Source organism: Gopherus evgoodei, chromosome 7 (assembly GCF_007399415.2).
Source record: "Gopherus evgoodei ecotype Sinaloan lineage chromosome 7, rGopEvg1_v1.p, whole genome shotgun sequence".
NCBI lineage: Eukaryota > Metazoa > Chordata > Testudines > Testudinidae > Gopherus > Gopherus evgoodei.
Genome location: NC_044328.1, coordinates 35,182,997 through 35,255,085, shown reverse-complemented (window position 1 = coordinate 35,255,085; position 72,089 = coordinate 35,182,997). Strand labels below are relative to the sequence as shown.

General features: G+C 42.4%; 1 protein-coding gene across 1 annotated transcript; it reads right to left on the bottom strand.

Annotated features, from left to right (window-relative positions):
• Positions 1-13,868: 13,868 nt before the first annotated feature.
• SLC16A12 (solute carrier family 16 member 12) lies at positions 13,869-65,754 on the bottom strand. The gene is made up of 7 exons (XM_030571034.1): positions 65,675-65,754; positions 33,629-33,849; positions 28,906-29,009; positions 26,342-26,485; positions 23,431-24,022; positions 20,799-21,058; positions 13,869-15,482 (listed from the first exon to the last, which is right to left on the bottom strand). The coding sequence occupies exons 2-7, from the start codon at positions 33,736-33,738 to the stop codon at positions 15,220-15,222; spliced, it is 1,473 nt and encodes a 490-aa protein (XP_030426894.1). The 5' UTR covers positions 33,739-33,849; positions 65,675-65,754; the 3' UTR covers positions 13,869-15,219.
• Positions 65,755-72,089: the final 6,335 nt, after the last annotated feature.

Sequence of the window (72,089 nt, the reverse complement as noted above, 5' to 3'; positions counted from 1 at the left end):
GTAGTCAGTTATCCAGGAATAAATATTACTCATCAAGGGTGTAAACTCTGGCTTCAGATGCACATGTGGAATTCTCCCTCACTGCACTGGCAGCTGTGTTATTGCCGGGTGGGGTTGGTCTCTGGGAAACACAGATGAAGCCAAAGGGAATTTACAGTGTGATTCTGGGTCATGAAAACCCCCTTTCTCAAAGAATCTCTCACAGAATTGATGTACCCCATCCCATATGCACACAGTCAAAAAAGGACACTTCCACCTCTTCTCTCTGAAAAGCCGGGGGAGCAGGCCTTTCTCGCTTTTTATAACTAAGGTCCAGATTGTCTCTTCCACTTCCAAAAACAAAGCTGACCCAGAATGGGTGGTAGAGGTGGGGGAGGGACTCCCTGTGGGAGAAGAGAAAGTGGGGGGAAGAGAGGGAAGAGTGTCACATCCACACAATGGTCTATCCCTACCCCACCTCTTTCCCTCTCCAAGTTTGAGAACCGCTGGAAAGAAGAGGAGATGAAGCCACGAACCACTGACTCTCCAGAGCATGATCCTTGAGTGGCCTCACGGATATGAGAGTGAGATATTTCATCTGCACTTGGTGTTTCAAGCAGGGTGACCAGACAGCAAATGTGAAAAATTGGGACGGTGGTGGGGGGGGGGGGGGGGAACAGGAGCCTATATAAGAAAAAGGCCCCAAAATCGGGAGTGTCCCTATAAAATCAGGACATCTGGTCACCCTAGTTTCAAGTAACATCATCTTCTGTTAAATCTTCTATGCAGCTGCAACTGCGCAGCCATGCAACCATGGCTGTATGGCTTCCACATGAGCCATCCTGCTCGGGGAGGAGGATGAAGGGAGCAGCAGAGTAGCACTGAGGGACCAGGCCTCCATCCAGCTGCCTCTGCACACCGGAGGCTCACTTCCCTATGGAAGGACCTTCGGTGTAGAAAGACTAAGCTCCACTCTGCAGTGCCCCCCCCCATTCCTGTTAGGAGAGCAGGGCTGGTGCAACCATTTAGGTGACCTAGGCAGTCACTTAGGGCACTAGGATCTGGGAGGCAGCATTTTCTTCGGCAGCAACCGGATCTTCAGCTGCCCCAGTCGCCGCTGGCATTTAGGCGGAGGGACCAGGAGCAGGGGAGTACGGGGAGGGCCGCCTGCAGCAAATAAGGGGGGAGAGGGAGCAGCCTGCAGGGGAATTCCCTGCCCCAGCTCACCCCTGCCCCGCCTCCTCCCAAGCACGCCGTGGCTGCTTCACTTCTCCCGCCTCCCAGGCTTGCAGCGCCCAAGTTGATTGGTGCCGCAAGCCTGGGAGGCAGGAGAAGTGAAGCAGTGACGGCATGCTTAGGGTGGAGGCAGAGCAGGGGTCAACTGGGGCGGGGGGGTGCCTCAGGGCGGAGGGTAGGGAGTGGGGAGCTGCCGTGGGGGGGACACCTCAGGGTGAGGACTCAGGATCTAGAGTGCGAAACATGCTTGCACTGGCCCTGTATGAGAGAAGACAGTTTTCGGGAAACTCCCTAAGATGAACCTTGAGGAAGGAAGGAGTAGGAATGCAGCTGTTTGTGGAGAAAGATCTTGGCCAGAAATTTTCAAAATACCAGACACCGAAAGCCTCTTAAATCTAGCAGAGAAAGACAAACAAGAACCAATGGCTAGAAACTGGTGCCAGATAATAACAATTTAGAAATACAGCACACATTTTTGTAAAGAGGGTGATTTACCACTGGAACAAAGGTAGTGGTGTATTCCCCATCTCATGATGTCTTCAGATCAAGACTAGATGCCTTGAAGTTATGCTTTAGCCAAAAGATAAACACAAGTTGTTGGACTCAGTACAGGGCTAGCTGGGTTAAATGTAATGGCCTGAGGTCAGACTAAGATGATCTAATGATCACTTCTGGCCTTAAATTCTATGAATCTATGAATGTGAAGCCTATACATTTGATGTTTATGCATCTAATGTTGAAGTACATAGCCTTCACATTCCTGGACATTTTATTATATTAAATATTAACATTCTTAAAAGAGCAAAAATAACGAGCATTGAGGCAATGATCACCAAAGCATAGCTTACATGGACAGATCTTATTATCAGAATGGGTAAGGATAGACTCCCGAAAAAGTCCTCTATCATGAGATGAAACTTAGAAAGGGCAGTAAATGTAAATACTTCATGTAGTAAGTGAAGGCTCTGATAAAAGGCCCAGTATGAGGCCTGAGGCCTGAACTAAAGTAATGGTCCAGACTTTGCTAAAATAAAGCAAAGTGAAGCTGTGAGCCAGAGGCAGGCCCTGCTCACAGAAGTTGGCAAGGAAAGGGCTGATGCTGCGAGAAGATACGTACCTAAAAGGTACTGAACACTAGAGATCAGAACATTCACATACTTGAACATTCTACACAGATAACAAGGAACAGGCCGACCCATCCCAATGACAGGGGCAAAAGGGTAATATGATGGATAGAGTTGTTTTGATCGAACCAACATGTACAAGGTGAGAGGCGGCACTTTACTACGTAGAGAGGTTGTACCTTGCTGCATGGAGGGGCTGCACCTCAATACGTCAGGAGTGATGTGTAACTTGTTTGTACCTGTGTATAAAAATGTATCCCTGGGGCGATGTCTTTGTCCGGCCTACGGGGCAGTGGAAAGTCCCGCCACTGACTGAGCCGGGTCCATTGCCAAGAGGCACTTTCTCGTAGTATGCCCTGTAGAGTAACAATCTCAGAGGAACTGCAACTGTGTTCGAGATCGCAATAAACCTGGCCAACGTGCCTTCGTACCTTACTAGACTCTGTGGTCATTGGGGGTTCTCTTCAAGTCTGCTGTGTCAGCTATCTGTGCAGAGCTGGGGCAGCACACAGAGGGAACACACGCACGCAGCCGAGTGATACCAACAAGGAGAGAGCAGAGCAGAGCACCACACCGGTAGCCTCTGACAGCAGCACACATCTGACAACACTGGTGACCCCGACCGCTGATCTGGTAAGTAAGCGAGCTGTCCACTGTAAGAATCGCAATCTAACATGACAGAAAACCTCGAGCTAGGGAACCCCCTGATCCCCTCCCTTTTAATCCCCATGGAGTTTTATAACTCATGGACCCGCTGGATTGCCAGTAAAGGGGGTCCATATAAATTGAAGAATGGGGAAACATGGGCTGGCATATGTAGAGCGATGGTAGAAACCGAGGCTCTGAAAAATAATAATAGAAGTAAAAAAGTAAAAGTAACAGTAACAAAGAAAGAGTTAAAAGAATCAAAAGAAGTTACACAGCCCTGGAATGCTCCCACCGCCCTAGCAGGGTGGCAAGCAGCCCAGAGACAACCAGTACAGGAACAGAGTGAAACACTGGAAACAACTGTAAGGAACCTACAAAAAATACATGTGCCGTCCCCTGTTATAAATATTGGTGGTAAACAGCAGGCTTCAGGTAGCTACTCTGTGCCTGAAGAATGGGGACAGAAGTGGAAAGAGGGGGTCCTAGTAAAATTAAAACATAAAACTGGGTCCACTGCATTGCAACCATCACCTTATGATAAAAGCCAGGTTCCAGTTAAACTTAAACCAGAACCTAGACAGGTGTCTGTCAGAACGGGACAAGTAAGTGCACAGAAGGAAAGAGGAGCAAACAATACTCTCATTGAATTGGTAAATCAAATGAAGGAAAAAATGGAACAGTTCACAGAGCACATTAGGAGACAGGAGCTGCGACTTAATCGCAGGGGAGTGAATAAAAAAGAATTTCAAAGTAAAAAACTAAAATTAAGTGGGTTAACACCTAGAATTGATGCATTAACACATGGAGTTGCCCAAAAACAGTTACCTGCAGCAAAAAAGGGCACTCCCACTATCCATTTGGCATGCACACAAAAGCAACAGACACTGGGGGAACAAATTCAGGTTTTACAAGAGCAGGTAACTACCCCCAATCTCCTCTCAGAGCCAGGATAAAAACTAGGGGCGCAATTCCCAACTGTGCAGGTTCCCAGTTGCTTTGACCCATGGAACCACACTCCGCGCTCATATCTAAAAATAGAACCTTCTTTCTCATATATTTTTACATACCAGTTAAGTTTTGTCCTTTATATGTTTTCTCAGTTTCCTAAACTTGCTGCTGCTGCCTGTATTTTCAAATGCCTTGATAGAGTTAATCTCTCTTGGCTCAGGTCTCGCTACCTATCTAGGTTGCTCTTCACCCACTCCCCTTCTTCCCCCACCTCTCCTCACTTCTACTTTTTCTCTTTGTTTTAAAAGAGAAAAGTTATAGTTTTTACAAAAACCTCCAAAAGATAAAGCAATTGAAAACAGAACAAAACAAGAAACAAAAAGAAAAAATAAGGTAAAAACTTTAAATCCAGGAAATTAATTATTTTAACCCTTCAGGAATGCAACAGCTGGAATTATTCCTAACTTTCTTGAAGATATGGTTGCCAAGCAACATAAATGCACTCTCTGCTTCTAATCCTAACCACTAACTAATATTTGAAACATGGGCTTTTCTTATTCCATACAGCAGAGTTTTAAAATAATGTTAAATATAAAGTAATGCAAAATTCCTTGTTACCAAATTAATACAATACATTTGGCAAATATTAATATATTTTTTATCAAATTCATGCTACAAGTTTTAAATAAGGTAATAACTTGTTTATTCAAATGTTTAACCCTTTTTACTTTTTATTTTTGGTGGTGTTATTTTGTATAGTTATGAATAGAATTCTGGTGCCATTTGTTTTTAATTGTAAGTTTGTCCTGTATGTCCTGTGTGTGTCTTGTGTCTATGTTGTGTGTGTCACGTGACTACTTTTTAAAAAAAAAATATTATTTTTATTTTTGTTTTTGTTTTTTTTGTTGCAACAAAAGTCAACTTTATACCCTTTTAAAAAAGATATGAGATGTGGTACCACACTATTTTAAAATCACGGTTGGGGTATAATCATTGTATTATTAACACCAATTTTTTGTGCAAAGTTCAAAAAGGTTTCAGTTACAAATATATGTACATATATTTCTGTCTCAACAAATAATGCAATTGCAAACAAAAAGAATTCTCTTTTATCAATCACAGTTTTGTTTTTTAAGTTTTTTTTTAAATTGTTATTCAAAGAAAAAATGTAAGGGGAAACCTCAACATTATGGTAAAGATAATATTAATAAAATGTCAATTTCTTGTTTAGGCTTTTTATAAATTTGTGTGCACTGCTAAATATAGTTATAAGATTATCATAACCAAAATGTTTTAAAATAACAATTTATGCATGAAGCTAATCAAACAATTTCAACAGGTTTCCACGTTTTTAACAGGTTTCCGCGTTTGGCTCCCAAACATAGCAAAGCATTTTGAAAGTATACCCTCAAATACCCTCAAAGTATTTGCATGTATCTGTATTTAAAATTTATTTTGGTTTAATTTTATAGTTTATTTAATTTTATATGCTCTTCTTTTGTTTTGTTATGTTAATGGGGAACAATAATTGTTAAAGTTTGTGCTTCTAAACAGTTAACAAGAGTAAAATTGGTATCACAAGCAAATTAACTCTAACTCCAAAAGCTTGTTGAAGTTATGTTACTAAAAACAAAGTGTTCAGCAAGGGAAAGCAATACCCCTTCTCATGAAAGATTGTGGGCATTTATTTTAGCTGTTAAGCATTACATTTAGTGTTAAATATTAGTAATGCACCCCAAATGAAAGTGAATGTCTATACAACAATTGCAAAAGTATAGCTTATGTTATAAAAGGCTCGGTCCCTATTACATTGTTCTTATTACATTGTAAACAAACTAAGTTAAAACTGTGTATTAAGTTTGGGTTACTAAAAACCCAAATAAACAAAAAAATTTACTATGTTAACTAACAAAAGTTGTTTAAGTTGCATCCCACAAACCAAAGATGCCAGAAAATATCACACCCTGAAGACACCAGATAATAACTGTATACAGTGAAGAAACCTCCAAGCATCAAGAAAAGAAAAATGCTTTATAAATAAGAGAATGTTCAAATACACTTCTATCTACCGTATATGGACAATTAAGTTAACAATCAGACAAAAACCACTAGCTAGACCAGAAAAACTGTCATTTAATTTCAAGTTGGTTACTGTGTAAAAGTAACTGTATTCTTGCTGTACTACTGTATTATCATTGTACTGCTGTATTATTGCTGTATTGTATTATTGCTGTACAACATCTACAATGTGTATAACCTTGCTAAACTGTTTAACCAACCCACAGGTAAAAATCAACAAACGAATGGCAGCAAACACCATGAAGGCAAGGAAAAAACAAATTGGTAAAGAAATTAAGTTACATAGTAACTACAAATTGGGTAAACAAATTGCCTATTAGTACCAGTCATAATTTGGGTAAGTGACACTGCATCCTAACTGAGGCACATGTTAGTCAAAACAATCTTGTTTAGTATCTGGGTACCAATATTAAATCCTGACACAGCAATATTTCATAAATTGGTTACTGTCCATTCAGTAGGTTATCTGGAAGACAGCATCCATAAGAAACAACTGGATCTACATCAACTACTGGTGTATCACAGAGCAGTTCAACCAATGGAACAGAGAAGCTACCCACTTCTGTTTCCTGCCCAGTGAAGCTTACCCAAGGGTGACGATCAGCAGCAAGGGTAACCTATAACATGAATGGACAGTACTGTGTAGTAACTAATTACAATATATTCATATAGAAAGGCCTCAGTGGTAGTGTCACTACTCCGAATTTCTGTTTTATTTCTCATATACATAGCACTGTGGGACACACTATCACAACCCCTATCTCAGTATTTCAAAATACTCAGCCTACTACTAATAATGAGAGAGCTGGTCACTGGAATTGCCCTAATGGAAGTGTGTTTCTATCTGTGTCACCAAAGTAAAAGGGCCAGAGTACACCAGCAGCCTGGAAAAACATGATTACACTTGGATATAAGTTGGTGTCATATGTACACATATATACCATACATATAGGCCCATACACACAACAAATATATGCCATATCCATATAATTCATATATATTAATTATTTGGAAGTGCCTCTAAGGATCAATCATAATATTACATTCCTCAGTCATGGTTCCGGGTCTAACATTCCCAGGCCCACCATAAGGGACTAAAAAATAATTGGATAATAAAATCTGTCTCTCAGTCGTGCGAGGGAATGTGCAGACTAAACAGACAGATGGGGCATGAGTGTATGGATGGTAAAATAAGGTGACCACATAACAGTGTTTAGCCCACTGGGTTATCTTTAGTCCATGCATTATGCTTTTCCGGGACGATGGGTAAACATCCTCCCCATAAAAAGACAAAAAGTGGGGGAATGCAGTAAGTGAAGGCCCTGATAAAAGGCCCAGTATGAGGCCTGAGGCCTGAACTAAAGTAATGGTCAAGACTTTGCTAACATAAAGCAAAGTGAAGCTGTGAGCCAGAGTCAGGCCCTGCTCACAGAAGTTGGCAAGGAAAGCGCTGATGCTGCAAGAAGATACATACCTAAAAGGTACTGAACACTAGAGATCAGAACATTCACATATTTGCACATTCCACACAGATAACAAGGAACAGGCCGACCCATCCCAATGACAGGGGCAAAAGGGTAATATGATGGATAGAGTTGTTTTGATCGAACCAACATGTACAAGGTGAGAGGCGGCACTTTACTACGTAGAGAGGTTGTACCTTGCTGCATGGAGGGGCTGCACCTCAATACGTCAGGAGTGATATGTAACTTGTTTGTACCTGTGTATAAAAATGTACCCCTGGGGCGATGTCTTTGTCCGGCCTAGGGGGCAGTGGAAAGTCCCGCCACTGACTGAGCCGGGTCCATTGCCAAGAGGCACTTTCTCGTAGTATGCCCTGTAGAGTAACAATCTCAGAGGAACTGCAACTGTGTTCGAGATCGCAATAAACCTGGCCGACGTGCCTTCGTACCTTACTAGACTCTGTGGTCATTGGGGGTTCTCTTCGGGTCTGCTGTGTCAGCTATCTGTGCAGAGCTGGGGCAGCACACAGAGGGAACACACGCACGCAGCCGAGTGATACCAACAAGGAGAGAGCAGAGCAGAGCACCACACCGGTAGCCTCTGACAGCAGCACACATCTGACAACACTTCAAAGACAGAATCTCAAAGCATGAGGCATAAATATAGATAACTTCGACACAGCCAAGGCCACACCTGAATGGAGAGCAATCAATAAAGGTGTGTAAACACTTTGAGAAAGACAGATACAAAAAAATCATTGGAAAAATGGCCACACATCATGAAATGTCTTCAGCAGGAATCTACACATTCCTATGTGACATTTGTTCCCAACCTCGCTCCTCAGAGATAGGACTATGCAGCCACAAGAGATGTTATCATTGAATGTGACAGACAGCCACACATTTTATGTACAGCTACTCACCAAATCAAATTGGTTTAACATTTTAAATCTCTCAAAAAAATTTCAGAATCTGAGCCAAATATTATTTCTGTCTCTTAGTGCAGGCGCTAGATTACATATATTTCTATCATTGCATACAGTAAATTAAGGACCAGTAAGGTTGGTGGAAGAAGAAAAAAACCAGAACACTGGCCTCACATAAGAAAGGTTATAACTTATGTATTAACTTGTTTAGGTACTGGGATGTACTGTATATTTCAACAGATCTGTATCAGTGTAGAGTTTTGTATGTGGGAGAGTGATTTTCTTCCCCACCAGGTGGTTCTGTTGCTTAGTTTTGTGCTGCCAAGAGACTGAGCCTTTGGCATTATTGATAATGAAATATAACTGAAAGAGGTGAAAGTCGCTTGGTTTAGGTATTGGGTCTGATACTTAAACAGGGCACATTTGTTAGATTTACATCTTTAAACAGATGGAAAATCCCCAAAAAACACTACCATGCATAGGGCAAAGCTTGAAGAAACTGCTCTATAGAACAGATCTAGCTTAGAAAAGCTGGGCAAACTGAAGCCATGCTGATTTTTACCACCCATGCCTAGGATTTGTATGAATAACTCCAACTTCAATGGGGAGAGGGGTGTTCTGACTTTTTTTTTTTGTCCGATGTGTTTGTTTGTTTAGGACAGTGGGCCAATTCTCAGCTGGTGTGTATTAGCATTGCTCCCTTGAAGTCAGTACTGATTTACCAGCTGAGAATCTGCCCCATTGGCTGTTTCTCAAACACTTCTTCTTGCATATTCATTCTCCAAGTGAAATAAATTCAAAATAAGAATCCTAGAATCCCAGCGTGAAGTTATGCTTTTATTGCCTCTGCCCCCTCTGCTAAAATCCACTGATCCTAAAACAGTTTCAGATTGGGTTTTCATGCTTTTGCCAGTGGGTACTGATTTATGAGGAATGGGCTAGGCATTTAGAATGGTTTCTGAAAACCCAGCTCTGTACATTCAGTTGTTTAGAGCAATAAGCATATGCAGAACACAGAAGTGGTATCCATGTTCATCCATGGGTGAAGAATATGAACAAAGAACACAACGTTGTAGAAGTTTCCTTTTTATGGAACTAAAAATACAAGAAAAGTAGTCAGCTCCAGAACAATTTGTGAAGCTGCATCACCTCGCTCTAAGCTTCACTTGCACACTATAAATTTAGCACCATCTGTAGAACAATATTAGTTATTACTCCATCAAGATTTACATTGCACTCCCTGGGCATGTATAAGGCGCCAATCATTGTGCTATAAAAAGCTGTCATACACAAACAAGCATTTTTGTCTACACAGTTGCAAAAGCACAAGACAAAAGAAAATACAAAATTAACACATGAAAGGGCCTGCAAATATAGCAACATCTTTCAACTGATTAGGGACCAGATTCTGCCACTCTTACTCACATTGAGTAGTACCTTACTTGGTGAGCAATTCCATTTATTATTACTTAACTTAATAAGTATATATTATCTGCCATTTACAAATGGTATAGTAATCAAGAGATTTCAAGCCTCTCTGGCTTGAAAGAAATGTGAGTTGTTCAGGGACAACATTATACCCCAATTTTTGAATAGGGTCTTGGAGTGGGACCTAAAAGACCAGGGTTCTATTCCTGGCTCTGCTACTGACAGCCACTTCACCTCTTTGTGCCTCCACAAACTCTTCAGAAGGGGGACTGTTTCTTGCTATGTGTTCAGTGCTATTTAAATATCATTCTCATAACTGGGATTTTCCCCATTGGTTTAAGCAGGAGCAGAATCAGAGACTAGAAGATATGTTGAATAAAAGCTGATTTCTTGTGAGCAATATGTGTTTTTATTTAGTCTCTGGTGTAACAGTACCAACACATGCTACATTCACCATCTGCCAAGATGCTGGTAAACAAGATGCATACAATTTATAAACATATATATTTCAATTTAACAATACATAAACAAAGCACTGATATTTTGACTTTGCTGTATTTTAATCTTGTGTGGATGTATAATCATTACTGCACTTTTTTCAACATAAATGTCTTTGAAAAGTTCCACTTACTATTATAAAATACTGAAAGTCTATAATAAAATAAATACTCCTATTCATTCCTATCAATACATTTTCCCAAGATGCTGACTATATGACCTATATTGGTCATAAAGAGTTATATAGTCAAACTTTTATTCAGCACTTCGGGGTAAATGGGTTGATAGCAATGTACTCTACAGCCAATTTTAGAGTCCCTGAACACACTGCCATTACCACCGTACTTTTTTCCTCCATATTTGCATGCCCCAAACATATAAACAAAACAAAACTAATCAAAGAATGTGACTGCAAATGCCTTTTATTTTTTCCTTAAAATACAGGAAGGGAGCCTGACCTTGCAAAGCCTTACTCAAGCAAGTAGTTCTTACTCATGTAAGTAGTCCTATTTGGATTGCCCGAAAGAGCAGCCCGACAGAGTTTGAAAGAAGGACAAACTTCTTTTCTTAGCACAATTTACATACACAAGAACAATGCATTAATGTTTCTTTTTTATGGCAGCTTGCGGGAGTTTCTCCAGTACGCAGAAGATGGGCAAACAGAGGGGGACAAAGTGAAGACAGGAGTTAGAATCTTACCTGAGAGTTTCCAAACTCTTTGATGTATAGGTGTTTTGAATGACAGCATAGTTCTCTGAAAACATCCCGTCAATGTGCAGCAGCAGTCAAAAAAGATGACAAAATGTAAGGAACCATTAGGAAAGGGACAGATTATAAAACAGAAAATATTATAATGCCACTATATAAGACCATGGCACGCCCACACCTTGATTACTGTGTGCAGTTCTGTTGCCCTGTCTCAAAAACAATATTAGATATGGAAAAGGTACAGAGAAGGGAAACAAAAATTATTAGGGGTATGGAACAGCTTCCATATGAAGAGAGATTATAAAGATTGGGACTATTCATCTTGGAAAATAGACAATGAAGGGGGGATATAATAGAGGTCTATACAATTATGAATGGTATGGAGACAGAGAATCAGGAAGTGTTATTTACCCTTTAACATAAGAACTAGGGATCACCTGATGAAATTAATAGTCATTAGGTTAAAAACAAAACAAAGGAAGTACTTCACACAACACACAGTACCCTGTGAAACTTGTTGCTAGAGGATGTTGTGCAGGTGAAAACTATAACTGGATTAAAAAAGAATTAGATAAATTCATGGAGGAGAGGTCCAGAAATGGCTATTAGCCAAGATGGTTGGGATGCAACCCAATGCTGCAGATGTCTCTAAACTGCCAGAAACTAGGCGTCGACAACAGGGGATGGATCATTCAGTAATAATGCCCTGTTTTGTTCATTCCCCGCTGAAGCATCTGGCACTGGTCACTGTCAGAAGACAGGATACTGAGCAAGGTGGACCTTTGGTTGACCCAGTATGGCCATTCTTATTTAAATATAGCTCTTTTTGCTTAAGGTATGTCTGCTGTACCATACTTACAACTTGAATCCTTCCTGAAATTTATTGTTTGGCAATATTCCATTGATTTTAAACCAGAATTCCCCATGTGATTTCCTCCACTTAATACTAATTTTTGGGTTTTTTTAACACTTTTTAGTAGCCTTTCTAGTTCCTCTGCAGCAATTATAATACACTACAGAATAAACTGCAAATAGCTGAAAGAGTACAAAACTACAGGCTTCCAAAGAGAAAAGGATTATGTTAAAGTCAGGGGCCAGACTCACCAGCATGTTATGACCACTTGCATTGCACTATTGGCATAACTGGCCCACAGAGGGTCACCTTTGAAAGAGCGATCCTCCAGTGGCATACAGTCAGCAAACTACGTTCTTCCTCTGTATTATCAGAACAGCAAGGAGAAAGGGGATGTGGCTGGGACACCCTCATGTTATATGTGGATGAATGGCTGGGTGTTTCAGCCCCTGGGCCCTTTGCAGTCCGTGAATAGGGGTACTAGCCCTTTCACAGAGCTGCTGTAGTATCAGTGAAATGCAAAGGTTACTTTAAAGCTACCTTTGCATGCAACCCCCTTACCTATGCTCTGTGCAGCTAAACTGGACTGCAGAATCAGGCTCTTTAGCTTTATGTAGCATGGTACCCACAATAAATACCTTCTCAGAACACTAACAGTGAGGTCAAATTATGTTTCAATATTTTATACTGAAATATGCATGACAAATAAATCGTCAATTCATGTTCTATTTATAAAAACAGTAAAAAAATATAGTGTTAAGCCCCTAAAGCATGTACCATCAGCTCCCGACGATCTAAATCAGCTTTATATACTGTGATCAGTGTCACTTTCCCTTCTCACATTTACAGAGAACTAGGAAATCATGAGCAACTACTGAATACATTGTAGAGACAAAGAAAAATACTAGTTTGGTGTTAATGAAAATTCTTTGAACTTTAATCAATTTGAGAACAAACAGAACACAACCTTATACAGTATCAAAACATAGAAACAACCTTCATTTCAGAGTTTAGATGTCACCTGTCTGTTACATTTTGGAACAGCATTTTGGAAATGTAAAAGAGTGACATTATTTAATAGGTTTCAGAGTGGTAGCCGTGTTAGTTTGTATCAGCAAAAAGAACGAAGAGTACTTGTGGCACTTTAGAGACTAACAAATTTATTTGAGCATAAGCTTTCTTGGGCTGAAACCCACTTCATGGGATGCATGCAGTGAAAAATACAATAGGAAGATATATATATACAGAGGACATGAAAAAATGGGTGTTGCCATACTAACTATAATGAGAATAATCAGTTAAAGTGAGCTATTATCAGCAGGAGAAAAAAAAACTTTTGTAGTGATAATCAGGATGGCCCATTTCCAACAGCTGACAAGAAGGTGTGAGCAACAGTAGATGAAAAAAATTAGCATGGGAAAACAGTTTTTACTTTGTGTAACGACCCATCTACTCCCAGTCTTTATTCAAGCCTAATTTAATGGTGTCAAGTTAGCAAATTAATTCCAATTCTGCAGTTTCTCATTGGAGTCTGCTTTTGAAGTTGCTTTGTTGGAGTATTGTGACTTTGAGGTCTGTAATCGAGTGTCCAGGAGATAGAAGTGTCCTCCGACTGGTTTGAATGTTATAATTCTTGATGTCTGATTTGTGTCTATTTATTCTTTTGTGCAGAGACTGTCTGGTTTGGCCAATGTACATGGCAGAGGGGCATATATCACATTGGTAGATGTGCAGGTGAATAAGCCTCTGATAGTGTGGCTGATGTCACATCTACCAATGTGATATATGCCATCATGTGCCAGCAATGCCCCTCTGCACTGGGAGTAGATGACTCATTATACAAAGTAAAAACTACTTCCCCATGCTAATTTTCCCCTACTGTTACTCACACCTTCTTGTCAGCTGTTGGAAATGGGCCATCCTGATTATCACTACAAAAGTTTTTCTCCTGCTGATAATAGCTCAGCTTAACTGATTACTCTCGTTATAGTTAGTATGGTAACACCCACTGTTTCATGTCCTCTGTGTATATATATATATTCCTACTATATTTCCCACTGCATGCATTCAATGAAGTTGGTTTTAGCCCACAAAAGCTTATGCTCAAATAAATTTGTTAGTCTCTAAGGTGCCACAAATACTCCTCGTTCTTTTATTATTTAATAGATGAATGTATCAGTAATGTATCCCACAAGCTATATTTACTCCATAGCTTTTCTGAAGCACCTAACTGTATTGTTTTTTTCCCAACACAATAAGTCTGAATCAGCAGTAAATGTCAGCAGTTGTCTGCTGGCCCAAACAAGCCAAAAATAACTAGGGCCAGATCCTCATCTGTTGTAAATCAAGGATTCACATTCACTGAGGATCTGGCCCCTGGAGTTCTAGAGAAGAGAAGGACCTCTCTGGATTTGGGTCTGGTTTGGATTTCAGGCAATGAGAATTTGCTTTGGCTCCTTTACATTTCAGTATGCCTGGTCCCATGCATAAAAACCCTGGAGGACAAACCAAACACACTGGGCTCTAGAGGCCAGCTGGGATGGCAGTCACAGGCTCCCTTCACTTCTGTTCACAAAAGGGATCAGCAACAGGGAATAATACCTGAACTGGAACTCTACCCCCTAGAAATCCAGTTTCCAGGGACCTTTGAAGTGGGAAAGGGCAAATATCTTGTAGCAAGTTTGGGAACAGAGCTGCAAGAATCTAAGAATCTCAAAAAGCTGCATTCTAGTTATGTGCAAAATTTAGGTACACTGTAAAATTAAAGCTGCTTCAGAGATACTTTGAAATAATGTTCTATATGGTCTAAAACACAACTCTCCTGCAGAATTCCTTAACAATGGCATTGACATTTGTAACAATGATTTTCAAACATTTGGCAAAGACCAATAAGCTTGGAACATGTTTTTGCTGGTCAGTCCACTGATAAACAAAACGGAGTGCAACATTGAAAAGCTTATTTCATTAGCCCTGTTTTTAAAACAGTTTCAACTTAAGTTCTATTGTTCAGTTTTGCTTTGTGATGGTCATGTGAATAACCTCTGATTATGATCAATTACCTCAGTAGATTCATCCTATTATCTCTGGAGCCAGCATTACTGACTCAGAAAATATCCTGCACACGTTAACTGAAGAACTTTCATTTAACTTTGCTTTAGAGCTGTATAAATCACAGTTGTTATCCTACTAAAATATGAGAGAAAAATCTAGTTGAAAGATGCCTTGTTTCTTTCATTGTATTGGGAAAATATATCTTCAAGGGTGTAGCATGTGCAGTCACATCTCTCTTAGCCATGGCTGTGCTGCATACCAAAGCTTGATGTCACTTGTCATCTGTTGCTGTAGCTATTTGCCTCAGTGGCCAATATTTTTACATCCTTTTGGTCTAAATCTCCAGACACAGAATAAGCTGCTGTTCCATTTGTCCAGTTCTGCTGTTTTGTGTCAGTATCTCTGGTAAGTGACCTTAGCTGTGTCCTTTTGATTTTCTTTGCTAGTCTAGCAAAGCACAGTAATGTTGAACTGAATATCATAGAAAATCCACACAGAATGAATGATGCAGTGTAGCTGCTGGTTGTATCCACCAGCCAACCTATTGAAAAACAAATAATTTTTAAGGTATTTAGTAGTTTACAAACTCCTTGCATGGTACAGCATTCATAATGCAGTTTATTACATACAACGGTGATTAAGTGACAGGCATATATAGCTGACACATCAGTTAAAATACATTTTGCCTCCAGGGAAAGAAAACAAATATCTTACATAATGATCTCATCATACTTAGCTCAAGTTTTTAGAAGCTTTTGTTCAGAACATAACCCCATCACAAAAGGGAACTGGAGTTTTCCCTACAATCCTATATAAACATCCTCTAAAAGCATTGATTTAGCTGACAGTCTGGAAATGTGCTCAGAGCCATCATGGGAGTAAATGCTATTCTGTGCATGAGTTCCACACCCAGAAACTTTGTCTGGGCTTGTGTATCACTTGAAATGTTCCATTAACATTTTTGCTGTGACAAATCAAATTAAAAAGCATCAAAAGCAGAAGGAATTTGAACCTGGAGTGAACAGCAAATACAAAATGAAAGACATATATACTGTACTATGGCTATTCAAGAAAGGCAATATGAATCGGTGATCTTCCCACATCACTCAAAATGGATATAAATCCTTTCTGTGGAATGATCAGGACATCACCATCCTAATCCCTACTTCATTTTTCAAGCCAGAAATTTAAACTAAACTGGTAGGAGATATAGTGTTCAGATATCCCAGTGATGATGATGGCTACTTAAGAACCTGAATAGAATTGAATGGACTATTGCCAGCCCATACTAAAGAAATTCAACAGTAAACCCCACTGCCTAAGCCATGCCACATTTCTGAAATGGACGGATAAAGCTCTCTCGACCCTAAAGTCTATAAAAGAACATCCTTTGATTAAAACTCAAGGGTTATTTAATTTCAAAGCAAAAGATACATTTTTGCACTTTTTATATTGCTGAACTACATGAAACAATTAAATAACAATGTGCTGCATTATTTAATTGTATGCCCCTGAATTTCCATTTGTTTTTAGTGTGTCAAATTCACTTCATCAAAATAGGGCTTAACTGGGACCCAAGTGGTGTGTAGGTCATGCATTGGCCCTGTGCTCAGGGCTCAAGTGGACTCAAATACTGTTTGTTTATTTTCCTTTCTCTTTTCCATCGTTTAGTGCTAAGGCCCACATGAATTTTACATAGAATTTAGAAAACAACTAAGCCACGGGGATCTTTTCCTCACCAACACAATGAAAACATCAGAGGGAGATTACTTTGATCAGTCACAAGGGAAGAACACATTGGGACTGTTCATAATATTTGAAAATGTTATAAAAATACACAAATTGAAAAGTAAAGCCATGCTAAGATGTTTGTTCTTAACTACCATGGGCGGTGCATATCATAGGCTGGGGAAGGTTATGCCTCCCCAGACAGCCCTGCCCATGCTCCGACCTGAGGCTCCCTTCTGCTTGCCGCTAGTTGGCCCTAGCCCAGGCAGGCTGCTCTTCTTCCGGAAAGCCTGCTGTGGCTGTGGCTAGAGCAGCCAGCCTGTGGCTGGGACTTGGGTGGCTGGAGCCACCCAGAGCAGGGGGACCCACAGCTCTGGGGCTGCACCACCCGGCGCTCCAGGGCAGGGGCCACACTGCTCAGCGCTCCGGGGCTGAGGTCACTTGTCGGTGCTTTGGGCAGGGGGGGAGCACACCGCCCGCCCGGCACTCCAGGGTTGGGGGCACTCAGGCTACCGGGGCGAGGAAGCGGGACCTCAGCTGGAAGGGGCGGGCTGGGTCAGGGATTAGCCTCCCTGAGCCCATGGCTCTCCCACCACCCATGTTAACTCTTCTGGCTTTGTTACCTCCTTACCAATATTGGAGAAGGACTTTTGTTTTTAATATGGGCCAGATGCTCTCCTCTGCTCCAAGTGTTTTCTTTTCTCACCAAAATTTGTCATGGGCGTCTGTGTGGCTGGAGGGTCCCAGAGCTTGGGTTGCAGCCTGAGTCTAATATTTACATAGCAATTAAACAGTCCCTTGGTCTGCGCCCACATGTCTAAATCAGCTGGCATGGGCCAGCCGCAGGTTTTTAATTGCAGTGTAGAGGGCTATGTTGCCAGGGCTGAGGAGGGATGCACGCTGCATGGATGTCCTGACCTCCACAGGATTCATACCAGGATTGTCTGTGGCTCTTCATGCCATTTGAGTGAATGTGATCATGAAATGATAGATTACATGATTCTAAGGAAAGGAAGGAAGGAGAGCAGCAGAATAAAGACAATGGACTTCACAAAAGCAGACTTTAACAAACTCAGAGAACTGATAGGTAAGGTCCCATGGAAAAAAAATCTAAGCAGAAAAGGAGTTCAGGAAAGCTGACAGTTTGTCACAGAGTTAATATTAAAGGCACAACAGCTAACTATCTCAATGTGAAGGAAAGACAACAAGAGGCCAATATGGTTCTATCAGGAGCTCTTCAGTGACCTGAATATCAAATAGGTATCCTACTAAAAGTGGAACAGACAACTTGCTAAGGAGGGATACGAAAGAATAGCACAAGCACATAGGGACTAAATTAGGAAAGCTAAAGTACAAAATGAGTTACATCTAGTGAGGGACATAAAAGGCAATGGAAAGAGGTTCTATAAATATATTAGGAACAAGAAAAAGATGAATGAAAATATAGGTTCTCTACTTAATGGGGAAGGTGAGCTAATAATAGATGATATCAAGAAGGCTGATACGTTTAATGCCTATTTTGCTTCAATCTTCACTAAAAAGGCAAACTGTGACCAGATACTTAACACAATAAATATTAACAAACAGGTGGAAGGAACACAAAGTAAAACAGGAAAGTACCAGGTTAAAGAACATATAGATTTAGATTTGACTAAATGTAAATGAATACATCTAGGAACAAGGAATATAGGCCGTACTAACACGATGGGGGAGTCTATCCTGGGAAACTGTGACACTGAAAAAAAATTGGGGCTCATGGTAGATAATCAGCTGAACATGAACTCCCTGAGTGATGTTGTAACCAAAAGGACTAATGCAATCCTTGGGTGCAGAAACAGAGTAATCTCAAGTAGTAGTGAATAGGTTATTTTGCCTTTGTATTTGGCACTGGTGCAACCACAGCTTGAATATTGTGTCCAGTTCTGGTGTCCACAATTCAAGAAAGATATTGATAAATTGGAGAGGGATCAGAGAAGAGCCATGAGAATGATTAACAGATTAGAACATTTGCTTTATAGAGACAGATTCAAGAAGCTCTATCTATTTAGCTTAACAAAGAGAAGGTTAAGAGTTGACTTGATTACAGTTTACAAGTACTTACACATGGAGACAAATATTTGATAATGGGTTCTTCAGTTCAAGAGAAAAAAAATATAACAGGATCAAATGGCTGGAAGTTGACATTAGACATATTCAGACAGGAAGTAATTTTTAATGGTAAGAATAATTAATCACCAGAACAATGTATTAAATGTTGTGGCAGTTGCTTCACCACTGGCAATTTTTAAATCAAGATTGGATGTTTTTTCTAAAAGGTATGAAAATTCTAGGAATTATTTTTGGAAAATTCTATGGTTTGCATTATACAGGAGGTCAGTCTAGATAATTATAATGGTTTCTTCTGGCCTTGGAATCTATGAATCTAGATAAATTAGATATTTTCAAGTCAGCAGGGCCTGATGAAATTTATCCTAGAATACTTAAGGAACCATCTGAAACAATCTCAGAACCATTAGCAATTATCTTTGAGAACCCATGGAGGATGGGTGAGGTCACAAAAGACTGAAGAAGGGCAGACATAGTACCTATCTTTTAAAAAAGGGAACAAAGAGGACCTGAGGAATTATACGTATCCAGAAAGACAATAGAACAAATTATGAAACAATCAATTTGCAAGCACCTAGACGATAACAGGATTACAAGGAATAGCCAACATGAATTTGTCAAGACTAAATCATGCCAAATCAACCTAATTTCCTTGTTTGACAGGGCTAATGGCCTACTGGATGGGGGGGCGAGCTGTAGGTGTGATATATGTTGATTTTAGCACGGCTTTTGACATAGTCCCACATGACATTCTCATAAGCAAACTAGGGATATGTGGTCTAGATTAAATTACTATAAAGTGGATGCAAAACTGGCTGAAAGACCATAATCAAAGAGTAGTTATAAATGGTTCTTGTCAAACTAGTGGGGTACTTGTCCAGTGTCCAATACTATTAAATATTTTCATAGACTAGAATTTGAAACTACTTTCACAAATTGGATAATTGGTCTGATTTCAACAAGATTAAAGTAAAAAAAGACTAGTGCAAAATATTACACTTAAGAAGGAAAAATCAAAGGCACAGCTACAAAATAGGGAATAACTGGCTAGGCACTAATACTGCTGGAAAGGATCTGAGGGTTACAGTGGATGACAAATTGAATTAGAGTCAACAATGTTTTGCATTTGTGAAAGAGGCTAATATGATCCTGGGGTGTGTTAACAGGAGTGTTGTATGTAAGACACAGGAGATAAATATCCCGATCTATTCAACATTGGTAAGCCCTCAGCTGGAATACTGTGTCCAGCCAGGTGCCACACTTTAAGAAAATGTGGAGAAATTGGAATTAGTCCAGGAGTGAGCAACAAAAATGATAAAAGTTTTTTAAAAACCAGACCAGCGAGGAAAGGTTAAAAAAGCTGGGCATGTTTAGTTTCAAGGGGGAATAAAAGACAAGGGAAGGTCCTGATACCAGTCCTCAAATATGTTAAGGGCCTTTATAAAGAGGACAGTGATCAATTGTTCTCCATGTCCGCTGAGGGTAGAACCAAAAGTAATGGGCTAAATCTGCAGCAAGGGAGATTTAGATTAGAGATTAGGAAAAAATTTCTAATTATATGGCTAGTTAAGCACTGGAAAAGGCTTCCAAGAGAGGTTGTAGTATACTCCCCATGACTGGAGGTTTTAAGAACAGGTTGGTCAAACACCTGTCAGGGATGATCTAGGTATACATGGTTCTGCCTCAGCACAGGGGGCTGGACTAGATGACCTCGGGAGGTCCCTTCCGATCCTACAGTTCTATAATTTTAGGCTCTGTATTTTCACCCTTTAATGTGTCTTTCCACAAACATGGATAATTTTGATGGCTGTAAGTTAGAGATGAGCAACGTTTACCAGAACTTGATTTTTCAATGACATTTTTCATCAGTGTTTGAAATTTCTATGAAACATATGGAACAAAATTTATGCACAAAATTACTTCCCACATCTGACCAGCTCTAGATAAATAAATCATTCTGCTTTCAGAAGGTAAATCCGGAGTAACAGTATAAACAGTACAGTATAGTCATCTGTGAACTGACCTGCAATGGGTGGACTCACTAGATAAGGGAGTGCATGAAGAAAATACACTACCCCTAGGGCTGATGATAAGGAAGCAGTTCCCACTACATCTGCTGTCACAACAGGCATCAGTGTAACGTAGGCTCCATCAAAATACCCAAAGGTAAATGAGAATGGCACAAGCATAGGGAAACTTTGGAGAACAGGAAGGAAGAGACAACAGAGGCCATCCATTCCCACAGCAAAGAGGTAGCAAACATAGCGGTACTTCTTCAGACACCTGCAGATTTTAAAAAGAAGAAGGATAAGTCAATCATGTGTACTTCCTCTCTGTTTCTGTTCACTTCCAGACCTATTAGTTTACCACATGCAATTAACATAAGGTTGAGTTCTGGGATATTTTCTGTGTTAACCTGTTTCCTGTCTTTTCTATGCTGCACAGTTTTAATGTCGGGCTTACCACACAGCTTTCCATGTGCAAAACCCAGCCAGTGAGGGCTCTAACACTGTGTTGGATTGACAAACCTGGGTCTCTATCTACCTATAGAACACACAATAGAAACAGCAGTGCGAGCTTCCCTACACTATGCACAAGCCTCAGTTTTCTTGGGGACCACCCTGGGTGGGGTGAGGGTAGTTCAACCTCCAGGCACATTCAATCCTCGGTCTCGGTTTTAAAACTTTATCTGAATAACATATACAGTAAGTCCTCACTTAAATTCGTCCTGATGTTTCATTGTTACATTGCTGATCAGTTAGAGAACATGCTCGTTTAAAGTTGCGCAATGCTCCCTTATTACGTTGTTTGGCAGCCGCCTGCTTTGTCCACTGGTTGCGAGAAGAGCAGCCTGTTGCAGCTGTGGGCTTGGAACCAGGCTGGACTGGCAGCCCCCCTATCAGCTTCCCGCTCCCCTAAGTTCCCTGTTCAGCAGCTGCTCAGCAGGCTAGCAATTGCTGGCAGTTCAGCTGTCCCTCTCCGAGCCACTGCCACATGCAGCTCCTGCCCTCTGCCTTGGAGCTGCTCCCAGGAGCCTCCTGCTTGCTGTGCAGGGGAGGGGGGGCATGATAATGTCAGGGTGTCACACTTACCCCATCTCCATAGAGCAGGTGGGGATATGACAGGGCTCAGGACAGAGGGAGCTTGCTAGGAGAAGCTGCTGTCTCAACTTGCTGATCCACTTAAAAAGGCAATGTACTTAGAGTGGGGTCAGCGTACTTAAAGGGGCAATGCACATCTCTCTCACACACGGGGTGTGTGTCTTTGTCTGCCATGCTGTCTCTCCTCCGTCCATTTGTGCTGTCTTGCAGAGTATGAGAGGCTACATTAACAACAATGTGTTAACCCTTGAGGACTCAGCCGAGTGCTAGTTCATCATTCAGCACTAAGGCCTTCCCCTGGGAAATATTCCACCCTCTGACTCCACCACCTCAACCAAGCTTCACAATCAGATATGGAGATATACCTATCTCATAGAACTGGAAGGGACCCAGAAAGGTCATCAAGCCTCCTGCCTTCACAAAAGTACTGATTTTGCCCCAGATCCCTAAGTGGCCCCCTCAAGGACTGAACTCACAACCCTGGGTTTAGCAGGCTAGTGCTCAAACCACTGAGATATCCCTCCCTGTCATTGCTATGTACAGTATTAAATTGTTTGTTTAAAACTTATACTGTATATAGAATATAATCTTTTGTCTGGTGAAAAAAATTTCCCTGGAACCTAACACCCACTTCCCCACATTTACATTAATTCTTATAGGGAAATTGGATTCGCTTTAACATCGTTTTGCTTAAAGTCACATTTTTTAGGAACATAACTACAACGTTAAGCAAGGAGTTACTGTACTCCTCTGTATTTATATCTAAGATCACTAAGACTGTTCCTAATATTTTGCAAAAATAAGACAAATGTCCTTATTCCCTCTTCTTACTTTTACTGGTGTAAATCAGGACTGATGCAATGGAGTTAAAAGTGGTGTAAGTGAGAGAAGAATCAAATCCACAATCCGCATTGACTCAAATATCCAGTGTACTGAATAAGTACGACGACTGAAAGAATAAGTATGATGACCTTTAGAATAACCTACTGCCACACTCACCTGATCTTCGCTACCAGTATTACAGACATTGCATAGAACAAAATGTCACGATGGAGTAAAGGTAGCAAAACATGGCTAAGCACTAAAACCTCAGGAAATGTAGAAGTTACGATTCACATACAACCTTAGCTCTGCCCTTTTGTGTTTATGCATCACAATAGAGTGCCAGATCCTTCATCCCTTTCATGCCACAACAACAGCACAAATGAGACAAAAAGGCAGAAGTAGTAGATCACATCCTCTACAGAGCTGGCACAGAGGGCAATGCTTAATATACACTGAACATTGAACTGCATTTACACTATAGACAACAGCAACTTTGGACAAATGTTATTCATTTCTAAAAATGAAAATTAAAAATATAAGTTAACTCAAAGATGAAAACTAAGGTAAAAAATAAGCATTTCTGAAAGTTGTATAAATACCATAAATTGAGCTGATCTACTTGAAAAATAACACAAGCCATTGTAATATCCTCAAAATGTATGTTAGCAAGCATTCCACCTGGCTATTCCACATGCAAAGGCTTATAACTAGTTTGCGGTTTGTCGTTACCTTCTGTCTGTCAACCATCCAAACGTGATATTACCAACGATATCGATGACACCAAGTATGGACATAAGGAAGGCAGCCTGCTGGTGACTCACACCAACACTCAAAGCATAAGGTACTAGGTAGACAAAAAGAGGGCTACAGCCATATGCCATAAATAAAACAGACACTGCTAGCACCAGGAAGTCTGGCATCAGGAAGAAGTTGTATTCTTGCCAGGAGCAGCAGCACAGACATTCATGAGACCATGCTTTGAATAAAGGTGAACAGCTAGACAATTGCTTTAAGTCTTGCTTCTGTGCTTCTGAGACATACTCCTGTTCAAGAAACTCAGGAGAGTGTTTATGGTCCTCCTTAAGAGTAATAGGCCTCATCAGGGCACCACAGACACAGAGATTTAAAACAAAACCGCCCAAGATGAGTAAGGCTCCACGCCAGGAAAACTGTTCAATCAAGAGTTGGACCACAGGGGCCAGAATGAAGGTACCGATTCCGCTCCCTGACATGGCTATTCCATAAGCCAGTGCTTTCTTTTTGTTGAAATATTTTCCCACCATTGCTATGGCTGGAGAATAACAAAGTGCAAATCCAAGTCCTAGGGAAAAAAGCAGAATGAAGATTGTTTAATACTGAATACAAGTAACAGGATACATTAAACTAACCAAGTAACCCACTCCCATCAGCACTAATAATGAAGAGGCCCTTTGTGGATTATCACATTTTCAATTTAGTGAATATGGGATAAAAACATGAAGAAAAAAACAGGGATGCCAAGTCAAACAAATATAGTTGAACCTCACTAATCTGTACCAACGCAGTGGCTCAGTGAGGATTGATGAGCTTTGCATATGAACAGGTACTCAGGGTAGATAGGAGCACAGCATCATCAGCCAGTTATTAGTAGCCTGGCCCTGTACCCAGGCATCTCTGAGTGCCAGGGGATGGAGAGACCTCTCATTTAGATTGTGATATCATTGCATCAGGTACATTGGTCCTACCATTGCTCAGTATTACACTCAGCTACAAACCCAAATATCTATTTTCAGGGCAGATTTGTGTGTTTGCAGATCTCTGAAGGATGGCATAGGGAATTTCTCTCTACTGTAAAATGTCCTACAAGAAACTTTCTTTGACAAGATGAAGAAATTCTGCACTTCAACTGGCTGGAGTTCTGTGCAGTTTTAAATCCCCTGGGAAAGTCTTTATTCAAGGTGCTGAGACCACTTTCAGAACCGAGGTTAAAAAGACTCAGAACAAGATGCCATTCCTATTTAGTAGATTAATTAGATTCATCTGGGCAGAGAACAATTTCATGGATTTTGCTACAGAGCTTCAAGGACAGATGCACAAGAATCAGATGTTAGCATCAGTGCTGGCATTTCTGCAGGGATTTCTGAATCAGACACAGAAACTTATTCCAGGCTGGCATTTTGAAATAAATGGCACCCTCAGTTACACAGGTACCTCTCCCATTGCCTTTGGCAGAAAGCACAAGCCTGGGAGATTCTCAGGATGTAGCAGGCTATCAGTGTTGGCCTGAAACACTCCATCCTGCTAACAGGTGCTGACTCTGCTGGGAGAGAGCTGAATGGATTAAATTGACACACTGAGACCAGCAGCTTGTTACCTCACCAAGAGAGGTCTTGGGTGCCTTGAGGCAGGACCTGTGGCTTTTGGGGGGAAGGTTTGAATGGAACTTTATGTTCCCTCATTGTTTATTTCTTTGTGAAGAAAGCCAAACCCCAGGAAGGGCAGTGAATTTTGACACAACAAAGCTAGTGTTGTTTTCAACTGCCCTCTAGATTACAGGTCAGCTCACTGCATCAGCACTACCAGCCTTTTACTATTAGTTCATTTCTTCCCTACTCAGTCCCTGCAGACTAAATTCACTGCTTGTGAAATGGACTGTTTACAACTTAATGTACACTGCTTCACTTCCTCAATATTCATAACCGCTCTCATAAAGGAAGCCTCAGTGCCATAGGAGAGTATGTGACATGGTGCTGTGGGTTACAAGGGACCTTTTTATTTGTTATGAACACATTGGACAAGGATTAACATTGTAATGCAGGAGTAACACACACTGTAACACGGAATTTTTTTTTTCTTAGCAAATAAGCTGTTGGCAGCACACAAAGTATAGTAATTCTACCAACTTGCTACTCAACGGCAGGGGACCAAGTACAAGGCTTATATCACCGTGGCTACCATGGCAGTATTAATGAGGCAGGAATTTCAGTATAACTATTGCAACCTCTCCCTTTCTTTATTGTACAAGCAACTATACAAAAACAGGACAGACTGAGGGTATTCTTTTAACACTGGGGCTGAACTCAAAGGGAGGATGCATTAGGATAATGCATTCAACAGAAGATTTGTGCTTCTTAACTGAATGTAGAGCATGCAGAAATAAGCCATGCAATGGTGACTTAAGAAACTGATGCAATGACTCTCTCGTTAATTTATTAATCATTTACCTTGATTTAAATAATTTAAAAAATCACCAATGCAAAGCTTTGTGTGTCCTAACCTATAATTTATATTACAACAAAACTCTGAAAGCATTACACCAAAAGGAACCCTGCCAGCCAATAACCTACCAACAAACAAACAATCCTCTTTCCCACCCTCTTATCATCTGAGAAGTTTACCCTCAGCCACACAACTGTTGAACAGATGACTTTTGCTGTGTGCTAGGCTGGTCGCCAAAACTGGGGATATTTCAGATCAGGAGCAAGTACCAGAGGCCTGGAGCCCTCCCACATAATTCTCTGCAAGCTGGTCGTTCTTTCATAACAAGGGGGTTCCAGCTTGAAAGCCTCTGCTGACTGCAGCTGGGCAGTGTCAGTGGGACAGTGGTGGGCCCTCTAATGTAAAGGTAATGGCTGGGGCAAACATTATGAATCCCTTCTACCTGTAAGCACGCCTAATGAAAAGTAGAGGTGTTCCAGGCTTGTGGCAAATGAACTCAGGATCAGTCCAGCAGATGCGAGCAGTCCTCCAAGCATGATGCCCACTTGACACGATAGATGGTTACTGATAAAACTTCCAAGTGGGGCTTCGAAAATAATGAATGCAGTTAGTGAATGAATGCAGTGTATACTCACCTGCACTTCACAGCCAGAGTCAAGGCTTGGGAACAAAAATCAGCACCAAAGCCACACAAACTAGGGAAAAACACTGATCTGCTGCTGCAACTAATTGGAGTGACGTTTCAGATTCACATATATCATATCATGGCGTTTGTGACCTTCCCAAAAATCCTTTCAGAATGGCTGTTTTCTATTTTCCATAAAATCAATGGCTATTTTAAAGCAGGAAATACCACCATAAGACAAAGCTGTTTTTCAGTTAATGAGGTCAAAGAAGGCAAAGCCAATGACAAGGTTTTTGTTCATTACCATATCATTACAGCAGCCATAAATCTGCTACCTCTGGAATTTGTACTGCTACTCTATGAAAAGATGGCCCTCTGCCTCATCACTGAAGAGCTTAAACCCTGTAAGTTGTAGAAATGATCTCTCTCTTCGTTAGGAATAGGCTGACCCAGCAATATTAAAAGTTAAAATCCCTGCACACACAAAGAGCAGTGTGGAGTGTCAAAGTCCAGTTTCACCCATGGGAAGTACACCCATGGGAAGTACAAATCCTAGAAACCTTTGTGCTCTTTTCTCTGCTTATTTAAAATTCCCTTAGCATTCCAGGTGGAAAACTTTGTCCCCACATCTTCACCTATGAGATGTGGTGTAGCTGGTGCAGAGGTGTCTGGCTACATTTTAGACCCCAGTCCTGGAATGCAATGAATATGGGCAGACCACTCTACCTGCAATATGATGTGTACAGGATCAGAACCTAAGTTTGCACAGTACTTTGCAGATCTTTAAATGATATCCTTGAGAAATTAAGTGTAACTCCAGAACAGAAAGAGTGTCCTAGGGCAGTGGTTTTCAAACTTGTTTTCTGGCGACCCAGTTGAAGGAAATTGTTGATGCCCGCAACCCACTGGAGCTGGAGATGAGGGGTTTGGGGTGTTGGAGGGGCTCAGAGCTGGGGCAGAGTGTTGGTGTGCAGGGGTGAGGGCTGCGGGATGGGGCTGGGAATGAGGGGTTCAGGCTGTGGGAAGGGGCTCTGGGCTGGAGTAGGGGGTTGGGGTGCGGGAGTGGGTCAGGGCTCTGGACTGGGGGTGCAGGCTCTGGAGTGGGGCTGGGGATAAGGGGTTTGGGGTGCAGGAGAGGGCTCTGGATTTGGGTGGACTCAGGGCTGGGGCAGGGGGTTGAGGTGCAGGAGGGGCTCTGGCCTGGGGGTGCAGCTCTTGGGTGGGGCCAGGGATGAGGGTTTTGGGGTGCAGGAGGGAGTTCCAGGTTTGGGAGGGCTCAGAGCTGGGGCGAGGGGTTGGGGTGTGGGAGGGGATCAGGGCTCTGGGCTGGGGCTGCAGGCAGGGATGAGTGGTTTGAGGTGTAGGAGGGGGCTCCAGGTTTGAGGAAGGGGCTGGGGTAGGGGATTGGAGCATGGGGTTGGGATGTAGGCTTACCTCCGGCAGCTCCCAGTCAGTGGTGCAGCCAGGGTGTAGAGGCAGATTTCCCGCCTGTCCTGGCACTGTGAACCACGCTGCGCCGCGGAAGAGGCCAGCCGCAGGTCCGGCTCCTAAGCGGAGCCATGCAAATGGCTCAGCACGGCTCTTGCCTGCAGGCACCATCCCCTTCCCCCACAGCCTCCATTGGGAACCAGCCAATGGGAGTGTGGATCCGGTGCTCGAGGTGGAGGCAGCACATGGAGCCCTGTGGCCCACTCGCCTAAGAGCCAGACCTGCTGCTGGCTGCTTCTGAGGCCTAGCACGATGTCAGAACAGATAGGAACTAGCCTGCCTTAGCCAGATAGCACCACCAATGGGACTTTTAATGGCCTGGTCGGTGGTGCTGATCAGAGCTGCCATGATCCAGTGCCTTCCATTCTACAACCACAGTTTGAAAACCATTGTCCTAGGGGATACTTCATAAAGAAAACACACAGGGCATTTGCTCTCAAAAAAATGTTCAGTGAAGGGATGTGATGGTTATGACTTGAACCAAAGGAACTAAGAAACACAATCAAGTCTGAAATGTAACTGCAACATACTAGGTAAAACAAGTGCTAGTAGAATGCCTCTTAAACTGTGACCTTTCCCATAAGGTTTTTTTTTCACAAAAACAGTTCTTAAGACACACAATCACTTGACAATAAAATGCTTTGTTTCTTTTCAGTATCAGACAACATGGTACAAAAAAGCCCCCTCCTTGCCAAACTGTGCTGTGGGATACAGCTTGGACATACTACACTCATTTGGTTACAAAGCTAGGATGTGTTGGACAAAAGTCATTAGCCAGCCTGAAACCAGAAATTTTCCACACTAGCTCTGATGACTTGTGAATATACTAATATCAGGTGTCCCACAGATCTAAAGAACAAACCAATTTATTATTCAGAGAGTGCAATACCCACCACACAGCATTGTGGCACAGTCTGCAATGGAATGGATCCAAGCTGTTCGCGCATAATCCTGAGCAAAGTATGTCTGGAACTCCACAAAGAAAATTGAGATGCATCTAGGAAAGAAAACATGAATACTGATCTGTTAAATTCCAGGATAAAGGGTACCTGGTTTGGGTCTGTTCCAAATCCTATGAAAGTCAATGCAAAGATTCCTATTGACTTCCAAGGGAAAGATATTGGGTCATTAAACATTTGCAAAATGGAGCCTGAAATGAGAGATTATCTGGATGCACAGGAAATAACAACAAATGAAAATGTGGCACATAGGATGGTTAGTTCCTACAGTAATTCATGTGGCTGTCTTATATCTGTTTAATTGAATCAGAGAAGAACAAATGAGACAATGACAAATGAGTTACAGAATGGTTACCAAGTATGACCCTAGTAGTGGGATTAGACAGATGAGTTTAATCCAGCAAGGACAAGGAAGACATTTCTTTCCACAAGGAGAGCCAATCTTCAGAAGAGCAGACAATTATATTGCCCTCTTTTATTTTAACCTCCCACAAACTATTATCCAACTCCTACATTGTTGTTTCTCTCTTTAAGGACTTATATATATTAGTCAGATGACTTCTGGGCCATCAGAAGTCACTTAAGGCACAAAGAAGGCCCTGCCATCCCTGTGTATCATGTTGTTTTCCAGAGTGGCTGTCTTATTGTGTTTCCATAACTTCATTTTTTCACTAGGCTAGGTTGTTGGCCTATCATTCAACCTGTGATACTTCCCACGGATACCCAGGGCCATGAGGAACTTCATTACCACCAGCCCTTAGCATGAGGAAGCCTTGTCTGTGTCTGCTCCCTGGCTGCACCAGCTACGGGCAACACAAAAACTCCCCTATGCAGGCCCTGCTCTCTCTACAAATTAGTGATAGGCACATTCCAACCCCCAAGCCCTCCAAGCATCTCCCTGGAATGTTCAGCACCTGATCCACCAGATACTTGCAGTATTCACAGAATTGCTGCTTCCAAAGAAGCAAGACACCTCAGCTTACCAATTACATCTCAGATCAATGCTCTATTTAACACACAGCACTTAGGTATGTTTATAGCGAAAACAGTAAATGTTTAATTAATAAACTATAGAGGTTCAAGTGATAACAAGTAGCAGTACTGAAAACAAATGGTTACATATAAATTAAAACCATAGCATGCATTCTAGAACTTAAGACTTATTTTCAAATCTTAGAGCAATACTTATCCAAAATCCTTCCAGTATATTACAACCAGGCTTGGCTGTGATCGTCCATTCATCAGACAAGTCATGCTGGCAACTTGCCTCCTCAGTGAAAGATCCTGCATGTCTGTTTGCCTTCCCAGATAGATCAGAACAATTCATTGTCCATATTTATAAACAGGATACCACCTACTGGTTGTTTCTTCCTGTATACAACTTTACTGTAGACTTTGCCATTTCTTAATCAGCATCTGGCTCAATATGCAAATTGGCCTCCGTTGAGACACACACAATACACAACGACCAGGCAGGGAGATAAGTGTCTGTTACCCCCTTCCTGAAAGGAAACCATCCAAGACATGTCACCTCCTGGTTATCTGCCTTAAGGATCTCATTTTCAGTATAGACATAACTCCTTAAATATTATCTGTGCATACATTTTGCAGTGATTATGATGGACCAGTGGGTTACTGGTTCTCAGTAAAGACTTCATATGCCAACCTTTACTGAATTATTAGGCATATATTTAACCTGGCAATCCCTGTAAAACTCTTTGCACCCCTTGTGCTCTCAGTCAGTTGGCACCAAGACATTTCTCAAGGATAGGATGTTGGCCTGTCATTCTCCCCCGCAACCTGGAGGACCTAGAGACTCCTTTTTTGTCTGGCCCCTATCCTTTGACCTGTCCAGTTTGGGTGCCCCCACCAGAAGTTACAAATGCTGCCAGCATAGCTCTCAGGGTCACTGGAATGCAGAGGCCTTCCCATCGCTTCCCACCACATCGAGGATACTCTTCTCCTTCCCTGGGGACTGCATCTGAATGTGATGGGAATGTTTGCATTTGACCTGAGAGCTCTGCCAGAGGGAGATTTAACTCCTGGCAAGGCCACCCAAGCAGGACAGGCCAATGGGTAGGGAGAGACCAGATGAAAAGTAGTCTACTGGTCCTCCAGGCTGCAGGGGGTTGGGGGCGGTGGGAAGATGGGGTTGAGCAACCTATCCTTGCAAAAAAGTGAAGTTATAGAAACACAACAAGATAGCAACTCCGGCAAACAACATGATAGACAGGGATGGCAGAGCCTTCCCTATGCCCTAAGTGACTTCTGATAGCAGAAGATGGATTCAAATTCATGTTTACAGAGACATATAGCTATACAGACCTACACACAAAATGCTATTCAGTTATGTATAGGTTGGAACAAACTCACAGTAATCAAGGAATCCTGTGCCCATATGCCTGCAGACAGCAGCATACATGGTAACTGAACAAAGAATCCAGAATGCTGGCTGCTTTAACAGCACAGACTCTGAATGGCTCTTCACATACAGAGACTGATTCTGAGACCAGCTCTCGCTTTTTGTGGCTGCAAACACTCATGGATGTATTGTGAACACAAAGACAGGAGGCAATCTGTTTAAAATCTGGCCAATAAGATAGAATGTTGAAGTACAAATAGTAAGCAAATCCCCCCCACACACAAACCATCACCACACATACCCTGTCTATACTGATGCCAATTAATGTTAGACTTATTAGTATTATTTATTTAGGTACCTCCTACTGCAGATCAAATAACACAACCCCTTCTCTGGCAAGCTTATGAAGTATGGCATCAATAAGACTCATGTGCATAAAGTTAAGTTGTGTGCATGACGGTCTACAGGATTGGGCATAGGCTCTGACCCTGCAACAAGTTCAGTGTGGACAGAGACAATGCCCCATAGATTCCATTAGAATAGATACAAAAATAACAAGGAGTCTGGTGGCACCTTAAAGACTAACAGATTTATTTGGGCAAAAGTTTTCATGAGTAAAAAAACCCACTTCTTCAGGTGCATCTGAAGAATTGAGGTTTTTACCCATGAAAGCTTATGCCCAAATAAATCTTTGTCTTTAAGGTTCCACTGGACTCCTTGTTATTTTTGCGGGTACAGAGTAACACAGCCACCCCCGATACTTGAGAATATACACAGACATTTTTCTTCTTTCCTGAATCCACAACATCAAAGTGCAGAGTGTGTCTGCCATCTTTCCATATCACATGAATGAACAAAATTGACCTTTAGGATAAAATGCGTTCATGTACTACTAGGAGCATGTTACTAAAGCAAAACAATAAGAGTTTTGTTGGAATGAAAGCACCAGTAAGGATGAGAGGCACAGTGTAATTCTCAAATATAGTCTGGTAAAGTAGACCCTTTCATCAGGTCTTCTTGCTGTATCTATGTCTAATCTCAAATTCACCATGGAATTCCATGGCCTCCTTCACTGCTCATGTGGCATCATACCACTATTTAATGGTGTTTTTTGATACGTTAAAATAAAATATCAACACATCCAATATCTGTTTGAGAAATAGGAATATTTCAAGTTTGCTAAATAAGCAAGGGATTGTTGGGTGGTCTTCCTGCTCTGTCCCCAATCAATCAACTGTCTCTCAGTTCAAAGTCAGATTTCAGACGCATCTGTTCTAGGAAATATAGCATCAATTAGATCAGTTCTATAATGCAAATCAATTTATTTCACATGCAAAAAAGCAAACATTATGGGGACACGCCTTTAGAAAAACTTGTAGTGTTAGTATGTAGTTCATGTAGTTGTAGTAATATGGTAGCACTAGATCAACATTTACATGGTTATAGACAGTTGTTTATGAGACTTACCACACAATTCCTTCATCAAGTATGGCAGCTTTATTTAAAAAGAAATACATTATGTAGGTAAGAAAAGTTGTAATTGTATCGTGTTGCCAGTTCAAATGAGACCCTTGTCTCCAATGCCCCGCACATACTATGCTGCCTGTCTCTGATATCCCTCATACAGTTTACATGTTCATATCAACATAGACCATCCTCCCATGTATAGTAAAAATAAAACACAGCAACACTAGCAGAAGGAACCTTCTTGTCCCCAAATGTATAGATGAGCTTTTCAGAGTACGTTAGCCTATTTTCTCTCCTATTTTTGAGGAATACAGCAACAAATATTCCCTGCATAGTTAGTATACTTGAGGTATATATAGTGAAGGGTCATAGCTCTCATGCAGGATAGCACCTGAAATGCTTGTAGAGAGCAAAGAGATTACACTACAGGTCGATCGGATATACCCAAGAGTCAAACAAATCCACAGGAACTGGCCAAAACAAATCACAGGAAGGTCAAAGAGAGGGACAGGGCCTGGAAAGACCCTGACTGCCTTCTCTAGTCCCCACTGAACAACTACAGGATGAAGTAACTCTGACAGTGCAGAATAGTAAGGGCGGTGATAGGACAGGGCATAACAGCTGTCATCAGGAACTAAGAAGGACAAATATTGGAAGAATCTTAATCTCTTAGCTGTCCCAGCCCCCATACAGATTTATGTTTCTTATTTTTCTCTTTAGAAAATAATAGTAAAGATTATCAAAGTATCTTTCTTATTTTTCTCTTTAGAAAATAATAGAAAAGAATAGAAAAGATTACAAAGTCAGCCTGACAAGAAGCTATTTTACCTTGTTACAGCCCTAGTGCAGATAGTAACGAGGAAACAGCCAACAACAATCATCCATCCCCAGCCTCCATCGGGAGGGGAGGCAAGCAGAACTTTCTTTGGTGCTGCCATAGCTGTGATAGTGATCCTTTTTTCTTCTTTCCAGAGTCACTGTAAGGACCGACTCCAGATGACGTGCAGAGCATGCATGGAATGTTACCTGGTGCAAGGATTATTTGCCATCTGAAACAGAAAAACAGCAAGGAGAGAATCAAACTAAATCACCCTTCACCCAACCCCTGTGAAACCACATTATCAAAGGGTAAAATATAGCTGTTTTATTGTATGTGATGATTTATTTCTAACTACAATGACTGTGTAACATGCATTCTGTGCATTGTGAGAAGCAAATGACTTTGGGTCTGTCATAAACAGATAGCTAAGGATTAATGTCTCTTTCACCTGGAAAGGAGTAACCTGAAACACCTGACCAGAGGACCAATCAGGAAACAAGACTTTTTCAAATCTGGGTGGAGGGAAGTTTTGGGTGTGAGTTCTTTGTTCTTTGTCTTGTGTCTGTCCCTCTCGGCTGTGGGAAGGATTTTTCTGTCTCCTGCTTTCTAATCTTCTGTTTCCAAGTTGTGAGTACAAAGATCATAAAACAATAGGGATTATTGTTTTTTTTCTTTTGTATTTACATGTGTGTAGTTGCTGGAGTGTTTGGAATTGTATTCTTTTTGAATAAGGCTGTTTATTCATATTTCTTTTAAGCAATTGACCCTGTATTTGTCACCTTAATACAGAGAGACCATTTTTATGTATTTTTCTTTCTTTTTACATAAAGCTTTCTTTTTAAGACCTGTTGGAGTTTTTCTTTAGTGGGGAACTCCAGGGAATTGAGTCTGTAACTCACCAGGGAATTGGTGGGAGGAAGAAGTCAGGGGGAAATCTGTGTGTGTTAGATTTATTAGCCTGACTTTGCATTCCCTCTGGGTGAAGGGGGGGGGGAAGCTTGGCTCTCTCTCGGTACTTCTGTTTTCCAGGACTGGAAATAGGGAGGGTGGAATCCCTCTGTTTAGATTCACGGAGCTTGTTTCTGTGTATCTCTCCAGGAACCCAGGGAGGGAACACCTGGAAGGAGGAGGGAGAAGGGAAATGGTTTATTCCCCTTTGTTGTGAGACTCAAGGAATTTGGGTCTTGGGGTCCCCAGGGAAGTTTTTTGGGGGGACCAGAGTGCCCCAAAACACTCTAATTTTTTGGGTGGTGGCAGCTTTACCAGGTCCAAGATGGTAACTAAGCTTGGAGGTTTTCATGCTAACACCCATATTTTGGACACTAAGGTCCAAATCTGGGAATATGTTACGACAGGGTCACATTCTGTTCTCATTTACTCAGCTGTAAATCAGGAGGAACTTCACTGATTTCAGTTTACATTGTATAATCAAGAATCAAGAATTTGGTCCTATAGCTGAGAGATTTTCTATCTTTAATATTTGTTCCTGCAATTACACTCTAGAACATAATACTGCAAAATGCAGTGATCCACATGTACAGGCAAAATCCTCAACTGGTATAAATCCCTGTAGCTCCTTTAACTTCAACACAGCTACACTGACTAACTCCAACTGATGCTCTGGCCTGATTTTAATTAAAGTTGTAAAATAGTTTTCCTTGTAATCAGCTGTTTTCACTCACACATACTTTACTGCAAAATTCACCTTTGGGACTGAAATTTTCACCTGCACATTAAGGTGAATACCCCTGGAAGTCTGAAGTCTGATCTTTTTTGAACTACAAATGAGTGAACTTCCCCCTTCCCCCTCCCTGCAAAATCTGTTGACTTCAGTTATGATTTTTCTGAGTAAGGAGAGAGGAGAAGTCTAAAGGGAGGAATTTTTACCCTTTCCCATGAAAACAGTCAACACAATGTCTGTGCACCACTTACATCCCAATTAAAACCTCAAAACAGGATGTAAATGCAATTTGAGTGGGGCTGGACCTCTGCACTAGACTGAATTCTACCCAAAGGGCTCAATCCTGTAACCAACTAAAATCATGTGAGTGGCCTTCTTAACAACTAAAGTTACTCAGGATTGGACCTATAGTGACCAGTTGCCATGGCTGTGATTCGGCTTTCATCAACCACTACAATACAAGGCAGGGCTGAGCGTTCTGAGGCTAAGCTCCACTTATGCTCAGTTTCCTGCACATGCAGCTTGGCTGTCTGGGCTGTTCCCCATTCCCAGGTTTGGGCAGGATGACTGCATGGTTTGGGTGATTACTGTTAATGGCTAGTTGCTTTGTTGCAGGGTTGTTGGTTTTTTGTTTTGTTTTGTTTTGTTTTTTTCCTGAATGAAGTAAAGACTTCAAACAAGCAAGCAAAGCGGTCTGGTATGTGTTTCAATTTTGCTTGGAGAGAAACCTAAAATAGCATAGCTATAGTGTAATATTGTAAATACTGAACATACAGCATTCACGCTGACAGGAATCACAGGCAGTCCCATGAAATGTTATCTGATAACATTTGGAGAAGGGCTTTGGGGCTCTTTAAAAGTACACAGTGATAAGCAACTCAGAGTAGCGATTAAATCTCTGACGAGATGCCTACTCAAATCACACAGTTCCTCAGCCAGACACTGCACAGGGGCTTGACCCTGAAAGGCCTTGAGCACTATGGCCACAAACCCGCAAAGCACTACAGCACATGCTTAACATTAAGAACCTGAGCCCTCCCTCTGAAACTTGCACAGTCCACCCTTATATGTCATAGCATCTCAGTTTGTGCATTTTGAAAGAGAAAATTCTTTCCAAAGGCAGAAGCTTCAATCCACAGGGCAGAACTGGTGACCTGAGTTATATAATGAAGAGAAATATTTGGAATTGCAATAAGGAAACATGTGCTTGTCTTCCATTTCAGGCTGTTATTTTAACGCAAATGTGTTTTAGAAGGCATACTCCAAAAACTGTATCAAGGAATAAAACAATCCACAGAGCAGGCTAAATCTATATGTCACTGCCATGCAATGACACAAGTTAAACCAGGTCACTGACAAAATGTCTGCCCCAATTCTTGACGTAAAGGATACCAGAAAAACCAGTTATTTCTATATTGTGATCCATTGGTTTTCTGTCACTCCCTTTACTTGAGGCTGAGGTACTGTATCATGCATGCATTTGAAAAAGTGGGTATTCACCCACGAAAGCTCATGCTCCAAAACGTCTGTTAGTCTATAAAGTGCCACAGGATGCTTTGCTGCTTTTACAGATCCAGACTAACACGGCTACCCCTCTGGTACTGTATCATGTGTGTTTTCTCTCTCTCTCTCACGTCTGATGAGGATAGCTGATATTTCTAAATGATTCAGAGCCATCAAGCTATGCACATTGTCAGTCTATGGAAATGCATGTTTGTATACTATTACACCCTCCTCCCTCTGATTGTTTGTCACACCCACTGGTTTTTCACTTAAATCATATTGGAAATGGGCCGTGTCAACCTCCATGTTTGTATAGCATCTTGCACAATAGGCCTCTTGAGTGGCATCTTTGGGTGCTACCATAGCACAAAAAATAACAACACATATATTAAAATAAAATAGGGCTGTAAGTGGCTCCAATTCTGGTGAAAATTATATCCCCTGTAACTGGTCAGCTACCCTTCCCAATTCACAGTGGCTTTCAATCTCATTAATTTGTCAGGCCCCTTATCCCCAACATAAAAAGTAACCCGTGTCAAACTGAACATCTGAAGTATCTGCAGTTTAGTTATATAGTAATGGTTATCTTTGCTCACAGAAATCTCACAAGAAGTCTCAGCCGTCATTGCAAGAGTTTTTATGAGCAGCCACAGGAATAGGTAGATCAGCCACAAAAGTTCCTACGGGAGTTTAAAATATACAAGCTAATACAAGTACAAGGTCACTCTTGCAGGAGTAGAGACCACAGGCCTTGTCAGTTCGAATCTAGTTCAAGGTCTCAGCCCTTATCTTCAAAGCACTGAATGGTGTGGGCCCAGGATATCTAAAAGGTCAGCTGAAGCTCTGGGATGAAGACTATGGCCGACAGCTTTGCTTCTCTGAACTCTACAATAAGAGTAAAGCTCTTCTGTTCAGGAGACAGGTCTTTCTCCAGGACTGGTCCAAGACTGTGGAATGAACTCCCCCAGGCACTATGGACCATCACAAACCTTGCAACAGTCCAGTGCAAAGTGTGTTTCTTTGACCTACCTTCTCTAACAAAAACATATAGCAACATGTCTATACACTTTATTTTCAGAAGTTCTAAAAAAAGATGCTCCGCTACATACACTTCTCCCCTGATGGGAGGATGAGAGAACAAATACGTGACAAATGTTAGTCAGGTTGTTTTATCCATTAACGGAAGGAGCTCAGACATTATGGCGATGAGCGCACTATAGGAACCCATAAAGAATTACACACACATACAAAATATATAAAAGAAAAGAATATTAAGGTTGCCAAGTCAAGCTCTCAAAAGCAAGGAAATGCCAGAGCTAAGGTTGCCTGTGTGTCCTTAATTTGTCCCCATTGTGCATATGCATTATGATACAGTCTTTAATTACATAATCACAGGGTAAGACTCAGGAATCTTTCCTTCCATTCCAGACTCTGGAGGGGAGTGTGTTTTAGTGACTATAGACTTTTTGGTCTGTCTCTTCCAATCTTGACCCCTTCTGCCTCATCCCCCGTAACTGGTCCCTGACCCAGTCCTGTCTCTTTCACCACCCTTTGCTCCTTGTCACAGTCCCATTCTCTACTCCTTAATCTTCTCATCCCAGTGCCAGTCTCCTTGTCCAGCCAGTCTTTGTCTTCCCTTCCAGGTTCACTTCCAATCTCCCCCCTGACTCCCAGTTTCTCGACCTCCACACACCCAATCCCAGTCTCCTTGCCAAGGCAGTCCCAGTTCCTGCCTCCCAGCTCCTCATCTAATCCATCTCTGTCTTCCCCACATTGGCTTCCAGTCCCAGTCTCCCTCCCTGGGTTTATCCAACCTCAATCTCTTCCTTCCATCTCCTCACTGGCTACTTAACCTAGTAATTTTGCCTAGTCCAGGTTCTTCCCCCACATCTTGCTCCTTGTCAGATCTGTCTCCCCTCTACCACTGACCCCATTTCCCTCCAAGCATTCCTAGTCCAAGTCCCCTTGTCTGCCAATTCCAGTCTTCCTTCTGCCACTCATCTCCTAGTACTTCATCCAACCTCAGTGTCATTCCCCCAGCCAACTGGTTTGCAATCCCCACCCCAGCCAAGGAGTCATTACAGATAAAGTCCCTCTGAGCTCCCATAACCCTGGGCTGTAGCATGTTCAATCACTCTGTGGGGATGGCCACATGTGCAGTCTGGTCAGCACTAGGCTATGAGAGGACGGAGCATGCTCAATGAGGATAGAATCTTTGTAGATTTTAGCTGTTAATATTGACGTTTTTATTGAGCATGTGCAAACTGCAATTTTCAAAGGCTTATAACTTGACCAGATTTGGAAGGATTTTCCTGAGGTTGGCAATAGGCACATCCTTGACACACAGGCAATCCCCTGTTAAATTTCAAGTCTCTGTTCCAAAGCATGGAGGTACTAGAGCATTTCTGAAAAAGCCTCAAGAATTTTTTAGCATGGGCTAAATAATGTATATTTCCTTAGCTTCTTTCTCACAAACAGATGGACCATTTTGGCTGAAAGTTTCAAAGAAAATTCAGTCTCAGATTGACGACTGGCATGGAAAAATTCAGCACAAATAGTTAAAGTTTTGTAAAGTTATGAGCAACTGGAAACAGGGTCTTATAATGGGAAGTGTTGGAAAAGGCTCTATAACAGGCAGTGCTACCAGCCCTACCTATAACAAAATAGAATCACTTTCAGAAGAAAATGCTAAATTCCTCTCATTGACTTAGTTTTCCCCAGAAATTCTTCACATGGTATATCCAGTAAACTAATAAGTAACTTAAATTATGTCTGTGCTAGGTGTTTCTGCTCCCGTCCACTGCACATTTATTTTGGCACTATGGCAATTTGATTCTCCAGTTAGAAAACGTTATTTGTCGTTAAACAAATCCAGTTTTATTTTTCTAATGGTGCCATACAACTGAATTTCTTTGGGTTGCAGACTCTGCAAGCAAAGTCTTGAAAAGCACTAATAAGGCATGCAGTTGTGTGACCCCTTGTCCTCCCCGTCACCATTCCTACCCCTGTTTGTGCTTTGATCTATTGCACTTTAGCTTAATCTAGACACTAAGCTTTTCGGTGCAGGAAGTGTCTTCCTGGTGTTTTTACAGAATCTAGCATATGAACCTGATCCCAACTGGTCCCACTGGGGGCTGTGGTAATACAAATAATGCATACATCATGAGTCTTGCTCTCAGATTTGGATGAGGGGAGGAAGGGTTAAGGGAAGAGATCACTAGAGAGTTTGCACTTTGGAACCTTTCTTGGCTAATTTCCACTCAGGCATTAAAATGAATCTGCCTTATAATGAGTTCACATGAGGCTCCAGGAGGAAAAGGTAGCAGAAATTCTGCTGATGTATGAGAAAACTCTCAGCTTCCCTGTTTGTCCAGGAATCACTGCTTACTGACTTGGTTCTCAAGTTAATATGTTAGCATCTAATCTGGAAAATAAACAGCCTTTCAATTACTTTTACAGTTGTTTCAAGATCCCTGGATAGGAAACAACAGGTAGTAACAGCATCTTCCTCGCTGTATCTGCTCAGCCAACAGAAAGAAGAGGGCAAGTGTGCTCAAAGGACACTGTCTCAGTGTCTCACCTCATCAGGAGATCCCTCTCCTAATGGTAGGAAGGCAACCAAATCCACTGCAACCTAGCAACTGGCCTCTGCACATCACATGAGCCACCAGCCTTTAAAAAATGGCACATAGTCAATGAGGCATTCACTGCATCTCTCTGTCCATCTGTCCTTCCACAGTAAAGATTTCATTTATTAAACAGTCCAATTCAGTGACACAGTGATATTGCAACAGCTTTTGTGTTTTAGAGGATATTAGTCTAAGTTATGGAAATTAGAGAGAGTCCCTTGTTTTTTCTTTTCTAGTCCATCTCTTCAATCTCCAGCGCAGAGTTTCTGGTTAATAATACTTCAGAAAATAGCTACTTTATCCATTGCAGATTTTGGATGATTCTCAAACTTTTAGGCTTCTCATTAGATATTTGATCCATGATGGAGAAACAGACATAGGGCTGGATTCTGCTCTCCCCCAGGGTAAAGCTGCAGGAACTCTATTAAAGTCAATTACCCTTAATCTCATTTATATTAAGCCTGCTTGGAAGTGTAAAGGGAGCCTTAAAATGGGACTAAATTAAGGCCCCTTTCCACTGCAAATACAGCATAAAAGGGCCTGTGTGTAATTGAGAATCAGGCCCAAGCAGTTAGTCCAGATTTACAGCAGTATAATGGCAGTTAGAATCTGGCCCAGAGTTTCTACATATGTCAAATAATACAGAAGGAAAGGTCATTTTCATGAGACACAAATGAATAACAAAGGGATTAGATAGTGTTTTGTAAGGAGAAAAATTCTGAGAAAAAGTTGTTTGTGTATATTTGTTATAGTTGTGTGTGTATTTGATATTCACTTCACTATTTTAGCTGTAGTGTTTTTCTGTGATTGGTCAGATAAGGTACATATGATGACTGCAGCTGTGCCCTGAATGGCTGAGGGTACAAGTTCTCCTAGAATGAATGAATTTGCATGTGTGAATGTAAAATTTGTTTTCTGTGAATAGTAATGTACATAGATTTGAAATTCACTTCCTGGGAATGAATGTCCATGGAAAGTGTATACAAGCTGTATAAGCAAGTCTAATGCGAAATTAATTTATAAATTAGAGTGATTAATCACAGCTTTTTGTGTGTGTTCAATATTTACTCAGTTCTGCTTGGTTTACTATTTTCCTAACAACTACTTTTTCCATTTTTCCATAGGATTTTCAATGCAGGGCTCAGATTATGAGATTTAGTATAAATGGTTGGTATGAATATGTTATATTAATGCATTAACCTCTGGCTTGGATCCTTTCTGGCTTTCGTTCTCTCTCCTCTGAATATTGCATATTTTGTTAGTAATGGAAGAAGGGGAAGGGCAGGGAGGTGAAGAAGAGCAAAAGGTGGAACAAAAGGATGGAAATGGGAGAAAGAAGAAAGAAAATGGATGGTATAAAAAAAAATTAAAATATTTGATAACTGCTATTGGAGCTAACTCATGTGACCTATAGGCAGGTTAAGTCTGCATATGATTCCTGAATGTGCCTTGAAAGAGTTGTTTGCCCTAGAAAGGTTTTCACTGCTGCATACAGATGCATATAAACACATAGAGAAAGTAGCCTAAACCAAGCAGCACATCTGAAGGAAGATGAGATAGTACTCGTGATATGAAATAGCATGTTACCTTGCTGTGATCTGATTCTCTAAATTGGTAAATATTAAATATGGTATCAAGAATCTCCCTTCCCCACTTTCTGGTGTCCTTAGATGTTTACTATCCATTTTAGTTATTTTCTAAGTACACCTCTACCCTGATATAACGCGACCCGATATAACACGAATTCGGATATGACGAGGTAAAGCGGTGCTTGGGGGGGATGGGGCTGCGCAGTCCGGTGGATCAAAGCAAGTTTGATATAACACGGTTTCCCCTATAATGCAGTAAGATTTTTTGGCTCCCAGGGACAGCATTATATCAAGATAAAGGTGTATAATTAAAGATGTTAGTGCACATAATAATCTGCAAATTTTCTTTTTAGGAGCCATTTTTAAGTAATAAGAGGGGAAAAGATGTTGAAGGGCACAGGAATGTAGTCAAATGAATTATTATGAAAGCGCACCAGTTCTGGCCTCTATAACCATTTTTCCATGACAATTACTTATCTCTAATAGCATTAAAATGAGAAGTTTGGTAGCCAGATAGATTTTAACTTGTTCTTTAATGCATGAGAAACAAATACCCTTTAATTCTGGGATTCAAAGGCATTTTTTATTCTAATATGTTTTCTCTAGTTAAGAAATGAGATGTCCCATTTTTCAACCTTGATTAGCTATTTAACCAAAAAAGAACAGCTTGTTTGGATAAGTAGCCCCAAGTTCTATGATTATAACTTTGCCTTGTTTTTAATAAAACTGACCTGAAAATTTTAGTGCTGCTGCCCAAATGTCTCAGATTTCTTCTCCACTTAGAGATGTGTCTGTCTAATCTTTAGACAAAACCAGTTATTTATGCTCTTCTGAGATAACATGTGGGGTTTACACATCCCTACACAGGTTGCCCAATTAACATTTGTCCCCTTGGATTACACTGACTAAGGCACAGGGTTGTTCATTCAACTTTTAAGTGGGTCTTCCTAACTTCACTGCTTCCCTTATAGGTTTACAAAAGGTCATTAACAATTATCATTCCTTTAGTGAATTTTGCCTGTCAAAAAGATTTCAGCCAGATTATTAATTGTCACAACAGCGCTGAGATGGTACATATCTACTCTTGACCAGCTTACATTCCTTATCTCACTGTACCTTTGAGAAACATTTAGCCCTACATCACTCTTATCTTTATCAGACATTCATCCACAATACGATGCATTGCCTTGTTTCTAACTGGGTGGCATCCATCTGATTGGTAGAGAAGATTTAAATTGAAATGAGTGTGCTAGGCAATTTTATACTGCTATTAAAAAGTGTTAAGAGTGAATCCAGGCACATGTCTATTTTTCTAAATTACAAATATGTTATATTTTGGATCATGCACAGGCCACACTGATATAGCCTGAGCTAGAGATACACCTTATTTATCTCAGTGCTCTCCAATTATGGGCCACATTCAGCTTTCAGTACAGCCACTCAATCCTATGGATGACGATGATATGGCTCAACAATGGCCATAGCAGCTATTTGAGTAAAAAATACATTTTAAAAGATGGCAATGCCTGGTTTACGTGCATCAGGAGATTCAAAACTTTTAAAGACACCCCCAAAGGGCAAGGACTGTTATTGTACTGTGACCTGAATCCTGTTTTATTAATACAAACATAAATCTAAAGAAAAAAGTCATCTTAGGCCAAATCCTATCCTTCTCTTTTACAGTTGAATATCTAAACATGTGGTGATACTTCAGTTTTTCATTTTCTTGATTTCCCTAATTGTTCTGGGAATCATAAATTCACTCCGCTGGGTTGGGTTTTCATCAATTTCCCATTATGCCTTTAAACAGATGTGAACTTTTCAATTTAATTGCTTGCAGAAAAATACATAAAAAGCTTTTTGTAAAGCCTTACGCTCTTCCATCTTGCAGGAACACTACCATGAGAAAGAATTCTGCTGTACTACTGCAACAGGACACATGGGAATATGATGTTTTTCTCAAGGCATTTGATGATTAATGTGACTAAATTATTACTTTTTTTCCGTTCACTCATGCAAATCAATTTCATCACTGAGATGCCCTGACAATGATCCAAATGTTCTTCTTCCTTCGTTTTAGCTGGGGATGGTCTAGTAACAATGTGAACTGTAAAGGGAACATGACCTAGAAGAAGCTCATCTCCTCATTAATTCAAGGAAGATTTTTGGTGCCCAGGCAGCCCTAGCTGTGTGGGGAATATAACATTATGTAGATTAAAAAGGAGTATGTTACATCATGTGGTCATATAGATAAGTTTATAAGAAAAGTACCCAGGCCACTAAAAAGCAGTGATACTGCCAGCTCTCTCAAGACCCAGTCCTCAAGTGAGATCTACACAGGTGGACACTTTCTTCCACAATTGTAGGATCAGAGACTTAGGGAAGTGCTGGCAATAGTTCTGCAGGTTTATGGGAGCTTTGTTACTCATGCCTAAAATACTCCTAAATAGTGGATACCAAGTAAGCAGTAGTCAGGGCTACAGGAAGTTGAGATGATCTGACCTAGTACTTTTAGAAAATGTACTTGTATTTTGAGTTTCTCTCATTTTTCATCTGATGCTTTTTCATCCCTTCTGTATGTGGAGTTGTTTTCATTCAAGTTATGAAAGGCTGAGTTGGGCAGTAATCTACTTGAGTTCTAGTAAAATGCAAAAATGCCCCTGTAAAGGAGTTAATTCACGGCAGGAGCACCTCCATGTGGCCAGGCATAGCACAGCGGTTGTCCCCATATGGAGCTCCCTGATGAGGCTGCTCGCTCACTGCTGTGGTCTCTCTTCTTGCAATTTGGCCAAGTCATGCTTTAGTCCACCCCTTCTGAGGCAACAGAGTCCAACCACACTACAGTCAAATGACTTAACAGGTGTCTTCCATTGGTCTCTGGGCTCCATAATGTGGCCAATGACATTTATGAGTGAAGGCATCTCTATTATAGCAGTGCCGTTCTTGCTATTAGAGATCATATGTCTGTGTCACCTCTGCATTTAAGAGTCATTAAGGCCATAAAATATTGTTCTGAAACAATCTTTGAAATAAAAGGCATCAATGCAGGAAGAGCTGATTTTACAAAATGCTGAATGAAACTCTGTTTTCCCTAGGTAAATATGTTGTTTCACATCTCTTGTCCCTTTACAGACATTATTTTCGTTAGGAGGTCAGAATAAAGGGTGAGCATATACTTTGTTCAGAATAAAGTTTATCTATATATTAACAGGTGGAGGGTGCTGTTGTCTTTCCCTGAAGTGTCAAACAATAAGCCACAGGCCAACTTTTTTCATTTATAACCTTAAAATTCCAGTATTTCAATAATTCTATATTTCTCAACAATACCAGTCTATACAGTATCTAATAAAAACCCTCAGCGGACGCTATCCCATCTATTCCTAACCTATCTGCCTATTGCAAATTATATTTAAAAAGTAATGCATAATTAAAGTTTGTTTTAAGAAATATTCTCACTCTCCTGTAACTAAAATACTTTAAGAAACCAACCAACTATGCAGGTGACTAGTCAATAACAAATTATGCCATTCATATTCATAGCAAGTAAGATTTTAGGAAACACATGCTGTTAGGTACAAGAGAATACTCTGATGTGCTAGTCACTTTCAATCAATATAAAAAAAAAGTATTAAATACCCTATGACTAAGAAACATTGTAAGGAAGACACAGACAGGCAAACAGTGTATTCACATATATAATACATGATTGACTTTCCTTGTTCCAGAAATGCGTATAAGCCTAAGTTTCCCCTTGTATTTTAAGAAATGAGTGTAGGACTAAACTGTTGCACCTCAAGTCATCATCTGATTAGAAGAACCATTCAAACAAAAGGAAAGTAAGTCACTGCCTCTGTCATCCCCACAGCTTTTTGTTTTTCCACATAAGCTCATTCTTATGGCAGGCACTCTTATAATGCCAGGCACAAATGAAAACAAATCTATGATTATTGTATCAATACCAGACTGATTTCTCTGTGATATTTTTCCAAAACAACAGGATAATATACTTTTGTGTGCACGCAACTTTACCATCCACTAGGAACCAGCATAAACTTCTAGTAGGTCACATCAAAGGCTCCTCTTTTCCGACATGAATAAGACCACATTTCATGAGAAATCTTTGAAACCTGAGTGTTATTTTAATTCTGTTTGTTGAACCTCCTTCAACAACGTTTGCTTTTCTTTCCCACATATACCAGCACTAATCCGAGTTATAACCAGAGCATAATAAAACTAGAATAACTCTATCTTTTCCTGCATTGAGTGAATGGATTTAGAGATTTTTCTGTAATAATTTCCAATCTCACTCCTGCTTTGGTAGGCATTATAGCAGAGACATATTTACTAAACAGAAAGGTCTCTTCTTTTGTTCTTACTCCATGTTCATTAATACCAAACTGCATTCACATGTGACCATGACTGTAAGTGGCCAAATTCTGCCTTCAGATATGTGTTTACAACTGCCATTAAAGTCAATCAGAGTTGCATCCATGTACTTTACAATAGAATTTGGCTAATTGGTCCTAATTTTTTTCCTTTGACTGAACCATTCCTGACTATGTATTTACAACTCCAGTACAACCATAAGTACCATTACCTGCATCATTTAATAATAAGCAGCCAAAGTTCCAATACTGGTCCTTTAGGAGTTCAACAGAAACTTCATTCAAGTATTTTAAAAGTTCGAAGTCTGATTCCCCTGGCTAATAATATGTCTTTCTATATATTCCAAATATGTTCATATATAATTCAAAATGTATAACTTTATCACAGAACTCAGAAAATCTCAGACCTAGCTGAAGGGCATGCAGTATCTCTTTTGATTCCCTGAAGACTTTCCATAAAAGACACACACCTCTGCTTTCAGGACACTTCCATTTTCTTTCCTTGGTACGCTCGGCTTTTTCAAATAACTCTTACAATGTAGATTCTTCAGATGTTCTCCAGAGCTGGTGTTAATTCAACAGATCTGTAAATCCTTGTCACAAATTAAGGCCCTTTGCAAATATTTTACATTGCACAAAGTCATTCCAGCAATATGAGCAATAGCAGGAAGATTTCCTAGAATGAGGTCAATTAACAATAAGTTAATTTGAATATTATTTAAAATATTAAAAGTTGTGACCATAAATGTAGCTCTCAGAGAAGTACAGCAGGTACTCTGAAATGTGTTTCATTTCAATCATCCCATTTTATTAGGAAAGTGCTGGAAGCCTCATCACTGGCACACTTTATAACTAGATTGGACAAAGCCATGGAGACTATCTGGAACAACCCTACACTGGGAGGGGGAATATTTTCCATCTTTGTGATAATGTTATGATTCAGATAGTTCCTTCTCTACCTGCAGCACATCAGGCTGTGATCCTGTCTGATCTCGCAAACAAAGATAGGCTGAACCTAGCTAGAAAATGTATGGAAGACCACCGGAAACACATGCTACAGGAAGCAGGGTTGGAGACTCAATAGTCTGCACTCTGCCTTCTAAGGCAGTGCTGAATCAATGCCTCAGTGGCTACATCTTCACTACCCGCCGTATCAGCGGGTAGCAATCGATTGCTCGGAGATCGATATATCGCGTCTCATCTAGACGCGATATATCGATCCCCGAACGCGCTTATATCGATTCCGGAACTCCACCAACCCGAACGTAGTTGCAGAGTCGACATGGGGAGCTGCGGACATCGATCCCGTGCCGTGAGGACGGTGAATAATTCGATCTTAGATACTTCGACTTCAGCTACGTTATTCACGTAGCTGAAGTTGCGTATCTGAGATCGATTTTCCCCCGTAGTGTAGACCAGCCCAGTGAGATGATGAGTGCACAGTGTGACTGAATGGAGCTGTCATATTTTGGATAAGATATCAAATTTTTGACCACTTGTGTCGTTAAAGATTCTATGGCATTTTCCACAAGAGTAGAGCTATTCACCCTGGTGACTTGGCCAGCTGCAGCTGAGTAATTTATATTCTACTTACATAAAAATCTCCCTTATTTCAGTTGGTTAAAGTATTCTTCCCTTTCAGTAGTGCCCTAGTGTCACTGTCTGCCATTGTAAAGTTACAGATTTCCACACTACAGGTAGCTGTATTTCAATGGTAGGTGAAATGATTCATAAACCATGTGATTCCTTTAAATAGTTGTTCATTCTTTCAATAGAGAGAACTTGGAATTTCCAAGTACTATCAGTCTGGAGTCTCTGGATTTAGTCAGAATCATATCTGTCCAAATAATACAATTACAATACATTCTTTTTGGCACATTGTATTTCTTTTAATAGAAATTGAGGGGGGCGGGTTCTGAGTTTTCCAAACAACATGGGAAGGAAACATCATACATTAAAGTGGAAGGAAATAGGTTGAGATCAAAAGAAAATGCTCTTTTGTTTTCCTTAGAAAACAACCTTTGAACAAGAAGAACCTATTAGTCCGTAAGCACACTGTGAAACTAGGTAAAAACTTTGATCTGTTCACAAGTAAATGTTTATTTTCTTGAAGAAATTATTTACCATGAATCAAAGAACAGCTGACATGTCTGAAATAAATGGGCACATTCCCCATGCTCAGTGTCCCAGTTTGTCTTACTGAATAATTCATGTTTAAACTAGTTTCCCATTAAGTTTGCTTCTTTTTACTCTTAGGACATCTTTGAAGCTATAAGAAAACTGCCTCTCTAGTTTCCACTCCAGAGCAAACCCTGGAACAGCTGTGTGATTACAGAGAATCTGCAGTGACTTCCAGGCATGGTACTGCTTGAGGCCATTGCAACCCAGGAGTTCAGCTTCAATATTCATCTCCCTTAACCGTTGACTTTGTGATTGGTAGGAGAATTACATCCTTCATATGTTTCAATGTATGGATCTGTAACTAGTGGGAAATACTGAAGAAATAACTGCACATGAAAACAGAGGATTAGCCCAACACACAAAAAACACTAGACCAGGTGCTAGATAGGTGAGATGCACAGAACTAAAGAACTACAACTGAGAACTAAAGGGTGTCCATGATGCTAAAACTAACTAGTACAAATGGAAGCCTGTGATTTTATATAAAAAGAGATTGAGTCATGTCAGAGCTCAGGAGACAGCAAACAGAGAGAAAGACGGCATCACATTTGTTCTTTGATCGTTAGTAGCTACACTGAAACAGGAAAGAGAGCCATAAAAGAAAGGCTGAGCTAGCAGAAGAGAAGCAGATAGTGAGTCAATGAACTGTGAGGCAGCAATCTTGGAGAATAGAGAATCATCTTTTAAGAAGTGAAGACTGAAGAAATTAATATATCAGAGCCTGTGAAGGATGACATTTAAAGAGCCTGAAACGACAAAGGGAGAGAGAAAGAGTCAAAGACTGACTATCTATAAACCAATCTATGCATTTATCCATGAACCACTTACAGGAAAACTGCACAAAAACCTCTATAACTCCCTCCCATCAAATAATCCCTTACTTCCACAGTCATTTTGCCTATAGATTAGAAAATTTACAAGACAAAATACTTGACCAGGCAGGCATTTTAGAAAAGATTATAAAACTAAGTATCAGATGACAGCAGATGAATGGTACTGTTCTCCCACAGAGTGTGGGACAATAATAAGGGTGTGTAGAAATGGAGCAAGTACATCATCTTCCTGACACCCCGCTAGACTTGATCAGTGAGCCATTCTAAGGAGAAGTTGTCACTGGCTTGCCAGCCTGCACAATCACATGCCTAGCTGCTGGCAAATATCTGAGCACATACCTCAGCTAAAGGAACTACCACTATGTCACCTGTAGCAAACAAAAGTGGGAGTATATTAATAGAATTTGCAGATGACAAAGTTGGGAGGTATTGCCAATACAGAGGAGGACTGGAATATCATACAAAAGAATAATAGAAATGGGATGAAATTTAATAGTTTGAAGTGAAAGGTCATGAATTTAGAGATTAACAATAAGAATTTTTGCTATAAGCTGGAGATTTATCAGTTGGAAGCAACAGAGAAGGAGAAAGACCTGGTGTTATTAGTTGATCACAGGATGACTATGAGCTACCAACATGAAGCAGCCAATGCAATCCTAGGATTGCATTAGGTGAGGTATTTCCAGTAGAGATAGGGAAATGTTATTACCATTGTGCAAGATGTTGGTGGGACCTGATCTGGAAAACTATGCGCAGTTCTGGTCTCCCATATTTAAAAAGGATTAATTCAAACTAATAGGATGATCCGAGGAATGGAGAGCCTGCTTTACAAAAGGAGACCTAAGAAGCTTAGCTTGCTTAGCCTAACGAAATGAAGGCTGAGGAAAGATGTGAGCGCTCTCTATAAATACATCAGAGAAATAAACACCATGGAGGGAGAGGAGTTATTTAAATTAAGTGCCAATGTTGGCACAAGAACAAATGGATATAAACTGCCATCAATAAGTTTAGGCTCGAAACTAGATGAAGTTTTCTAACCATCTGTGACATTCCTCTCTGGTGTTATCTGGACTGGTAATCTGCTAGGTCACTCCAATCTTTGACTCTGGGAGCCAGCCTTACCCTGCTCTGCTGTGAGAACCCACACTCCTGTTCATGTACAGCCTCTGGCATGTAAGCTGCTCCCAGCCACTTGCAACTGAATGACATTAGCCAATATCTTTGGTCCCAGACACAACCCTAAGAACCTCCATCTTGCAGTGTCCAGTTATGCTCTCTGACCTTGCAAGCTTATATGAATTTGTCAATTTAATAAAGAAATTGATATGTACCAGGCTTGTTATCCCAAGGGGAGCCCCTGACACACTTCAAACCAAATGCACTGCTTCAGGTAGAATAAACAAACAGATTTATTAATTATAAAGATAGATTTCAAGTGATTATAAGTCAAAACATAAGTCATATTTGGTCAAATAAAAATAAAAGCAAAATGCATTCTAAGCTGATCTTAACGCTTTCAGTGCCCTTACAAACCTAGATGCTTCTCACCACAGCCTGGCTGGTTGCTCTTCAGTCAGGCTCTCCCCTTTGATCAGTGCTTCAGTTGCTTGATATAGTGGTGTCTGTAGATGTAGGTGGAAGAGAGAGGAAGAGCATGGCAAATGTCTCTCCCTTTTAAAATGTCCTTTCTTCCCTCTTGGCTTTGCCCCCTCCCCACCCGCAACCTCTACTTCAGAGTCAGAGAATTTTCCTCCAGGTCAGATCGGCACAGACCCTGGGGGGCTTTCACCTTCCTCTGCAATGTGAGGCATGGGTCACCTGCTGTTTTGAACTAAAGTAAATGGTGAATTCTCTGTAACTTGAATTCTTTAAATAATTATTTGAGGACTTCAGTAACTCAGCCAGAGGTCAGGGGTCTATTACAGGAGTGGATGAGAAAGGTTCTGTGGCCTGCCATGTGCAGGAGATCAGACTAGATTATCGTGATGTTCCTTCTGGCCTTAAAGTCTATGAGTCTTTGAGAATTCTACAGCTAACTTTAACCCAAGTGGTTAGTCTAGTCCAGTGGTTCTCAAACTGTGGGTCAGGACCCCAAAGTGGATCTCGAACCCTTTTTAATGGGGTTGCCAGGGCTGGTGTTAGACTTGTTGGGGTTCGGGACTGAAGCCGAAGCCTGAGCCCCACCGCCCTGGGCCAAAGCCTAAGGACTTCAGCCCGGGGGGTTGAGGCTCAAGTTATAGGTGTCCTGTGTGGGCCTGAAGGCCTTAGACTTTGGCTTTGGTCTCCCCACCCCAGGTAGTGGAGCACGGGCTTTGGCTTTGTCTCCCTTCCCACTCCACCTCACCCAGGTGGCAGGGCTCAGGCTGGTTCTGGCTTCGGTCCCCCCTCCTGGGGTCATGTAGCAATTTTTGTTGTCAGAAGGGTGTCACAGTGCAACGAAGTTTGTGAACCCCAGTCTAGTCATTTGTCAATATATGTCAGCCTATGAACTCAGGAGCATGGAAACAATAGAGAATAAGACACATAAGTCTCCTCAGGGACGAAACAACCATCCCCTTATCCTATTATTCTACTCCGTCTGGTTAACTAGATTCCATTACCAAAAACCCTTATTAACTGAATCTATTTATCCTTAACCAGCCTATTACACAAGACACCAAGAGAAACAAGAATGATGTAGTATCAGAAGACAGAGATTCTAGCAGAAAAAAGTTTAGCTAGAAAAACATAAGATTACATTCCTAAAAATCAGTTTTGTCTGATTTAGTTCAATTCTTCCCCTGAAATATGCAATGCCTCAGTGTTCTCTTCAGAAAATTCTCCTATTTATAAAAGTAAATTCATCCCTTCAGAGAAACTATTACTATATGATTTACGTGAGCAATCATGTGACTAAATTCTAAATACTGAATATCTGAAAAAGGACTCACTCTGGAAAGTTTTCAGATAAGCCACGGGCACATATATTATATATTCATAACTGTGTGGCAAAAAATTATAAACAAACTAATTAGTATGAATTCCAATCTGCTTGTGGACAATTCATGAACAGAAAACAAGGACTGGTCCAATAAATACATTGTTCACAATGAATAGTTCATCCAGCTCTGCTCTTATTTCTTGCTCAGTTAAGTGCAGCTTCAGTTTCTTTCTCCGTCTCCTCCTCAATCCCCAACAATTTCTAACTCCCTTTCTTGTTCTGTATGTGGAAAAATATTGTAGACCTTTCTGGCTATGAACATTCTTTTTGAATGTTCTTATTAGCTTGAAAGCCTCACCTGATTTATTATTAAAAAGTTCAACTGCAAATCAATTATGCATCACAATTTAGGCATGTTTTAAAAGACTGTGGGCCATATTCTGCTCTCGATTATGCACGTACATTGACCGTCACTGACATTACTGAATGCTGTTTGTGGAGACACGGATTATTTGTGAACAGTTTAATTACAAGTTGCAGAGTCATTCCCGAGAGGCTATGCTTCAGGGCATCCTGGACTTTTGACCCAAATATGGCAATAAATAGAATGTCATGAGGACTGCACAACTACCAATACTCCCTTGTCTTTTGTCTGTATGCTACGTACAGTATGTATTTGTGTCTTTGAATGGCCAGCTCCTTGGGGCAAGGACTGCGTGTTTTGTGAGATTTCATTTGATATACTTCACCAGTTGCAAACTGCCACATTCATCTGTAAAAGAACTGCCTCCCACTCCTTCTGAGGCAATTAACCTCATTTTTCTCTTTAAAATCGATCCTTAAAAATATACTCTATGTGTTTTACATTGTTGCACGAAGGCTTCCGATGTTATTCTCCTTGACAGCATGTCTGCACCTTTGTGTACTTCAGTTTTAACTAATGTCTTAGAGCACATTGCAGGGAACTGCTCTTTGATGTATTGGCGAAGTGCTTCATATGCTTACTGTAATCTATAATCAAGTATCAGAGGGGTAGCCGTGTTAGTCTGGATCTGTAAAAGCAGCAAAGAGTCCTGTGGCACCTTATAGACTAACAGATGTATTGGAGCATGAGCTTTCATGGGTGAATACCCACTTCGTTGGATGATGTAGTCTATAAGTAATTGCAAAAGCTCTTGCTCCTTAACCAGTCTAACCAAATGGCAGCCCTATATTCCAAGTTATCCAAAGTGCCTCCTGGGATTTACTCTCTCAACAAAGCACAGATCAGAAAGTAAAATCAAACCCCTAAGAAAGGAAATGCCTCTAGGATTCTGTCTTTGAGAATTTCCGATGTGAAAGCTCTCATTTGGGAAGCATATTACTACTACCATCTGTATCAGATCCTAAAAACTATACCAGAAGGCACTTGTATGAAGGCTTCATTTCAGCACCAGTTGCATGTGTTTGGGTATTTTTGCCCAAAGTGCAGCACAAACAAAAGCAGCATTATACAATGTGGCTCTATATCAACTCCCCAAAAATGACTATCCATCCACTAACTTCTCCAACAACCAACTGGCTGTGTTGCATAACTTGGTTAGTTCATTTTAACTTTCCTACTGCAGCAGGGTAAATGAAATTAAACCTAATAGGATAAAATCCAACCACAGGTAAAAGGTAAGAGAATGACTCCAAATAGCAGAGAGCGGGCTAGTAGTGGCCCAGCAACCTACAATAACACTACATTTGAGGTTCTCTCGTTCACCTCCAACCTACAATGTCCCTGTATTGTTTCCACATCTGGATCCCTAAGCAACCTGGAATGATTATTTTTCAAACCCTGGGAGAGTTGGATTGTGCACTATTGGATTAAAGAATGTCAGCCAAGGACACAGTGCTTGTTTCGACAGGAAACAGGCTCTTGCTTGTGTGCACAGTGATGTCTCTGTTGTGAAACTTTGTTGCCCTGCCACTTTACATCTCAGCCACATGCAAAAACCAAAACCAAACTGAGGCAACAATTGTTCTCCAATAACATCCTGTTTTGAAGGCTGAGCATTTTCACATTTTTAAGGTAGAAGACAGTGTCTGAGTGGTGTAATGATATACCGTGCATATTTTTGCTCTTTGAAGGTTCTTTTTCTTCAAGCTGCAATGCTTCACTTTGGTGGATTCATTACTCTCATCGAATTGTATTCTGTAGAGTCTCCATTTCCCCTTTTGGTTGCAAATATGAATGTGACCCAAGCATAATGAACTAGAGGGAAAGTGACTGAAATGATGTAGACAGGGAAATTAGCAAATTTAAGCCCCAGTTCAACAGTAATATCTTCTTTCACATCACAAAACTGTGGCTTCCTGGGACCTCATATCAGTCCCTGATATGCAGAAGTTGCTTATTTTTGTATAAATCAGGCCTTTGCAGTGTAGAATTTCTGCTCAGATTCTTGCTCAGCTGGGTTTCATTTCATTTCATTTCATGTGTCTTCACAGAGGAATTATTTTAAGCCTCTATTGCCACTTAAAAACATAGATGTGTTTTTGCCAGCCAGTATACAGATGTGATTTGTTTTTATTTACATTATGCCATGGCTATACATGGCACATCACTGGCTTCTTAGCCAAGAAGAGACTGCAATTCTAATTAAATAAAAAACATAACAAAATGACAAAACACAACCTGAACTGAAATGAGGAGCACTGTAGGCTGAGGTGGGGGCGGGTGGGAGGGGGAGTGTCTGGAAGATACTGCTTATAGAAGTAAAGCTTCTCCCCAAAGAGCAAACTGGATTGGTTGAGTAGATCGGGCAGCTCAGACAGGATGACCTTTCTTTGGTGGATTCATTTTTAAGGGTTTATGGAAGAAATGTACTTTAAGAAGTGGTTTCTATGAAAGCAAGGTGGCCAGCTGGTGGGAAAGTTCTCCAGGCATATGATGCAAGATGAAAGATGGGCAGATGAGAGTGAACAGACTGGCTCTGTCATCCAAATGAAAACATGTCTTCTGGAAAATCAGAAAGTTTACAGGCAGAAAGAAGTGTTAATGCAAACTGGTCTGCTCTACACAAATGATAGCAGAGGAGGAGGAACAGAGAAAACTAAAATCAGCACAGTCTCAAATTGGAATATCCCAGGGAATCAGTTCCCTGAGCTTTGAGAAAAGCCATTACACTGCAAACTGAAAAGTTATTGAAAAGATTGTGATTGAAAAGATGGTTCTTTGGTCTCATTAACTCAGCATTGTTAATGTATAAGGCACCGATTATTTCACGGAGGTCACAGAAGTCACAGAACAGCTGGCCCTGGGGCCCCAGGACCAGCCTCTCAGGTGCCCCAAGGCCAGCCACACTGGCCACTGCTGGAGTGACCCTGGGCCAACTGCTCCAGCAGTCCCCAGGGCCAGCCACACTAGCCACTGCTCAGGAAGCCCCTGGCAGCTGGCTCCGGGGACTGCCTGAGCAGTGGCCAGTGCGGTTGGTCCCACGGACTGCCCAAGCAGCGGTCCCGGGGCCCACCCCAGAGCCAGCCACAACGGCCGCTGCTTGGGTGGCCCTGGGCAGCTGCTCCCAGGGACCACATGAGCAGCGGACAGTGCGACTTGCTAGTCCTGGGGGTACCCTGGGGACCATCCGAGCAGCAGCAGGATCTGGATGGCTGGAGCAGCCCCAGGGGCACCCTGAGGCCATTTGGAGAGTGGTCCCCGGGAGCAGCAGCTGGGAGGCAGTCAACCCCCAACACTGGAGCAGGGCCATCCAGCAGGGAGCAGCAGGGACCCAGAAGTAGAGAGTTAGTCCCTGGTATTTTTGGTAAAAGTCATGGACAGGTCACAGATCATGAATTTTTATTTATTGCTTGTGACCTGTCCATGACTTTTACCAAAAATATCTGTGACTAAATCTTAGCCTTATTAATTCATTTAACAAACTTGTAATTGTTTATTTATTAGCCACAATGCACTAGGCTTTTCACAGACAAGCCTGAATATAAGCTCCTGGCCTGGGGAGGTTACAGTTTAACTATATGATGGGCGGGATCAAATAGCCAGCAAGTGACTAAGTGGTGACACTGGCACATGCCTTGACAGTTAAACCATTTTGGCATTGGGTTTTTCTTTTTTCTTAGTATTTACGTTTTCCTATCACCTGTTTGGTTACTGATTCCCAGAGGGGCAAGCTAAGGCTACAGGTTTTTAGGAAGAAGCATGTTTAAGGAGAGACTTCAAGCAGGCACACAAGCACAAAGCCCTGGAACCTGCAGAGTTCCAATACATGCTGGGGAATAGCATTCCAGGGAATGCCAGAGAAGCACACAGGGGGGTTAAGGACAGGTGCAGGCCAAGAGAGTCATTACTGAGATCATGATTACACCAAGGGGCTCAACAGTTCCCCTGGCCACCCCTCCATCAGGACAGAGGTATGGCTGGGTTAAAATTGAGAGGTGTTGTGACCTTGTGCGCCAGGTCACAATGCCACTCATGCAGATTTGGACTGACTGCCTATCCAGAACTGTGACTTCATGCATCAGGTCACAATGCCACTCCCTCAGATCTGGTCTCGCTTCCCCTTCCTCAGGATGGCTGCAGGTTGAGTTGAAACAGGACTTAAATGACGTAAAAATACCTACTTCTGGCCCCGAGCTGCACTTTCACAGTATGCCTGCACTTTGTCAGGATGATCTTTCCATAGCACTTAATTGTATATGACATTAAAAATCCAGAGGCAATATAGCACATGCCACAGAAAACACCAGTGATAAATGGTACTGCTGAAGGGAACCAAACTTAAAATACCTCGGGGTTATTTGAGAGCTTGATTCATCTCTCAGTGACAATGAGTTTACATCATTTTACCCTCATTGACTTGAATGGACTTACTCCTGTTTACACCAATACAAGTTAAAGAAGAATTAGGCCCTAAAACTAAACTTTCCATCAACCTGAGAATCTGTTTTATCATACACATTTACATATTCTCCTCCACAAAAATATAACTTCCTTTAGTCTATTAATTCATCGAAGTGTACTAAATCTGTTTCCCCAGAGAGTGATTATTAAAAACCCAGTTCCTTATCTACATCTCTGTTTCTTTATTTTCTATAACTTATTAAGACAGAGTTCATAATAAAACCAATAAAAATCACCTCACAATAAAATAACCGAAAAAGGAGACAAGAAAAGGGAAATATTCCAACAGTAAAAGACAGGTAACATCACTGACTCAAAACGACACTAACGAACTCTTCAGTTACCATCTTCTAAGTTCATTATTTCACCTTCTAACAGCATCAAGCAGTTAAATGTGAGAGTTTATAGGAGGGAGACACAGATAAATAATTATGACACATACAAGGGGAAAGATGAAAGCCTTGTTTGGTTTGTTACAAGTGCTTAGGAGCCGGAGAGCAGAGTACACCACTTTAGAGAGAACCTTACAAACAAGGCAGCTCAGTGCACAGGCTTTGCAGCCCAAGTAAACTCTTAAATGGCATCATTTAGTGCATGACAGGTAACTGATCAGGTTTGCCAGGGATAAACAAATTGATTCTAATAAAATCATACACACCTGGTGACCTCGATCTCCACAGCAGCTCTACAACTCTCACCTGCAGTGCAGGTCTGGCTTAGGGGAGAAGCTTCTGAGACTCCAACAACAGGCTCATCTTTTGGCTATATTATCTTGCTGTTGAGCTAAGATTTACTGCCTCTGAAGTTTGCACAACTCCAAAGTCTGCAGGTAATGAGTGCCAGATTTGGCCTCAGCTATTGAAGGAGAGAGTATTAGAGGTCCTTCCTCGCTATATTTGAATTTTGCAGGGCACCGTAACATGCAGCCTGAACAATCTGATCTTGGGTACCAATCACTGTGTTATCTAGGGACCATATGGAAACTCAATGTTCACTGAGTTTGTTCTCCAGGACACCAACCCCTTCCCAGTGAAATAAAAATTGGAGATATGTCTTGCTACTCCAAAACGAAGAATAACCCTAAATACAAGGAAGGTTTTTAATACCCATTACTTTGATACTAGAGCACAGCTCCTAAATGATTAATATGACCTCTAGGTGTGGTCAGATGGGTCCTACAAAGGGAAATTTTAGGCTGCTGCTTTTGTTTTATTCGTAAGGGGTCAAAGCCTGCATTCCTTACCTAATCTTCACTACAGCATAACTCCCATGGAAATCAATGGGTTACTGCCGCTGTTAGCGCTATCTTTTATAAAGAGGGCAAGGAAGAGTGGGGACCGGGCAGCAGAGAGAAATGAATGCTGCACCCCCCTCTCCCTGAGTGGTGCAGCAGCCATCTGTGCTCCTGAGAGCTCCCAGAGGTATTGTGTCTCCCTGAAGCACAATGCACCCTAGAGCTGCTGCTGGACTGGGTGCTCCTGCACTCCAACCTACAACGCAGGGCTGTGGCTATCTACTATCCAGCCCAAGGAAATTGTTACCATAGTGAAGGCTGTGTAAGAACTGCAGAATTTTACCCAAGATCCCCAGCAGGAGCCACTTGTGTTACGCTGAGGGCAGTAAAATGCACCAAACTTTAGACCATGAGACCACAGCCCTGTTTAAAATTTAAGGGGAATAAATATTGGCCAACATCAGCTGGGTCACCACATTCAGCTGCTCCCGAGATCTTGCACGCTCAAAACCAATCATGGTAGGCAATCCAGAAAAAGAATTTACCAGCTGCTTCCAAACCCAGTTTGAATTGATATGTGACCTTAGTGGCAATGGGACTCCCACCATAGCAAAGGAAGATCATCCTCTTGAGAAGAGCTCTACACCTTTGGGACTGGGCAATCCAAGAGAAAAAACCCTACTCCAGGGATGAAATATGAAGCCAATGAGGTTCGTGGATCTCTAACTTGTTTTTAAATATTCATTCTTGTTTAAGTTTCTTTATATAGGAAACAGGGAGATGTGAAATGTGTGTACCATTTCTTTAAATGTGTATCAGGGTCTCCAAACAAGTGGGTTCCAGGAAGATTTAAGATGAAACTGCAGCAATGAAAAGCTGAGGAGACTGAGTAGCTTTAGGGAAAATACTGGTTTCTTTGTTCTAACACAATTTCTCATTTTTTGTAGAAGACAGCAAATCAGTGGTTCTTTACCACTGTCTCAGGACTTTAATAGCAAGTAACTGTAATTCAGAACTTTCCCCATATGAGTATCAAATTCAGTTCCTGTTAGAAAAGTATAGTAGGGATGACAAGAGGTCTCTTGAACTTAAATGAAATAGTAAGAAGTGGCACAGTTTTTACACTCACTGTAAATTGCTCCTAGTGTACAGTATATCTCTCGATCTCTAAGAACAATGAAGTATAGCAGTGTTTTTTTTATTGATACCCACACAGAACAACACAGAAATATCTCTCGATGTAAATTTTTTGTAAGATGCTACAGCAGGATCATCACTTAGAAAGAATACATGTATCTGGCCAGGGTGGGAATAGGAATTTTAAAATACTGATTTAAAAGCAACATACTTTTATTCCAGTTGGGAACCACTTACAGTGGATTTTGGAAGCTGCTGTGCCCCACTGATTTTTCAATCTCCTTGACTGTGCTTCTAAATGAAAACATGGCTAGTTGCATCATACTTTTAGAGTATGTAAAACTTAAACAGCACGTCCACAGAATACTCAAAGTGCACACTGTGTAACATTCCCATATGTAAGCAGTATACATTGTGACTAGTTAACTTTGCCTACTTTTAACTACTCTGTATACTTAGAGGCATCTCAGCATGCTTTACAAAAATAGTACTGGTTATTATGGGAGGCATAGCTCAGTGCTTTGAGCATTGGCCTGCTAAACCTGGGGTTGTAAACTCAGTCCTTGGGGGGAGCCATTTAGGGATCTGGGGCAAAAATCTTCTGGGGATTGGTCCTGCTTTGTGCAGGGGGTTGGACTAGATGACCTCCTAAGGTCCCTTCCAACCCTGATATTCTATGATTATCTGGACACAGTACACTCCTGAAGCTTTACAGTTCCACTTGACTGGCAGAATGAATTCCAGTGAATAACATTCAGTTCCTATCAATACAAAGATCCCTTCCTATATGACAGCTGTTATTGTAAATCACCATGCTGCATGCATGCTGCTGTAAATCACCATGCTGCAAAAAGAATGGTACAGTAAATGTCTCCTGAAATTCATTACAATTATCATCAAATACCAGTGAAGTAAAATCAGTGAGGACAAGCATCTGCCAAATATACATAAAAGTGCATGCCTTCTTTTTGTGTGCAGTCACCATGGCTGCACATACCTACCTGTTAACTGCATGCCCAAATGATCATATGAGGATGTTTGAGCATTCAATTACTTTTTGTTTCATACAAGTGCAGTAACCACACGCAAAACTAAAGAAGGCAGTTCCCAGTGCGTATCTAAAATATTTGAAAATCTCTCCTTACAGGCTTGATCTAAAGAATTTCAGCATTTGGCCCAGCCTTAGCAGTCAGTAAAACTGTATCTTTTTAAAGCCATTTGTTAGGTAAAGGTATAAGATGAACACTCAACCCCAAAAGGTGGGCAAAATACTCTGTTTTCAAGCTTTTCCTCCCTGAATTTTTGTAGCTAAACCAATTTTGACAAAGCTTTGTAAGATAAAATGCACTCTTTTGTATTGAGATATTTTATTTCTTGCCATTTCCCAGTCTTAATTTAAAGCAAAAGTTAATAAGTGAGTTTTAAAGTGCTAAAAATGGAAGCTTCTAAAGAAAATACTGATATATTCTCAGTTAAAATGGTGTTGCCACACACTCTCATCGGTAATGACAAAGTAAAAGATAAAATTGAATAGAAAGGAAAAATAGGGTATGAAATAAAATAGTGGAGAAAAAGTAATGAATGGATAATACTACAGACTATTTTTGTGAAAGATTTCATTGTAATGATTGTTATATTAATAACAATATTATCTACAATAAAGGCATAACAGACCTCTTTTGAGCAAAATGTAATCCTGCTACACTTCATTAAGTTTCATGTTTTCCCTGTAATTTCCCAGCATTAAAGGAAACGTCATTTCACTAACTCTGCAGGAACAGACATACAATAACAAATAGAAAGTGGCTGCTCCAACTAGCTTGTTAATTTGATAAAATCAACGCAGTCAAAAGGTTATCGTGCAAACATACTTGAATTCATCCAAAATGTTTCATTAAGGGTCTACATTCCTGGAAATTAAACAAGTTTAAAAGTAAACTAATGGCAAATGAATCAAAAAGCATTAGTTCAGCCAAGACTCATTATAAGTATTCTCATTTTGCTTTTTTGGTTTCTGGTTGAATTATCAAGCATGTACTAATTTATAGAGATACAAACAAATAATTGTTTAAAAGCTTTATAGTGTAGGTAGGTTTGAAGGTATTTGCATATTTATATTACTTCATACTTATGGGTTGGCTCAGCCCAGCAAGATGCTGAGCACACAAAAACCGCCAGCACTGAGGACCTCCCAGAAGGCTTCAACACGATTGAGCCCTATCTGAGTCACCATTTTTATTTTTAGGGTTTTAATATGCCCGTAAAAGAATATGGGCCACATTTAGCAATCCTTCATCACAAAATGACTTCCACTGATTTCACTGGGACTAATTTTAAAAGTAAAGACCATGGGCATGATCAAGACTTAGGTAATGAACTGACAGAAAGACAATTAATCCTCTCTACACATATTACATACTACAAAGGCATAGCTAGTGCTGCAAATGCTCCAATGTTCATTCTTATATTTGAAATAATTATTTCCAAAAGAATTTGGAACAGGTCTAGTTGTACAGGTATCCCAAAGAATAAGATAATTACATTCTGTGATACTATCTGGGAATTTGGACAGTTGAAGCATTTTTTTTATTGCATCATTCATAGTTAATCATATTGATGCATTATAAACTGAAAAATTGAAAACAAATATGTTTTTAAAAATCAATCAATCACAGTTCTGTGGTTGGAAATCACAAAAGTAGAGGGAATCTGAAGACCATTCACTTAAAATATTGGTTAAGAAACTCATGTGATTCAAACTATTGGACTACATGACAGAGCTTTTATGTAAGTTTGCCTTATTATACAATCAGCAACAAAAATGTAAATATTGTAGAGCTGCTCAAAAAAATTGGACTCAAATGATTTGGTGTGTGGGGGGGTGAAAGTTCCATCCCACTTTTCCTGTTGAATTTGTTTTGAATTTTGAAATGTTTTTACTAGCTCCATAGCTAACTAGAAAATGGAATGAACTTTTCACACAATTGTTTATGATATATATGCCCGTTTTAATATACAATTTTCAAAGTTTTTAACCAGCTCTAAAATAGTCACATTTATGATTTTATACTACACTGCAAACTATTTCCATATATGCAGGGCTAAATATAGGCCTACCACAACACACTGTCTCTTTAAAATCTCATCTCCAATACACTTACAGGAAGAGTGTTTGACAGACAAGCCCAGAATGCCAGCTTGCGGTACCTCTGACTCTCACACAATGAATTAGTACCACTGAAGTTGACAGGGGTACCTATGGAGGACACTGCTACTCGATGTGAGTAACATAGCATGGCCTGGCCCCAAAGCAGCAATCCTCTTCCTACTGAATTCACTGGGCATTTTGCCTTTGAACTCAAGGGGGGAAAGCCGGACTCTGCCCTGTAACAGTTTTGCAAAGTGCATTTTTGAAATTATTTCCCAGTTGAAACTCTTCCTAGCCTAGCAGGTAAGTCTAACTTCTTAGATTTAAATCCTGACATCCCTTTGTCTCAAAATAATGCTCTTTGGGTTGCTTTGGTTCCTGCACATGGCAAGCAGGCAGAGAATAAGGCTGCACTTTGCTCTGGAAGACCCCTGCCCATGTCCCCTCCAGTCGCATCTCTACCTCACCTTGTCCAGGTAACAGCACCATATCCTTGTTCCAAGACTGTTAAAACAACCAAGGAAAAGCCACTTTCCCCAGGAAGTTTCCTAGCTGATCTAACTAGAGGAGTATTTGGAAATCTTCTTGCCATTGGCCAGGGACAGTGAGTTAAATGGGCCCTTGGTGCCTGTGTCCCAGCAAATTCAGGCCACGGGGGCCAGGCTCCACCAATGTTCAGGCCCAGGTCTCTCCCCCTGCCCCCGCCTGCTGCCCCATGTGCCTTCCCCAGCCCCAGCTGCCACACATGCGTGCCTCCCCCAGAGTGTCCCTGCCTGCACCCTGGACAGTGGGCCGCCCTGCTGCTCCTCACTGCACTCCCTTGCTGGCAGCTGCCAGCTACAAAAGGGAGCGGTGCTGGCAGCAGGCAGAGGCAGTGGCACAGCCACCACCTGCGGAGGGGAGGAGGTGCACATGTGATGGCAGCCCTCCCCCCCCAGCACCCATCACAGGTGAGCCAAGGGGGCTTCCTGGACCTGGGAGGGGCCCAGCCCCTAGGAACAATGCAGTGATGGTGCCGGATGAGTGTGCTGCTGAGGGCAGACGGGGGTCCTCCCCTGGAGCTTGCTGCTGCTGGTGGGGAGAGGGCTGGGGGGACTGTGGAGTCCTCCTCTCTAGTTCCAGCCCAAGGCAGCCTGCCTGCACCCCAAACTGCTCATCCCCAGCCCTGCCCCAGAGCCCACACCCCCAGCCCTGAGCCTCCTCCTGCACTGTGAACCCCTTATCCGTGGCCCCACCCACAGCCCTCACCCCTGCACCTCAACCCTCTGCCCCAGCCCTGAGCCCCCCCACACTCAAACCCTCATCCCCCCACACCTCAATGTTCTGCCCCATCCCCAGCCCTGAGCTCCCCATCCCAAACCCTCATCCCCCCACACCGCAGGTCTGCCCCAAATCCTCATCCCCCCCGCACTGCAACCCTCTGCCCCAGACCTGACCCCTCCACATCCAAACCCTCATACTCCCAACACCGCAACCTTCTGCCCCAGCCCTGAGCCCCCTCCTGCACCATGAACCCCTCGTCTCCAGCCCCACCCCAGAGCCTGCACCCCCAGCCAGATTCATCGTCTCCCCAATCCCGCACTGTGCAATATAGGGAAACTGTTAATCCACTCCATGTTCGCATTAGTTTAAAAAATATATATCGATTTACAAGGCAGGCGCGTGTGTTGAGGCGGGGGAAACTTGGACCCATTCTGGGCACCCGCAAAAATGATACAAACCTGCCGCCCCTGCCATTGGCTGCCGTTGCACCTTGGAAATCTGCTCCTGCTAAGGGACTAGCTGCCTGACAGCATGAACAGGGTGGTGGGGCAAGAGAGACAAACTCTCCTGTCTTTATACAAGCAACAATTCAGAGGAGTTCCTCCCCCTGCTCCCCCCATCATACCGATCCTTCCCCCCAACCTTCAGCACACACCCCGTTACCCCACATAATCCTCCCGTCCTCATACCGAACCCCCACAATCCTCAACACACACCCCGTTACCCACATAATCCTCCCCCGTCATACCGCCCTCCAACCCTCAGCACACACCCCGTTACTCCACATAATCCTCCCCCGTCATACCGCCCTCCAACCCTCAGCACACACCCCGTTACCCCACATAATCCTTCCCCCCAACCTTCAGCACACACCCCGTTACTCCACATAATCCTCCCCCGTCATACCGCCCCCCCAACCCTCAGCACACACCCCGTTACCCCACATAATCCTTCCCCCCCTAATCCTACCGGCCCTTCCCCCCCAACCCTCAGCACACACCCCGTTACCCCACATAATCCTCCCCCGTCATACCGCCCCATCATAACCCTCAACACACACCCCGTTACCCCACATAATCCTCCCCCCGTCATACCGCCCCCCCACAATCCTCAGCACACACCCCGTTACCCCACATAATCCTCCCCCGTCATACCGCCCCCCCAACCCTCAGCACACACCCCGTTACCCCACATAATCCTCCCCCATCATACCGTCCCATCATAACCCTCAACACACACCCCGTTACCCCACATAATCCTCCCCCCGTCATACCGCCCCCCCCACAATCCTAAGCACACACCCCTTAGCCCCCATAATCCCCAACACTCTCACGCACGTTAACTTTCCCCCTCGCCCAGTAGGGTCCTGGCCCATGACTGGGGCCGGTAGGTGCTATTGCAATCCCCATAATGATGCATCCCTTCCTGCCCCCACCCCAACCCCAACCCCACACGTCTTTCCTCCTCTGCAGTCTCCACCCCCACCCCTTAACACCCCGGCTCCCTTTCCATCTCCTATCGCACCCCGCTGCTCCCCTCTCCTCCTCCGCTGGCCCCCTCGCACGCCAACTCCCCGAGCCCTTAGCGCTATCACCGCCCCCGCCTAGCCAGCCCTGACCAGCCGCTGCTATAAAACCCTACCCCAGGGTCAGCAGGAGGCGCTTACCGCGCGTGGGCCTGGGCTGCAGCGGCGCTGATCTCCCCGCGAGACCCGTGTGGAAGAGGCGGTCAGTCAGGGGCACATCCAGACTCCTCCTAGGGCTGCCCGGGGCGTTCAACTGCAGCTCGTGCAGATCCGCCGTGAGCTAGGGAAGCCGCAGCCAAGTTACAGTGAAATCCTGGCCCCTAGCTCACTGGAATCGGATTACACCAACTCCCCTGGCCTCTGCTTACTTTACATGGGGCACCTGAAACCACAAGAATCTAATACAAATTGGGCCGAAAAGAGCTGCATCTGATCTGGATTGCCTCCAAGGGGGGCTGGAGGAGAGAGCTTTTCGGAACAAGAGGCCAGTGGGTTTGTTTTTGCTTCCGACATGATGTGTTCTCTTTGATTCAATTAAATACTCAGATCTTAACAAAATAACCACCAAGGCCCTCAAATGTTGGCAAATGCATATCTTTCAAAAGTACTTCAGGCACCACTTTAAACAGCTTGTAAAGTATCCGAGAAATTGCTGTGGATTTTAAGATCACAGGCCAGATGAGCTGGCTGGACATAGCTTTATTCACAATAATGTTCCTCGCTTTTCAACAGCTGTCAACTGTATTAATGCAGGGAAAGGCAGTGGCTGTCTGAAATGCAAGGTGCTCCTTATTTCAACTCAGTATTTGACAAAGAATTCTAGGATTTAGTTAGTTAATTCTATGCCACAGTAGAAATAGTAGGATAAACCCAGCGCCTTTCCCAACACTGCACTTCACTCAGAATGATCCCAAATTGATGCTAATATTTGGTTAAGACAGGCTCACCATAGTATCTATTGTCCAGTCAAGGGGAGCTGCTAGAGGCAGGTGGGAGCGAAAGCAAATGGAAAGTTGAGATTAATTTGGGGAAATGAATTATGCCTGGGCTGTCCAGGACTTGTCTAGGCTAACATTTATGGAGTGATGTTACCCCTTTTATCTCAGCCATTTAGCATGGGTTAAGTTAAAGCAATGTTCCTTGTTGATACTAGACTTCAAGAAGGTATTATATGTGCCAACATCACATCCTGAATCTAGTCTAAACAAGGCCTGGATTCAGCACAATAAAGTCCTGTCTTCTGGGGCAAAAAAGTGTTTTTCAATCCAATTTCCTCAGATGAGTTAGCTTAACTCAATTAAGATATCCTTTAACTCTTCCTAGCAGGTAAAGTCTAACTTCTTAGATCTAAATCCTGACATCTCTTTGTCTCAAAATAATGCTCTTTGGGTTGGTTTGGTTCCTGCAGTTTGCAAGCAGGCAGAGAACAAGGCTGCACTTTGCTGCACTGAAGCCTAACAACCAGCTTTAAATACTCTGAAGGTGCATCCACTCTAACAAAACAAAAAAAAGTGGGGGGATCAGGTTACTGTGTACTAGATAACATATGATAAAATCCTAGTGTGAGCAAGACAAGTGTAATTTACACATAGGTCAAAGATAAATACAAGTGGGGAGCTCAGGGTTTACCTCAGTGCCTGCTAAGGTATGAAAACCTACAAACGGGGGTGTCCACCTTAGGAAATTACCACATTAGCAACTGTGGTAAAAAAAAGACACTAGGTGCTAAAACTACTTGAGGGGAGAATGTCTCCTTATTTGTCCACCTAGACACAGCCTCGGAGGCCATTGTGCCTTTCTCATAATTTTTTAAACCCTCTGACTTTTGACAGATGAATTAGGTGTGTTTTTTTAAATTACTTTGGCTCAGTCAAATTAGTTTAACAGGATTAACAAGCCTCTTTGGTCTTCATGAGCATTAAGGGCATGTCTACACTGCAGGTGAGAGCAAGCCTTCACATGCAAGTGCTCCAGAAATAGATGCGTAGATGTTGTGGCCAGGGCGGACTCTGAAGCTTGGAGCAGGAGGGGAAAGGACTTAAGAGCCCAAGTTACAAGATTAAAGCAACATTTACACTGCTATTTTTAGGGTGCTAGTGCAAGTCTGTGGCCCTGGACTGGGAGAATCATTCCCACATGCAGTGTAGACATACCCTAAGAGGGCTTCTTAGTTAATTCAATTGAGCTAATACAATTAGAAACATACCCTTTTTGCCCAACAAGCCAGAGCCTATAGACAACCTTTGAACTTTTACTAACATTAACTTCAGACTTTCCTTTAACTCACTTAAGGAAAAAAAAAAGACAGTTACCTTTTCCGTAACTGGTGTTCTTCGAGATGTGTTGCTCATGTCTATTCCACAATAGGTGTGCGTGCTCATCATGTGCACCGGTGTCGGAAGTTTTTCCCCTAGCAGTACCCATAGAGAGCACCCCTAACGATCCCTGGAGTGACGCCTCCATGGCGCAGTATAAGAGGTGCTGCACGCTCCCTCCACCCTCAGTTCCTTCTTGCCAGACAACTCCAACAGAGGGGAAGGAGGGTGGGATGTGGAATAGACATGAGCAACACATCTCAAAGAACACCAGTTATGGAAATGGTAACTGTCTTTTCTTCTTTGAGTGATTGTTTGTGTATTCAACAGTAGGTAATTTCAAGCTGTATCTGTTGGAGATGGGTAGAAGGGACAAATTCTAGGGACAGAGCACAGCCCTCCCGAACCCAATGTCCTCCCTGGTTTGGGAGATGATCGCGTAATTTGAGGTGAAAGTATGAACTGAAGACCATGTAGCAACCCTAAAAATGTCCTGGATGGGGACATGGGCCCAAAAGGCGGCCGACGAGGCCTGCATCCTAGTCGAGTGTGCCCTCATAATTGACACCGGGGAAATTCCCACCAGGTCATTACATGTATGGATACATGATGTTATCCAGTTGGAGAGCCGCTGAGTGGAGATCGGCCAACCCTTCATGCATTCGGCTGAGGTGATGAACAGTTGCGAGGACTTTCTGAACAGTTTTGTCCGCTCCAGGTAGAAAGCCAGAGCCCGTCTCACATCCAGCATGTGGAGGTGGTGCTCCTTACTGGACGCATGGGGCTTGGGGCAGAGGACTGGCAGGAAAATGTCCTGACCCATGTGTTAGGCGGAGACCACCTTCGGGAGGAACAAAGGATGTAGGTGGAGCTGAACCTTATCCGTATGGAACACCGTGTATGGGGGATCAGAGGTCAGGGCCCTGAGTTCCGAGACCCATCTAACTGACGAGATCGCCACTAGGAAGGCTACCTTCCACGAGAGATGCGACCAGGAGCATGTAGCCAGCAGCTCAAATCAGGGGCCTGTGAGGTGGGCCAGCATCAGGTTCAGGTCCCACTGGGGGTCTGACATATGGGAAGAGATGATCCAATCTCTTAAGGAATCGGCCAGTCATATCATGAGAGAATACCATGTGGCCCTGCACCGATGGGTAGAAGGCCAATATGGCCGCCAAGTGCACCTTGACGGACAAGGGTGCCAGGCCCTAGGCCCTAAGGTGAAGGAGGTAGTCCAGAAATGAGCTGGATCAGGGCAGCCACAGGGGGAATGCCCTGCTCATCTTCCCATTGGGAGAACTGAGACCACTTTGCCAAGTAGGCTCGGTGCATGGAGGGTCACCTGCTTTCCAAGAGGAAGCGCTGGACGTCCTCTCCGAGCACGTCCTCTCCTCCTGACCTAACCATCGAGCAGACACGCTGTGAGATGGAGTGCTGCTAGGTTAGGGTGGAGAAGGTAGCCCTGGTCCGGGGAGAGCAGGTCCAGGCAGGATGGCAATGGCCAAAGCAAGGCGACCACCAGGCCCGTGAGGGTCCCATACCAATGCTGCCTCGGCCATGCTGGAGCAATCAGTAGGACCCAGTCCCTGTCTGCCTTTATCTTTTCCAGGATCTTGCCTATCAGTGGGAATGGGGGGAAGGCATAGAGAAACCAGCCTGACCAGGACAGGAGGAAGGCATCAGAAGTAGCGCCCCGTTCCAGTCCCCCCTTGGAGCAGAACAGGGGACAGCAATGGTTCTGCCGAGTCACAAACTGGTCCACCTGGGGAGTTCCCCACTCTTGGAAAAGTCTGTACACCACCTCTGGGTGAAGAGACCACTTGTGCTAAGAGAAGAAGTCCTTTCTCAAGCGATCCGCCCGCGAGTTCCAGGCACCCGGTAGGTGGTAGACCTGTAGGCAAATGTCATGGGCTATACAGAAGTCCCACAGCCTGAGGGTTTCCTGACAGAGGGCAGAGGATTGGGCCCCACCTTGTCAGTTGATGTAAAACATCAAGGCCATGTTGTCCGTGAGAATCCTGACCTCCCAGCCCTTCAGGAGAGAGCAGAAGGCTCTGCATGCCAGCTGCACTGCCCTGAGCTCCTTGATGTGGAGGGCCAGGTCCTGCACAGACCACAGACCTTGGGTCTGAACGTTCCCCACATGGGCTCCCCACCCCAGATCCGATGCATTGGGCACCAGTTTCTTCAACAGGGACCTGCCTCTGAACAGAATCCTGTGGAGCATGTTCCCAGGGGAGGACCACCATCATAGGGAGGCGATTACCAGTTTGGACACAGTGAGGACTTTGTCCATCAGGTCTCTGGCCAGGAGAACGCTGAGATCAACCAGAGCTGAAGGGGCCTCATCCTGAGTCTGGGTGTGGCAGACCACATACGTGCACACTGACATGTGACCCCAGAGCTGGAGGCACACTCTGGCTGTTGTCACTGGAAACCTCGTGACCGTGTTGATGAGCCCTTTCCGGGTCTCGAACCTGTCCTGAGGGAGGGAGGCTCTGGTTGACGTGGCATCCAGTACTGCTCCAATAAACTCTGTGTGTTGTACCGGGACTAACATGGACTTGGTGTCAAGTATCAGAGGGGTAGCCGCGTTAGTCTGGATCAGTAAAAGCAGCCAAGAGTCCTGTGGCACCATATACACTAACAGATGTATTGGAGCATGAGCTTTCATGGGTTAACACCTAGTTCATCGGATCCATGTCTTGGTGTCATTTACCAACAGGCTCAAAGTGTTGCATATGGACAGAAGGAGCACCACGTGATTCCACACCTGCGACTGGGAGCTACCCTTGACCAGCCAGTCATCGAGATAGGGGAAGGTCTGGACCCCTCTGACTCCTGAGGTAGGCTGCTATCACCGACATACACTTTGTAAATACCCTGGGGGCAGTGGGCAGGCCAAATGGGAGGACTGTAAATTGGTAGTGCTCCTGCCCAACCGTGAAACGGAGCAAGCGTCTGTTCCCCTTGAATATATGGATGTGGAAGTATGCGTCCTGCAGATCGAGGGCGGTGTACCAGTCCCCAGGATCCAAGGAGGGGATGATGGAGGCCAGGGAGACCATGAGGAACTTGAGCTTCACCATTTACTGGTTTAGGCCTCGCAGGTCCAGGATGGACCTGAGTCCCACTTTGGGCTTCGGGATAAGGAAATAGCAGGAGTAGTACCCCTTGCGTTTGAACTCCACTGGCACCACTTCCACTGCTCCTAGGCCAAGGAGCCACCCCACCTCCTGCTCGAGCAAGATCCTAGAGAGATGGTGTTGAGGACCCATGGGTCTGAGTTCAGCCACAACCACTCCAGAAGGAAAGCACACAACCGATTGGAGAAGGGAAGCTCTATTGTGCGTGGATCCCTGATGAGAACTGGCAGGGCACCTCCAGACATCCCATCAAAACCACCGTTTCTCTGCCTTTTTGCCCTTGGAGGACCCAGGCAGGCCGAGACTGTCTCTGTGGGCATTTCTTATAGTCCCATAACCTTTTATAAGTGGGCTCGTATTTAGAGTGTGAGGCCTGGGCAGGAGCTGCTACGGCTTAAACTTAAGTTTAGTCAGATCCGGAACATAGAGACCCAGAGTCTGAAGCATCATGTGGGAGTCTTTCAGGCCATAGAGTTTTATATCTATTTGTTCCGCAAACAGTGCTTTGCCATCAAACGGGAGGTCCTGCAAGGAGATCTGCGCCTCACTGGACAACCCAGAGAGCAGGAGCCACAATGCCCTTCTCATGGACATTGTGGAGGCCATTGACTACGTGGCCGTGTCTTCTGCATCCGTTGCTGCCTGCAGGGTTGCCCTGGCAGCCCCTGTACCTTCCTCCACCAGAGCTTTGAACTCCTTCATGTCACGCTCCTGGAAGAAGTCCTTGAACTTGGGCAGAGAGTCCCACAGATTGAACTCATACCAGCCCAGGAAAGCCTGATGGTTTGTTACCTGTAACTGGAAGCTCAAGGATGAATAAATTTTTCTTCCAAATGAGTCCAGCCTCCTTGAATCTTTATTTTTCAGAATAGGGGCTGGTTGAACCTGCCACTCCCTGTGGTTGACCAACACGACCATGAGGGAGTTAAGAACAGGGTGGGTGTATAGGTATTCATGCCCCTTGGTGGGCACAAAATACTTGCCTTCTGCTCTCTTAGAGACAGGGGGCCAATGAGGCTGGGGTTTGCCACAGGGCATTTGAAATTTTCCCCACCTCTTTGTGGAGAGACAAGGCCACTCTACCCGGTACTGAGG

Excerpts from the sequence above, each read along its gene's own strand:
- SLC16A12 (XM_030571034.1), bottom strand. The coding sequence starts at position 33,738 with ATGGCAGCACCAAAGAAAGTTCTGCTTGCCTCCCCTCCCGATGGAGGC. Across the intron at positions 24,023-26,341 it reads TTCATTAGGCGTGCTTACAG|GACTTGGATTTGCACTTTGT; the intron begins GTAGAAGGGATT and ends TTTTTTCCCTAG. Across the intron at positions 15,483-20,798 it reads AGTGAGTCCACCCATTGCAG|GTTGGCTGGTGGATACAACC; the intron begins GTCAGTTCACAG and ends GTTTTTCAATAG.